This window comes from Talpa europaea, assembly GCF_964194135.1.
Source record: "Talpa europaea genome assembly, chromosome: 11".
In the NCBI taxonomy this organism is placed as follows: Eukaryota; Metazoa; Chordata; class Mammalia; order Eulipotyphla; family Talpidae; genus Talpa; species Talpa europaea.
Genome location: NC_140078.1, coordinates 17,783,980 through 17,838,300, shown reverse-complemented (window position 1 = coordinate 17,838,300; position 54,321 = coordinate 17,783,980). Strand labels below are relative to the sequence as shown.

General features: G+C 48.9%; 3 protein-coding genes across 3 annotated transcripts; 2 read left to right on the top strand and 1 right to left on the bottom strand.

The window, feature by feature from the left end:
- Positions 1-15,171: 15,171 nt before the first annotated feature.
- On the bottom strand, positions 15,172-31,398 carry LOC311179442 (uncharacterized protein C20orf96; the record flags this gene model as incomplete). The annotated part of the gene is made up of 11 exons (XM_084246649.1): positions 15,172-15,232; positions 16,016-16,134; positions 16,757-16,843; positions 17,001-17,102; positions 17,179-17,336; positions 18,190-18,289; positions 19,996-20,154; positions 23,539-23,639; positions 30,350-30,467; positions 31,026-31,077; positions 31,379-31,398. 11 exons carry the CDS (start codon positions 31,396-31,398, stop codon positions 15,172-15,174), a joined length of 1,077 nt encoding a protein of 358 aa, XP_084102775.1.
- A 5,069-nt stretch (positions 31,399-36,467) lies between these two features.
- ZCCHC3 (zinc finger CCHC-type containing 3) lies at positions 36,468-37,679 on the top strand (the record flags this gene model as incomplete). Its single annotated transcript, XM_084246648.1, has 1 exon — positions 36,468-37,679. One exon carries the CDS (start codon positions 36,468-36,470, stop codon positions 37,677-37,679), a length of 1,212 nt encoding a protein of 403 aa, XP_084102774.1.
- Positions 37,680-53,045: 15,366 nt separating this feature from the next.
- SOX12 (SRY-box transcription factor 12) lies at positions 53,046-53,984 on the top strand (the record flags this gene model as incomplete). Its single annotated transcript, XM_084247543.1, has 1 exon — positions 53,046-53,984. One exon carries the CDS (start codon positions 53,046-53,048, stop codon positions 53,982-53,984), a length of 939 nt encoding a protein of 312 aa, XP_084103669.1.
- Between the last annotated feature and the right edge of the window lie 337 nt (positions 53,985-54,321).

Here is a 54,321-nt window from a genome sequence, read left to right as displayed (position 1 = left end):
CTCTTCTATGCAAATAAAAATTCTTAAAATATATTTTGAAAGAGAATACAGTTACATAACTTTTATTACAGCATATCGTTGCAGTTATTCTATTTTACTATATTATCATCACTAATCTTTTACTGTGCCAAACTTATAAATTCACCTTTATCATTCATCTGCAGATGCAGGAGAAACATCACACATAGGGTTTTGTACTTTCCATGGTTTCAGGCTTCCACTTTCAGGTCTTAGAACTCATCCCCTGTAAGAAGTGGGGCTAACGCATAGCAAAATTACAGGTAAAGATGTAGAGACTAAGAGAAAGAGCTCCTTGGAGTTCCCAGGTCATCAGTGAAGGGAGAGTCTAGCTCCTTTTCATGTCTTTCCCATGTCTCATTTACCTGACATCTTAAGCATACACTTCAGGATAAAAAAACAAATAAAGTAAATATTTTCCCAGGTCTGACCCTGACCCATTGGCCATTTCTGCGCGGCTTTTAACTTTGGTCTTTTCCTCTCCATTGCAGCCAATGGGGGCTGGTCAAATTGTGGAACTCACTTCCCAGGACACTGCAGGCTGGAGTGCAACTTATTGGAACGATCACTGTTCATGTGTGACAGGTACAGACAGTGCTGTGTCAAAGACCCCATCCTGCCCATCCTGAAGACAGCTTACAGGAAACATAAGAGCTCATGCAGAAAAACCACAAAAACAACAACCAAGATGACTACAGGGCCAACAACTTTAGACATAACGCCTGCACCATCATCTGCACCATCATCTATAAATTCATCTGCATCATCACCTGCATCGTCATTTACATCATCATCTGCATCATCATCCGCATCATCATCTGCATCATCATCTGCATCATCATCCGCATCATCATCTGCATCATCATCTGCATCATCATCTGCATCATCATCTGCATCATCATCTGCATCATCATACACATCATCAACTGCCCCATCCAAATCATCTACAACCATCTAAACAACATTCCGTCCAGTGACCCTCCCATTGAGATAGGGGTTAAGTCTCAGCACTATCACTGCTATGGCCTGAGTTCGATCCCAGGCCCGGGAGCTGACCCACATGGTGCAGCAGACCTCTCCTGTCTCACCCACTGCTCCCCTCAGCAGTGTATTTCAGTACATCTGCCTGTTCTGCTCCTCACTCTGTCTCTGGTGAATCCTCTCACCCCCCCACTCCCTGGACCTCTAGCCTACACCCCAGTTCTTCTATGCAAAAATAAAATAAAATAAAAAACAAATCATATTGCATCCAAATAAATTGTTGGGGCTTTCTCCATCTAGGGCTTCAATTTATGACTCACCTCAAAGTTTCTATTCTGCATCACTTACAAAATAATTTGGAGTTTGTATTTATCCTACAGGAACAAGTGCCACATGAATTCATCCAAGGAGTATGTGCATTCATTTATTCATATATGTAATAAAATGGACACAATGCATAGATCCAATATTGTTAAGACTCCAGAAACAAGACTGAAATGAGGTTGGTGAATTAAAAGTCCCACCCACATGATAAAGTTAACATGATCTTATTGGAAAGCCAAGAGGAAATAAGTACAAAGAAAGATAATTACTATTTGATTGATCCAGTTAACACTGCTTCTGGGAATATATCCATTGCAAGTATATCAAAAGAATAAAAAATAATGAACACAAAGGTATTCAGTACAACGTTATTGGCAATGACAAGAACGAAGGAAACTAAAGCAAAAATAAACAAATGGGGAAGAGATCTGTCTTCTTGTAATCAAATAAATGCAAATTAAAATTACCATGAGATCTCTTTTTTTTTTTTATTTATCAGATTGTCAGAGCCAAAAGATTTGCTAATCCAAGGTTGACAAGGAATAAACAAACACAAGTCTTGTCACCAACATTTAGCTGTACTTTCAAAAAACCTTAAATATTTATGTTCTTTAAATCAGAGACTCTACTTTTAGAAATGAATATATTTTGAGGAAATAACTAGAATCCATATTTTAAAATAATGTCTGCACAAGTTTAATCCTAACATCATAGTTTAAAATAGTGAAAAACTGGAAACTATCTACATGTCCAGGAATGAGGGATTTGTTGAATAGACATATTAATCGTATGGAATACTATGCATCCCTCAAAAAATAAGCTTAAAGCTTTTCTTCATAGTATGGAAAGAATCTAATTGTGTTATTAATTCAAAGAAAAATGTATATATAGTTGATCCCATTTTATAATAATACATGCTGGGGCCCTATAGATGCTACTATTTTTTGTTCCATGCCCTTCCCAAAGAAATAATGCAATGTATCACAAAATAAATTCAATTCCACTAGGCAGTCATGAGTAATAAATATTTGCTGAAAATTTCATGGGGCAATAGGGAAGACATTCTATATTACCACTATGCAGCAAATCTTTTTTTTAAGATATATTTATTTATGCATACAAGAACTGGGGTATAGGCCAGAGGTGTGGGCATGAGAGGGTGGCCAGGAATGGAACTTGTGCTGCACTGGCTGGCATTAGCTTGAGAGTGCTGTCTTTAACCCCTGTGCCACCACGGAGGCCCTATGCAGCAAATCTTCACAACATTTCCCTTTTAAAATTCTTGGTGGCGCAAGGGGTTTAGACGCAACCTATGAAACTGTCCACAGCCACTGCAGCATGAGTTCTATCCCCAAGCAGGGAGCTACCCACATGGCACAGCAGACCTCTCCTGGCTAGCCCACTGCTCCCCTCAGCAGTGTAGTTCACAAGTGGATCTTCCTGTTCTGCTCACCACTCTGTCTCTGGTGAATCCTCTCACCCCTGCACCTCTGGCCTGTACCTCAGTTCTTGTATGCATAAATAAATAAATCTTTAAAAAAATAAAATAAAATTCTTGGGATCTTTTCAAGTCTTTTTTTGGTCACTGATACCTGAACCCACAGACCTTAATTGTCCCTTCCCCACCCACCTTACATTCTCCTCTTTCTACTGTAAAGGCCATTTTGTCCTCTCTTGGCTTCTCTTATTGACATCCATAACCAGGTCAATAGATAATAACTTTCCTAGCATTTACTCTCCTCAGAAAACAACCTGAGCTTACAAATCTATCATTTATTTATTGCCATAAATGCATCTGATAACAAGAGCTCTAATAAATGGATCTACAAAGATATGTAATGATGAATGATGTTTACTATTAATTAATTTTTTTCTATTTTTTAATTTTTTCTGCAGTAAACACATCATGAAGAAAAAAGTAGCATTCTAACAGCCATGATGATTATCAACCAAATTGCAACTCAAACCAGCAAAACATTTTCCAGTTTTCTACTCTATCCCCACTTTATCAAGGATTCTTGATGCAGATTATCTATAAATGGCAAAAAAAAACAATAATTTAATGGTTTATTCGTTGTCCTTCTGTTTTTCCAAATAATGTATTAAAAATATAACCACTAGAAAAAGAAACATAAAATACAGGTAAATTACTTCTTCATACTTTCAAATTATTTGTGATGCTGTCACAGTGAACCATCAAAAGTTGAGACAAGACCCCTGGGAAAGGGCACACCTCATTTCCACCCCTTCACCGACAGTGAGGGCTGGGAGACGAAATGGAAACTGGGAAAGATGTTAGAATACTTCTAAGTTATTTCAAAAGTGTTTCCTCATCAGAATGCTTCCAAAATTTCTTCCAGGTAAATGACCTACAATTCTATTCTAAATCAATAAATTAAGGACAAAAAGGATAACATAATGACAGAGAAATTTTACTAAACAATTGTCAAACTGGAAGTCATTAATATAAAGAGAGAAAAAATACTTCTTTCAAAAACCAGTGGAAGGGACTCCCTGGTGGCACAAGGGGTTAAACCTCAGCACAAACAAGCTATCGCCAGCCACTGCAGCAAGAGTTTGATCCCCTGCCAGGGAGGTGACCCACATGGCGCAGACCTCTCCTGTCTTGCCCGCTGCTCCCCTCAGCAGTGTATTTCAGTCAGTCTGCCTGTTCTGTTCCCCACTCTGTCTCTGGTGAATCCTCTCACCCCCACACCTCTGGCCTATACCCCAGCTCTTGTATGCACAAATAAATAAATCTTTTTTTTAAAAAAAGGTGGAAGATTCATAAAAATTAACAAAGTATTAAGTTGCAATACAAATGTTCACATATTTAATACATATTATTAAAAGCAGAAGTTAAACACGTCACAGTCTTTACTCAAAGCAAAATAAGTAAGAAATTAATATAAAGTGAAAACCAAATGTTGACTCTGCAGAGAATGACCAAAGTCAGGCTGGGCTCCAGGACACCAGATTAGGCTGAAGCCAATCTCCCGTTCCTTCCCTCTCAATTTCAATCAGCCTGCCCACCAGACAGATATCCTGGGAGGAGATGAAAGAACCCTTCCAGGGAGACTCAAGGACACCAAAGGAAATTGGTGAAGTGATAGAGCTGGTCTATGTCCTGATTTTGGTGATAGTTAAAAGTCACACAACTGCACGCCCAAAACAGTTTTACTGTATGCTAACTTCACACTAAAAACAAGATTCATGGGCCTCTCTGGTGGCTCAAGGGGTTAAGCACCGCACTATGAAGCAATCCACAGCCTCTGCAGCATGAGTTCGATCCCCGGCTGGCCAGGGAGAAACCCACATGGTGAGGCAGACCTCTCCTGTCTTGCCCACTGATCCCCTCAAAAGTATATTTCAGTCAATCTGCCTGTTCTGTTGCCCACTCTGTCTCCGGTGGATCCTCTCACCCCCTGCATCTCTGGCCTGTACCCCAGCTCTTGTATGCATAAATAAATAAATCTTTTTTAATTTTTTTTAAAGATTATTTATTTATTTATACAAACACTGGGTACAGTCAGAAGCAAGGGAGGATGAGAGAATTCACCAGAGCCAGAGAGGAGAGCAGAACAGGCAGACTGACGAAGTACACTGCTGAGGGGAGCAGCGGGCGTGGCAGGAGAGGTCTGCGCACCATGTGGGACAGAGAATCAGCCAGCAGCCGGGAATCGAACCGGTGCTGCGGAGGCTGCGGGCAGCTTCGCAGCCCAGCGCTCAACAGCTATACCACCAGGGAGGCCCAATAAATAAATCTTTAAAAAAAAAAAATTTTTTTACACAATTTTTTTTTATTTTCCTCTGATAAAATAAAATATTAAAATATAAATTCTCAAGAGCAATCACAAACTTCTACGTATAACTAGGTGAATAGTTCTGTGAAAACAATTCCTTTGGTGATTCCTTCCTTCTCTTTTCCTCTCCTTTTCTCATTTTGCTACAAGGAACAGTCTTAAAGCTTAACAGAGACAGTAATTGTGACCCACGTGTGATGCTTGAAAGGATTAAAATAGAGCTTTAAATATGCTCAATCGCAGTAATGATTTTAATAGGTATGTGCTTAGCGTGTTCCTATTTCTTTGCTAGTTTTTTTTTTTTTTTCCCAGCAAAGAAGAAAGATAATTCTGCATCTTGTTTTAAGGACAATTGTAGTATGATTGTATTTTGGGCCAGGAAGGAAAGGACAGATTGAGGGAAGGCAGGAGGAGGAAAAATATATTAAGAGATTATACTATTAATTCATTTCAAGACAGATTTTAATCAATAAAACTACCATGCTATTATGAAAGTGAACTGTCCTTAGTATGCTTTCTGTTAATTGTATTAATGGGAGAAATTAAACTTGGGTTATCAAATTGCAAAATGGCAGCAAGTCATGACTGAGAATATAATGTATATGCCATGGCATTATGCCCAGAAAAATGGCTCAGGAGCTACTTTCAAGACATTCTTTTCTGAAGTTGAAATCTGGAGGCTTTTTAAAAAATAAAGTGTTTCCCCTTTTTAAAAAAAATACATCTTAGGGACTTGTATGTAACCTGAGGAGACAAAAATAAATCGCTACTCCTCTTATATAGCCTATATATAATGGTTGATTTTTAAATGTTAAAAATTATTTCCATTTTTTAATAAGTGGATCGGGTCATACTGTGAAAGTTAGTATTTCTCACTGCATTCATCAGCGCAGGCTGCCATAACAAAATACCACACACAGGGAACTTAGACAACAGGAGCATGTGTCTCCCAGACCTGGAGGCCAGAAGCATGAGCCTGAGGTAGCAGCATGGCGGGTTTCTGGTGCATCTCTTCCTGGCTTGCAGACAGCCACCTTCTGTATCCTCCCGTGAGAGACAGGAAGTAGGTGGGGTGGGGGCAGGAGAGCGAGAACTCTCTGGTTTCTCTTGCTATAAGGACAGTAATTCTATCAGATCAGGGTCCTACCCTTCTGACTTAATTTAGCCTCATGAATTACTTCTGTAGAGGCCCATCTCCAAATATAACCACTTGGGGGAGTTAGGGCTTCAATATAGGAATTTGGGAAGAACAAAAATATTCAGACCATGGCCTCCCTGGTGGTGCAAGGGGTGAAGACGCACCTATGAAGCTATCCACAGCCACTGCAGCATGAGTTTGATCCCCAGCCTGCCAGGGAGCAACCCACATGGTACAGCAGACCTCTCCTGACTCGCCTGCTGCTCCCCTCAGCAGTGTATATTTCAGTCAGTCTGCCTGTTCTGTTCCCCACTCTGTCTCTGATGAATCCTCTCATCCCCCCACACCTTTGGCCTGTACCCCAGTTCCTGTATGCATAAATAAATAAAATCTTTTTAAAAAATGAGTTAAAAAATATATATTCAGAGGGCCTCCCTGGTGGCCTAAGAGTTAAGTCTCAGCACTATCACCACTCCTGAGTAAGATCCCCAGCCAGGGAGCTGACCCACATGGCGAGCAGACCTCTCCTGTCACGCCTGCTGCTCCCCCAGCAGTGTATTTCATCAGTCTGCCTGTTCTGTTCCCGGCTCTGTCTCTGGTGAATCCTCTCACCCTCCCACACATCTGGCCTGTACCCTGGCTCTTGTATAAATAAATAAATAAATCTTTAAAAAAAAAAAAAAGTTCTAGAGATTACACTACGTGATATACCTAAAACGCCTAAACTATACATTTAGAAATGGTTAAGATGGTAAATTTTATGTTGTTTCTTACACTTTTAAAACAAAAAAAAATCATATTTAATAAAAAAATTAATACAGCGTGAAAATAAGATGGATGGATGGATTGGTAGGTGGGTGGGTAGACAGATGGATGAATATGTGATAAAACAAGTTTAATAAGTTGTCTGAGTAGAATCTCTGATGGAGAAAGGGTAAAATTCTTTCAATATTGCTTTTCATTTGAGAAATTTTTCATTAAAAAATGTTGGGGAAAGTGAATCTTGTATTAAATGAAGACCTTGTGTTTTTGGTATCAAATGAGGTAACCGGGCCTCCCTGGTGGTACAGCGGTTGAGCGCTGGTTGCGAAGCTGCCCGCAGCCTCTGCAGCGCCGGTTCGATCCCAGGTTGCTCCCCGGCCACCGGAGGAGGGTCCCACATGGCGCGCAGACCTCTCCTGCCGCCCGCTGCTCCCCTCAGCGGTGTGCTTCGGTCCTTCTGCCTGCTCTGCTCCCCGCTCTGGCTCTGGTGAATTTTCTCACCCTCCCGTGCTTCTGACTGTACCCAGTGCTTGTATAAATAAATAAATTAATTTTTTAAAAAGTTTTAAAATAAATAAATAAATGAGGTAACCACTTACCTCATTGTAAAGTATGTTTTACTTTTAAGTCAAAGGGAGTTAGAAGGTCTGGCACTGCCTGAAAGGAGTCTTCCCTCTGCCATTAGTGTCCTCAACAAAATCTTGCTTATTTTTTTTAAAGATTTATTTGTTTATACAAGAACTGAGGTGTAGGTCAGAGGTGCGGCGGGGTGAGAGGATTCACCAGAGACAGAGTGGGAAGCAGAACAGGCAGATTTACTGATATACACCCTGAGGGGAGCAGCAGTCGAGACAGGAGAGGTCTGCTGCACCATGTGGGTCACCTCCCTGGCCGGGGGTAGAATTCATGCTTCAGTGTTGTGGATAGCTTCATAGTGCTGTGTCTTTAACCCCTATGCCAGCAGGGAGGCCCCAATCTTGCTTAATTTAAAGATGCCAACAGAATTTTTTTTTTAATTTCTTGAAGACACCCTGACTGTCCCAACAACTCTGTGAAGGAGAGAAAGATGGGCATGGAGCCCTCCCCCGGACGTTACAGATGGGGAGAACTTCCCCAACCTGGCCTGTCGTCCCCATCGTTGGTGTCATGTTTACTAAGACAGAGGGACAGTCTAAGAAGTATCCAACTTATGACCTGTGAACAGTGTTCCTCTTGATATATATTTTTTAAAGACTTATTTATTTATGCATACAAGAACTGGGGTACAGGCCAGAGATGCAGGGGATGAGAGGATTCACTAGAGACAGAGCAGGGAGCATAACAGGCAGATGGACCAAAGACACTGCTGAGGGGAGCAGCGGGCAAGACAGGAGAGGTCTGCCATGCCATGTGGGTTGCTCCCTGGCCGGCCAGGGATTGAATTCGTGCTGTAGAGGCTGAGGATCACTTCATAGTGCAGTGCTTAACCCCTTGCGCAGCAGGGAGGCCCCCTCTTGATATTTTTAGATAAAAATTTGGGGCCTGATTTTAGCCTCCATAACTCCTTGAGCACAACAGTAAATAATTTTTAAACCATGGCATGAACATGAAAAAAAAAGCTCACTAGAGAAATGCAAACCAGAAGAGAATGTTCCAGCAATTATTCAAGCTCTTCTCCTAAATCATCTTTTTTTTTTTTTAAGATTCATTTATTTATGCACACAAGAGCTGGGGTACAGGCCAGAGATGCGGGGGGTGATAAGATTCACCAGAGACAGAGTGGGGAACAGAACAGGCAGACTGACTGAAATATACTGCTGAGGGGAGCAGTGGGCGAGACAGGAGAGGTCTGCTGCGCCATGCGGGTAGCTCCCTGGCCGGGGATCAAACTGATGCTGCAGTGGCTGCAGATAGCTTCGTAGGCTGCATCTTAACCCCTTGAGCCAGCAGGGAGGCCCCCCTAAAGCATCTTTTATCAGTGAAACAACATGAGGAGAGAAGTGAAAGATGTGTCATTTCCCATATCTCACCCTTACACATCACGCCCCGTGTCCCACAGGTATGAAACACAGTACAGACTCTCCCTCACTTTCTATGGCCACACAGCAGAAATGCAGGCTGGTGACATAAACCCAAGGAAGAATGCATTACCCTGCCTCTGCAAATCGAAAAACGGGGATTTAGGGAATATGAGATTCAACTTGCTGGATTCCAGTCAATACAAGATACAAAAAGCCAGTTCAAAATGAAAATGTGAGCCCTTGCTCTCAACTTAAGAATATTGTGACAGCTACAGTAAAATATAAAAACAGAGAATTCTTTCTGGATTCGGGGACCTATGAGACGCACCTGTGAAGTCAATCCTGGCTGCCCTGGTTAATAAGGTCATTATTTTTACTAGCATGACAAACCATCAGAATAATCTGAGCCTGAAACCACTGGAGTCTGAGAACTACTCATATCTTGGGAGAGCTGACACCCGCCCCCCCAAAGCTGGGCATGCCAACGGAGCAAATGGAAACATTGAGGGACTGCATTTATTTCCCATGGCTGAGCGATCCTGACCTTGCTGGAATGATTGGGTTAATCACAATTTGTCTTATCACGCAGTGTATTTGTCAGACACCCCATTTTGCCACCTCACTGGATCATTTCCTTCAGGTGAAGGGTGCAAGTGTCACCGCTGAAACCCCCTTTACAAGAGGTGGAGCCTGTTCACCCACTTAATATGCGTTGAGCACCGACTATGTATTAGGAACCGCTCCCTACACTAGGGGTAGCAGGAAGCAAGAATGACAAATCGTCTACCCTTAGGAAACTTACATTATTGTTGAGAGACTCAGTCATAAAAAAAGAAATAAGGGCCTCCCCGGTGGCGCAGCGGTTGAGCGCTGGGTTGCGAAGCTGCCCGCAACCTCTGCTGCACCAGTTCGATCCCCGGCTGCTTCCCGGCCACCGGAGGAGGGTCCCACATGGCGCGCAGACCTCTCCTGCTGCCCGCTGCTCCCCTCAGCAGTGTACTTCGGTCCTTCTGCCTGCTCTGCTCCCCGCTCTGGCTCTGGTGAATTCTCTCACCCTCCCGCGCTTCTGACTGTACCCAGTGCTTGTATGTATGTATGTATAAATCAATCAATCAATAAATAAATAATAAAAAAAAAAAAAGAAATAAACGTGCAGGATCACATAGTAATCTCTCTATCAAGAAATTAAAACCGAGTGACTTGATGGAAAGCGATGCCGAATATATGGTAAGACCTCGCTGAAAAAAGAAAGAAACTAAGAGCACATGATGAGCCAGCCTCTCCAAGACGTTGTGACTAGCACTCAAAGAGTGAGACCAGCCAGTGCAAGGCCGAGCAGGAAATGCTGGGTGGGAGGGAGGCAGGCTCGTGAGGCCTGAAAAGGGAGCACTTGCGAGAAGAGGCCAGAGGCAGGGCCTGCAGGCAGGGAGCAGATAGCAGCGATGGGCGCATCACCAACGTCTCACTCGCCAAGCTAATGGCCAAAAGCATCATCTCCAACTGCGAACTCTGAAATAATTGCCAACGCGCGGTTGGCAGTTTACAAGCTGCGGGACCGAGTGCCCTACCAGCCCAAAAAGCCGTCAACAGGTCAATTTTTGTCTTTTACCGCCACCTGCTGGCGATACCTGGTATGCACACGCCATTGTGGCCACACTGGCTTGATGCAGGCTGACACCCCGAGTTATGGGGGGGTTGGGGGGGCCGGGGGTCAGGAATGACCACTGAGCAGCTTTTCTTTGATCCCATGCAGACTGGGTAAAGGAGGAGTTAGAGTTCTCAGTGGCTTTTTGCAGGCTTTTATTGGGATTTAGCAGGTACACGGCAGGCAGAGGTACTGGGGGGCCGGGAGGCTGGCAGGCCTCCCAGCCCCCAACAGGTCTTCACTCTGGGCTCTCCGGCCTTCTCTCGGCTTCTGCTGGCGTCCCCGTGACGCCGCCCTTAAAAGCCCAGTCTCAGCCCAGGTGAATCCCATCTACCTATGCCCACACCCCACTCCAGGTGCCCGCCATCAGGCATGCATTCAGGAACGCAAGGATCCATCATCTATCCTGATGGCGGGAGGGCAGAAAAGCCTGATTTTTTTCCTTACCCTACAGGCTCACAACGCACTTCACAAGATACCCAGAGTTGAGCTTAGGACAGGGAATTCAGTGGAACTTCCACTCACCTGGTTAACGGGACTCTGCAAAGGTCCGCAACAGACCTTCCCAATAGCCCCTACTAAAATTTAAAAATAATGCCTGGTCATCCAAATGGTGCCTGGGACACGCCTGCCACAATCCTTTCAGGTATGTTTTCCACCTTAGGGGCATTCTACACTTTGCTTGCAGATTCCCCAGTTGCCTGCTTTTGCCAGTGAAGCACACCCCCCACACCTGCTCCTTCTCACACTGTGCCCTCCTTACCCCAATAAAGAATGATGGGTGGACACAGAACAGGGCAGGATCCTCTCATTATCCAGGGAAGCCCAATTGTGCTGATTTGGGATCCTATGAAACCAGTTGCCTAAGGCAGAGTTTCCTTTAACTTCCCTGCACAGGAGGGCCAACTCATAACTAATACTCATAAATTTTCTCAGGAGATGGAGGTCACTGTAACCAGCTGAGCTGACAGCATGGTGTGGAGAGCTTTTAGGGGGCAGTGACTTAAAACCACACCATGGGCCTCCTTGGTAGTGCAAGGGATTAAGCACAGCACTATGAAGCTCTCTGCAGCTTCTGCAGCATGAGTTGGATCCCCGGCCAGTCAGGGAGCTACACACACAGTGCAGCAGACCTCTCCTGTCTTGCCCCCTGCTCCCCTCAGCAGTGTATTTCAGTCAATTTGCCTGTCCTGCTCCCTACTCTCTGGTGAATCCTTTCACCCCCCACATGTGTGGCCTGTACCTCAGTTCTTATATGCATAAATAAAGCTTAAAAAAATAAAACTGGGGCCTCCCCGGTGGCACAGTGGTTGAGCGCTGGGTTGCGAAGCTGCCCGCTGCCTCTGCCACGCCGGTTCGATCCCCGGCTGCTCCCCGGCCACCGGAGGAGGGTCCCACATGGCGCGCAGACCTCTCCTGCCACCACTGCTCCCCTCAGCAGTGTACTTCGGTCCTTCTGCCTGCTCTGCTCCCCGCTCTGGCTCTGGTGAATTCTCTCACCCTCCTGTACTTCTGACTGTACCCGGTGCTTGTATAAATCAATCAATCAATATTGTATAAATAAATAAATCTTTAAAAAATAAATAAAACTGCACCATGAGCAGAACTCTGAAATGATATGGTCCTGGCCCTCCCCACAAATCCACACCCCAGATGCAACACTCCTGCTGACCCAAAGGCTTCTCTCTCAGCTCCTTGTTACTGTCCCAGGCACCTGACAATGGCAAGAGGATTCCGTTGCAATGGCCAAGTCCATGAATATGTCATTGGACATCTCAGCTTTACCAGAGCTCACTTAGCCCTGGCATAGGTATGGGACACTCAGAACCCAACTGCCAAGGCCGCTGGACATCAATGTTATTGGGCCATGCACCTTCTAGAAACTACTGCCAGATATATGGGCTCCTCCTACCCTCACTACACCAACAACCCAGCCAGTCTGAATGCAAAGCCTGAGATGCCTGGAACAAGAGCTCCTGTGTGTATTCGTGTGCACCTGCACGGGGGCACACCTGTGGGTCTGAAGATGGACCACGTGCAGCTGAGTAGGTTGGGGCGCTCCAGGTATAGCTGGCATGTGCAGGGCAACTACTGCAGCTGCAGGCACGTGGGCTGTGTGCCAGCGAGGGAATCTGCATGTTCAGCTTCAGATCGGGATTTTGCTCACTTGTCTCAGAACTCAGTGTCACTTCACTATAAGGAGTCCAGCTTCCTGCTAAAAACCTGTGTGTGATTTTTTTCAAGCCAACCATAGGCCTTTCCAAAGGCTTTGCCCAGCAGGCCTCATAGGGTTAGCTGCCCTCCACACACAAGCCTGGGAGGCACAGCCAGAGGGCGCTGTAGCTAAGGCCTCAGCCCCTGGGTCCCCAGGCCCTCATGCATTCCCAGCCCAGCCTTCCTGCAGAGAAGAGCCTTTTCACCCCTTTATGGGACTGAGGCAGAGTGTGGGGGAGGGGGGCAGAGCTTCCCTCTCTCCATTATCCAGCTCGCTCACTCCCACCCTGGCCCCCTGGCCCATACAATTGCAGGAATCTCTTCTTGGAGGCTCCTTACAGCCTCTGGGGCCACCTGACCCTCCATGGTGCCATTCACGGGGAAAATGGAATAGGCTAGAATAGCCCTTCTTCCAAGTAGCCTCTTCCCTAGACCATCATAGTAAGCAATTAAAGGCTTGACTGTTCCTTGCATTAGGACTCTGACACGGGCAGCTCAGTTCAGCTCAGTGAGCTGCTGACAGCATAGGGACTGAGGAACTGCTTCTGCAACTTTCCAGCCTGGTGGCTTTGGAAAGATCACTTATCTCTTCCTGCTTTGGTTCCTGCACCCAGAGAGTGGAAATGCTAACAATACCTACCTGACAGGGCTGTATGAGGATTGAACTGATATCCACAAAGCATAGAGTGAGTTCAAGCTAAGTGTTGGCTGTCGATCTGTCTGGAAAGCCACAGGCTCTGGAACAGGCCTGTCAGCTTAGCCCGAGTCACTGTCCCACCACCATCTCTTCCCCTCCCCCCAGGGACAGAACACGTGCCCCAGACTCCCCTCTTGGGCTGGCTCAGGGTGGGCATGTGAGGTCATCAATCCAGTCACAGTGAACCTTAAGGTTGGCTGAAAATTCTGGGACAGAGACACTCTCTTTCCAGCAAGACATGAAAGGGAACGCCAACCCCGACCATAGCAGACGCTGGCAGCAATCCTGGGAGCCAAGGAGTGTCAAACTTGGGGAGAGGAAAAGGCCTTGGAGGACAGAGCAGAGAAGTGGAAACTGGGTCCTTGGTGCAGCCAAGCCTCCCCCAGAATATGTACTGACCTGCGCCCGTTACTCTTTAGGCCAATCTGAGCGGGGTATTCTATTACTTGTGACCAAGTCTCCTATCAAGCAGAGTGGCTGTGTGAGAGTGGCAGAGGCTCTTGGGAGTTGCAGCAGTTGGGGGCCCCAGGGAAGCCAACTCTAAGCTGGAATAGGGGGTGCCGGGGTATTAGTGAGTGCCCGTGGAATCGACCACTGGGGAAGGGAGAAGTCTGCCGAACTTCCAGAAGTCAAGCTGCAAGGTGGGCCCAAGATAGTTCTACTGACCGACCCGGTGGTGGTAGGAGGTGGAGGTGGTGTAGCATCTGCAGGCAGAAAGCCCTTCAGAGTTGTCCCAAATGAGGCTGGGAGGGCTGGGCCTTTGGTATTTGAACACCAAGAGGTCCCTGGGTGTGGGAAGGGGCTTGGCCTTGGGTGGGGCATTCTCCCAGGTGAAGCAGGCTCTGAAGGGTCTGAGCACGGAAACACACCTGCCACCAGCACCACCAGTGTCTGGAGAGACAAGTCCTTGCTGGAAGGGGTCCTGGTGGCTCATCTTGGCCCGCCATGGAGGGAAACTATGCCCAACCGTGCCCAGGCTCAGGCTTCTGCTCGTGTCCATATGCAGCTGAGGCAGAGGCAGTGGACAGGCGGTGGCACTAGACAAGAGGCAGCCCCAGTGATGAAGGCCCAGCAAGTTCCTGGGTGTATCAGACACAAGCGTGTTCCCTCCACCCTGGCACTGGCCTCGACAGGCCTGGGCACAAACTGGGAAGCAAACTGTACCAGGAAGGGAGTGGCCACAGCCACCGAGCCATGGGGATTCAGGCAGGGGGTCACCCCAGCCCTGCTCTAGCGGTTCGAGCCCCAGATAGGGTCAGCACTGTTGCGCACCCCTCAGCTTAAGACAATGTCCATTCCCACTACACCTGTACAAGGTAGGGAACCCCCAGGCACTGGCAAAGCACAAATGCAAACCCAGCTTTACTGGTAAAAAGGAAAGGCAGGTTTGACTGCGAATCCCAACCTGGCCCAAGCAGCAGTACCAAGCAGAAAGGAGGGAGGAAGGGACAAAAGGAGGGGGAAGGAAGGAAAGAGAGGGAGGAAAGGGAGGTACGAGGAGGGACGGCGGGCCAGGGCCTGAATGGAGATGTGAAGCCCAGGGTCCAGGCGCACAGGGCTGGGAGGGAGGGGAGGCCGTGGCCCCGCCCCTAGAAAGGCAGCACCTCTTCCACGGGGATGTTGAGGATGACGTCCATGTCGGGGGTGCACCTGGTGGGAAAGAGCAAAGAGAGGTGAGAGGGGCCAAGTGGGGGTCCCCGAGTTGCAGGTCGGGGACATGCACTCAGAGGAGGCTTGTCTGAGAACACAGTTACTTAGCCGAGGGGCCCTATCCCCAAACACAATCGTGAACTCATGTGCAACTGTGTGTGTGTGCACATGCTCGCACGCACACAGGTAAGAAATGGAGGCTGGGTGGGGTTGGCGGGACTCATGTCCCCTGCAGAGGTCTGAGGTACACAGGGATGAGGACTGGGCTCGGACAGGCCACGACGAGGGTCATAGTGCCAGGGTTGTATTGTGCCCCCATGGAGAGGCCTGGCCTAGAGGTATCCCCAAGCCAGGATACCCAGTATCCTCCAGACCCAAAGGAGGGAAGGCAAAGAGCTGGAGCGGGCAGGAAGGAAGTTCTGGCTTTGCGGAGAAGCATGCTAGACAGAAGGCATCCTCTCCTTGCAGGGCGTCTTCCAGGCCATTCAATCACCTCCGCTAAACTCCGTCTTCCTGAACATACCAGGAGCCTAGGGGTGTACCCATGAGACTGAAATATGCAATCTGGGAACCGGAAGGATCCACAAAGGTTCCCTAACCCAGCCCGCTGGCAGACGGGGCGCGAAGGCCAGAGAAGGGAAAGGTCAGAGCGGTCACGAGGTCAGAGGCAGAGCTGGGCCGCAGGCTGGGCACCCTGCCTCCCTGCACAGGGCTCTGCCCGCCGCACTCAGCTGCGCCCTGAGAACAGTCCAGACCATGGCCAGTGTGTGAACGATCACCTACTTGGGTCTCCGAAGCAGAACGTCCGCAAATAAGATCTCTCGGGGATCCAGGATCTGGATGTGGAGCTGTTTCACCTCCTTCCTTAATAAGGGTATTTCCGCTTCAAACTGGCCAATAGACTGATGGAAGAGGCCCAGCAGGGGAGAGTGAGAAGCAAAGGTCCCCCAGCCCCAGGGAGAAAAGGGCAAAATGAAAGAGGAAGAAAGACAGCTAAGGACATGGCTGGGCGTGGTCACCAGGATCGCCCGGCAGGGGCCCTAGGTGCGGGACCAGGCAGGCTCAGGCTAGTGACATCTGACAGTGCCGGACAAAGTTAGGGGATCATGGAGAACGGACACAGGTTGCAAAGGGATGGCAGAGCCTGATGCTCAGAGTGCATGGGGGTGGTGGAGACGGTAATGACGCACGAAGGCGTGAGCTAATGAAAATGAACGTGGAGGGAGGTGAGTGAGGGGCGTCCACGCTGGTAGTGAGCGGTCAATGCCAAGAATTAAGAGGTCGCTGAGGGCAGTGAAACGATGGTTGGTGGGTGACGGCCGCGGGATCGCTACAGGCCCACGACTGGCGCAGGCTCAGGAGGCAGGGCCTACGGCAGCGCTCATCCCCTCTGAGATGAATGACGAGCAATGACAGCACTGGCAAGGAGAAGGGCTCACCCCAGAGCTGGAGGTCCCCTGAACACCAGTCTGACACCCCCAAATCCTGGGACCCTGCCCACTCCCACCTTCCTCGCCCACTCACCTCTCTGAACTTTTCCAAGTATCTCCGCAACTGCTGAGTGTCGCGGGTCTTCTGCAGAAGCGCCTTCTCATGGGGAGACTGGGTTTTCTGTGGAGGGAGAAGGGGTCTGGCCCCGGGTGCCTCTTCCTGGGCAGCCAGGCATGACAGAGACTGGTGGGGCAGCAGGGGCCCTGGAGGCAGAGGATGGAGGGGAGAAAGCAGGGTCGGGGCACACCTGGGTGCCCCACAGCAGTGGGTTACTCACCACCACCAGAGACATCAGAAGCTTTTCCTGCTTCTCCCGTATCTGTTTGGACAAGTTCGCCAGGACCTTTCTGCGCATCTCGTTAATTTCTTCCAGCTCATCCTGGGGGCGGCAGGAGGGTGTTGGCCTTCAGCCCTGCCTCCGCGGGGTCCAGCGGGCAGGGCCAGGGCCCACCTACCTGCTGGCTGTCCTTCATCTGCTGCAGCTGGCGCATGAGGGTAGCAATCTGGACCGACTTGACGGGATACTCATGGTCCATATAAGTGCTCAAGAAGTTCACTTCCTCCTGGGTCTTCTGGATCTTGGCTGTCAGGTGCTTCAACTGCTGCTCCAGTTCTGGGGAGGTCAGGAGGGACAGGAGGTGGGTGCACCCTCACAGACCCCTCCAAAGAAGTCTCCTTGGCCAGTGGATTGGGGCCCGGGCCAAGGCGCTCACACAAAGCTGAGAGGTGGTAAAAGTTAAAGCGCCTAAGGAGTCTTCTCCCCACAGAAGAGGCAATGCTGGGGAGGAAAAACTATTGGTGAAGACCCCTCAACCTAGTCCCAGTTCTGCCATCAACTTGCTCTGTGACCCTCATTAAGACTGTGCCTCTCTGGGCCTCAGTCTCCTCATGCACATGTTCCCAAGGCAAGGAATCCAGGGAGTGAGGTGACACTGGTTCCAGAAGTTATTACCACAGAACAGTCTAGACAAAGCCTATCCTGTCACCCTCCACGGAGGGGATCCTCAACATGTGAGGTGCCTGACACAATACCCCCCCCCCCCAATCTGGAAGACTTCCAGACTGCCCAGTGGAAAGAAACCACAGGCTTGATGGGATGAAAGGAGACCCGGGTCCTGACCCAGCAGTGACTCCCAGAGGGACCATGGCAAAAAATCAAGGCAGGATGAGGTAGGATTCTGGCTCCCAGCTGCATAACCTTCAGCTGCCCACTTCACCTCCCTTGGCCTCAGTTTCCTCATCTATAAAAAGGGAGCTGAGTCCCCATCTCACAGGTGGCTACAATGACACACAGGGCCTGGAAGTGGTAAGCACTCCACAGATAAGCTCTGCATCTTAACAATTCCAACAGCCTACACCAAGGGAGATGAGGGGAGTTTCTGGAAGGTAGGTTCAAGTGACTGTCCAGCAGCTGGCCTCCCCACGGGGACAGGGGAGGACTGTGGCATTCACCTCCCGGTGCTTACGGTTCACTTTGGATGCCTCCTTCTCTTCCCACTCCTGAAGCTCACACTTCAACTGCTGCAGCTTCTTCTTGTTTGAGTACTTCAAGATGTCGATGACGTTCTGTGGGGGCCGTGTGGTCAGTCACCTCCAGCCTCTGCTGCAGCCACCAAAGCATAATCTTTCGGGGACCTGCAGCCTGCAGCAGCCATTCGGCACTTCTCAAAGGAGTCCCCAAACCTGGTGCTGGTCCCAGCCTGGCACCCTGAGCAGAGGCTGGAAATAGTCACCTACTGCCCCACCCTCCTGCAAACGTTCCCTGTTACACCACCCACATCAGCCCATGGCCCTACCTCACATGGGGCATCAGTCCCTACTCCCCATTTCATCCAAAATGGCACCAAGGTGTATGGACTTGACCCCCCTACCAACCTCATAGCCACACCCTTCTCTCCATCTCCACTGCCAATCTTCTTCAAGTTCTCATCTCTGCCTGAAATATTACAATAGTTATGCCTAACTGGTCATCTACTGATTCATCCTGCACACTGCAGTCATAATTATCTTTCCTTAAAAATACAACTAGCGGCGGGCATCCCTGGTGGCACAACCTATGAAGCAATCTGCAGCTACTGCAGCACGAGTTCAATCCCTGGCCCGCCAGGGAGCTACCCACATGGTGCAGACCCCTCCTGTCTCACCCGCTGCTCCCCTCAGCAGTGTATTTCTATCAGTCTGCCTATTCTGTTCCCCACTCTGTCTCTGGTGAATCCTCTCACCGACCCCCCCCACACACACACACATCTGGCCTATATCCCAGCTCTTGTATGCATAAATGAATAAATCTTAAAAAAAAAAAAAATACAACTGGCAGGCCTCCCTGGTGGCACAGGGGTTAATGTCTCAACACTATCAAGCTATTGCCAGCCACTGTGGCATGAGTTCAATCCCCAGCCAGGGAGCTGACCCACATGGCACAGCAGACCTCTCCTGCCTCGCCCGCTGCTCCCCTCAACAGTGTACTTCAGTCAATCCGCCTGTTCTGTTCCCCACTCTGTCTCTAGTGAATCATCTCATCCCCAGCACCTCTGGCCTGTACCCCAGTTCTTGTATGCATAAATAAATAAATCTTTTTTAAAAAATTAGAATAACAATGTCCATCCCAATGGTTGCTATAAGGATTATAATGAATATATAAAAGCAACAGTATCACAGCATTAAGTATATGCTAGGGAGGGGGGCATGGTTACTTTCTCTTGCCCACCTACCTTGAGCAAGTTCAACCCCTGTTTGGGGTGGCTGCCCCATCTTACAGAGCTCAGAGGTGAACTCAAAGTGTCCCAGCTGGTAAGTGCTGGCTATGGGGTAAGCCTCCCCCAATCCCAGTCTGATTCTGAAGCCCAGGAGGATGGGGCAAAGGGTGGAGGAGCTGTATCTTCCACGTGGAGAGAGCCGCTGAGTGTGGGGAAATCATGTCCAGATCAAGACTTGGATTTTAGGTCTCACCACATCTTGATTCAAACCCCAGTTCTGGCACTTACACCTATGGGAACCTGGACAAGCTAGCCAGCCTGCCAGGGCCCACTGTACACATTCCAGCAGTCAGGTAGCTCATACCTGCTTTGGAGAGCTGCTGTAAAGAGTAAAAGAGATAATATTCCCCCATCGAGCCACGTAGTGGCAGTGCCTCACATGGCTCTAAGTGCAGGGGGCCGGGACAGGCGGAGAGAAGGCAGGAGAGGGCGCCCCAGCACTAAGGAGGGCGGAGACCCGCCGGCGGGCAGCGCCCAGGGCAGAGGCGGGGCTGCGGGGCCTGGGTGGGGACTCACGGAGAGGGTCTCCTGCTGCTGCAGCTTTGTCCGCACTGTCTGGGCCACGCTGTCCTCCATGTCCTGGATGGTCTTCACCAGGTGCTGATTGTGCTTGGTGAGGAAGCTCTCGTGGTGGCAGAGCTCCTGGAGTGCGTTTCGCCGGTTCCTGATCATCGCCTGCGGGCAGAGAAGGGCAAGGCTGGGGCCCCACCCGCAGCCTCCCGGAGCTAGGGGACCACTGTCCTCCCGCCGCACACCTGCCCCTCGTGGCCGCCACTGGTAAATGCGGCCCAAGCGGGGCGGTGGCTCCCCATTGTGTGCGGGTCAGAGCACCTCCGATGATTTCACTCGTTCTGGAAAGCCCGATTCCCCCTATTTTACATCTCTGAAGTGGGGACATGTCTTAAAATTGGCAGCTTGTCCCAACCTAATTGACAAATATTTTATTAGTGGACAAATAAAATAAAGGTGAGCCTTATTATCAATGGCTTTTCAGAATTAATGAAATATAATAGAAGTAGTAATAGAAAAGCCCCAGGGGGCCTCCCCTGGTGGAGCAGGTGGTTGAGCGCTGCACTGTGAAGCTGTCTGCAGCCTCTGCAGCGCAGGTTCGATCCCGGCCGGCATAAGGGTCCCACATGGTGCGGCAGACCTCTCCTGTCTCCCCAGCTGCTCCCCTCAGCAGTGTATTTCCTCAGTCTGTCTGTTCTGTACCCCGCTCTGTCTCTGGTGAATCCTCTCACCCTCCTGCACATCTGGCCTGTACCCCAGTTCTTGTATAAAATAAATAAATATTTTTTAAAAAGTGAAAGAAAAGCCCCAGGTAGATAAGGTAGCAGAGGTGACAGGCCATGTCTGCAGGAGAGGCAGAGTGAATGATAACCACCACCATTTCTCTCAGGCAGCTGAGCTGTTCTCTCTCATTTCATACAACACCCCTGTGAAACATTAAGGGGCTGGGGGGTTAAGTGATTTGCCTAAGGTCACCACAGAAGGTACATAAAATCTACAATAACAATTGTTGAGGGACTACTATGTGTCAGGCACCATGCCTCCTGGCTCAGGACACAGATTATTAGTTCATCCTCTCAGAGCCTAGGTTTACTAACTTTATTTTATTCATAAGTGAAAGCTCAGAGGTTAAGTGACTTGCCCAAAGTCACACAGCCAAAAAGTGATGGCACAGGAACTGGGGGAAAGGCCGACTTCTGACTAATGTCTGTCTTTCTACTATACTAAGACAAGGAACCAGGTGGGCTGAAAACTGCAAGGTGTGACTGAATCTCGTAATGATTAAGACTTGGATTTTAGGCCTCATCACACCTTGTTTCAAATCCCACCTCTGGCACTTACCACCTGTGGGAACCTGGCAAGTTAGTCAACCGGCAGGGCCTGACTATACTCATTCTAAAGGTCAGGAAACTCACACCTGCTTCCGAGAGCTGCTGTAAGAAGCGAAACAGATAACTTTCCCCCATAAAGTCACTATTTTCTTGTCTGTCTCCCCCACTACCATGTCCACATGCAGCCAGGATGGGTCACAGCTGCACCTCCAGCACACGGCAACGTGCCTGGGGCTCCGGAGCTATGGGCTGAACAAACAGATGAGTATTCTTTGGGGTTTTTAAAAATTCACTTATTACATGTCTTCCCACTAAAGTGTTAGTTCCATGCAGCACAAACTCTGGGTGCCAGGTTCAAAGCTGTGTCCCCAACACCCAGCATGGTGCCTGGCACATAGAATGTACTTTCTCAAGACTTGCAGATGGAGTAAATCAGTGTCCTGAGAGTGAGGGGAAGAATCAGGATCCTATTCCAACTCCAAAACACACCAACTAAGGAATTTCCACTCACTTCTTGCTTCCACCTCGTCCCCAAAGTCCATTCACACAGCAGTGGCAGCCCAAAGATTCTGGCAAAAACCTAAGTCAGATCACATCCCTGTTCTCTTCAGACTCCTCCAGGGTCTTCCTGTCCTACTCAGCATATAAACACAAAGCCTAATCAGACTACAGCACCATATACAGGTATACCCCCTATGCCCCCCACACTGGCCATCTTTCTCCCTCTTCACTTACCCCCGTCACACAGACCTCAGGACCTATGCACTTGCAGATCTCCACCTCCTTCAGATTATCAGCCCCTTAGTGGCCTTCTCTGATCACCCTATCTAAAAGTCACAGCCACTCCCTCCTCTGTGCCCAATAGTCCCCAATCTTACCCTTATACATCTTCATAGCTCTTAGCATTGCCACACATATATTTATTTGTCTTGCTTACTCTCTCCCAGTAGAATGTGAGGTCCCTGAGTCAGAGGCCACATCACTGAAAACCCACACTTAGAAAACACCTTGGCACATAGTAGGTATTCAGTAACTATTCAATGAATGAATGATGACAAGAGATGCCATAGGAAATGGTTAGGAGTATAGATTTTAGAACCAAATCACCCAAAGTCCATGTTTTATACTGAACAAAAATACACAAACCCTTCTAAAGTCAGGATAAAAATAACATCAAAAATATGAGTTTCTCCATGAAGCACACTGGACTATCTCTAAACCATTTGTGCAAAATTAAAGGTTAAAGGAGAAAAATGGTTTCAAAGCAAATACATTTTCCCCTGTTTCTTTATATAGTAGTCATTGTTCACTGTGCTATTAAAAACTTCCTTGAGGGCCTCCCTGGTGGTGCAAGGGGTTAAGACGCAACCTATGAAGCTATCCGCAGCCTCTGCAGCATGAGTTTTATCCTGGGCTGGCCAGAGAGCAACCCACATGGAGAATCAGACCTCTCCTGACTCGCCTGCTGCTCCCCTCAGCAGTGTGTTTCAGTCAGTCTGCCTGTTCTGCTTCCCACTCTGTCTCTGTTAAATCCTCTCATTCCCCTCACCTCTGGCCTATGCCCCAGTTCTTGTATGCATAAATAAATAAATCTTAAAAAAAAAAAAAACTTCCTTGAGAATTCAAGAATTATTCCATATTTCTATGTAATACTTACATAGAAATGTTTATTATTTTACTTTCTGCTACGGATGTTAAAGACCTCTCTTCTTTAATCATTTCAAATACTCTGAAACTTTCACACAATAACAGGAACCATGAAAACAATGGATGGTGAGAAAATTAATTTTCTAAAATTGTACCAACTGGTATGAAAAACTAATAGTAAGCTTCTAATAAGCCTTGCTTCAAGATGCACTGCATTCCATGAAAGGTTAATTTACTGGAAATTTTAAAATGAACAAGCCACTAGACTGTTTCTAATGCAGTAAAATAAAAACTGATTCTGATCATTTTTCTTAGTCTTAAATGCAACAGCAAACACTTTGCTTAACTGGTTCTGAACCCTGGCACCGACCACTTTCTGGCTGTATGAACAGGTACAAATCATTTATCTCCCTGCACCTCAGTATCCCCATCTGTAAAACAGGGATAAGTGTGCCCACAGGACTGCTGCCAGGAGGCAGGAGGAAACGAAGAAGTCAGGCACCCCTGGAGAGCTCTGTGTATGTTTGCTGTACTCCTGGGTCCGGGGCCTGTGGGAAGCAGCTTCTCATACTCTCATCAGCCGGATTCTGGCCTGCATCTCCATAGGGTCCACCTTCTCTCGTGAATTCCTCTTTTGGTTCGGCCTCAACAAGCTGGGCTTGGAATGCAACCCTAGAGCACAGGGAAGAGCAGGGAGAGAGTGAGAGCAGTGGTAGGCCTGGAGTCAGGTCCCAGGGGACACACCATCCACAAGATGACACAGGCCCCAATGCCAACCACTCATGGCTACTCATGTGTCACACTGAGCAGAGGTTGAAACACAACCATCATCACCAAGCTCCTGGGCCTCACTCTGGGCCAATAGGAGGGACAGAGAAGCCCTGGGGAAAGCAAGGGCTGTGGGGATGAGAAGAGGCAAGGAAAAGGGGAGCAGAGCCAGGCACCCCCAGTATCAACTCATCCAGAGCAGGAATATCCACGTTTCTTGTCTTGCCAGTGGCTGGTGCAATGTGGAACAGCAAGACCAGAGTGTGGCAGGCCTGAGTTCAGATCCCTGCTCTCCCCGCACCTGATCAGTGGCAAGGGTAGATGGGATAGGGCTCAAGAGCAAGAACTATGAGCCAGACAGCCTGGGTCTGAACCTAGGCTCTGCCTTCTACTAGCTGGATAACCATGGGCAGATCACATGACCGCTCTGTCCCTCATAAAAGCTGTGGTCCTGCCAGAACTGGAAAATATGGAAATAATTCTTTTTTTTAAAGATTTATTTATGCATACAAGAACTGGGGCACAGGCCAGAGGTACAGCGGGGCAAGAGGACCCACCAGAGACAGAGTGGAGAGCAGAACAGGTGGATTGATTGAAATCCACTGCTGAGGGAGCAGCAGGGGAGTCAGGAGAGGTCTGCTGCGCCATGTGGGTAGCTCCCTGGCAGGCCAGGGATCCAACTCGCACTGCAGAGGCTGTGGACAGCTTCATAGCGCTGTGCTTAACCCCCTGCGCCACCAGGGAGGCCCCTGGAAATAATTCTATCAGAATAAGGTATTTGAACAGTGTGTCCTTAGCGCACTTGCATCTTCTCAGCCTTCCTAAGACAAATCACCCAAAAGACTGCAACTACAAGCCCCTAACCACACACAGCAACCCAGTTTATTTCAGAAAAATATATTATGTCTTTAGTAGATTTACATCCTTGACCCTGGGAAATTTTCATAAGTGTTGAGGTGAAGAAGTAAATTAACATAATTCTATGTTCAATTTATGAATAACCTGTATCTATCTGGTATTTAATTAAATTGTTTAAGAGAATTTGTAGATTAATGTGTAGGGTTTCTTTTGTTTTTTTTTTAAAGATTTATTTATTTATTTATACAAGCACTGGGTACAGTCGGAAGCACGGGAGGGTGAGAAAATTCGCCAGAGCCAGAGCAGGGAGCAGAGCAGGCAGAAGGACCAAAACACACTGCTGAGAGGAGCAGTGGGTGGCAGGAGAGGTCTGCGCGCCATGTGGGACCCTCGCCAGTGGCCGGGGATCGAACCGGTGCTGCAGAGGCTGCGGGCAGCTTCGCAGCCCAGGGCTCAACTGCTGCACCACTGGGGAGGCCCTTAATGTGTAGTTTTAGCTTTCAATGTGTAAATGAGATTTTTATGTAGATTTAAGTTGAAACATTTAAGACACTCTTATTAAATTTGTGTATAAATTACTGAAACTTTTTTTTGTAAGATTTATTTATTTATGCACAGGCCAGAAGGTGAGGGGGGTGAGAGGATTCACCAGAGACAGAGTGGGGAACAGAACAGGCAGACTGACCAAAGTACACAGCTGAGGGGAGCAGCGGGCAAGTCAGGAGAGGTCTGCTGCACCATATGGGTTGCTCCCTGGCCGGCTGGGATTGAACTCGTGCTGTAGTGGCTGCAGATAGCTTCATAGGTTGTGTCTTAACCCCTTGCACCACCAGGGAGGCCCAAATTACCAAAGCTTTTAAGGAATATAAGATTAACCTATATTTAGAAGTTTATTCATTAGATGTACAAAAATCATTTAAATATTCAATAGATTTTGTTAATCAGACAATTATTTGAAAATGAAATTGGGGGCCTTTTTGGTGGCACAGGGGTTAAGTTTCAGCACTATCAAGCTATGGCCAGCCACAGCAGCATGAGTTCCATTCCCAGCCAGCCAGGGAGCTAACACACATGGCGTAGCAGACCTCTCCTGTCTCACCCGCTGCTCCCCTCAGCAGTGTATTTCAATAGATCTGCCTGTTCTGTTCCCCACTCTGTCTCTGGTGAGTCCTCTCACCCCCCACAGCTCTGGCCTACACCTCAACTCTTGTATGCATAAATAAAATAAATCTTTTTTTAAAAAAAGAAAATGAAATTGAATATATTAAAAACTGAAATGTGGTTTAAAAAGTCTAGAGGGGGGGACTTCCCAGTGGCACAGTGGTTTGAGCACAGCGCTGTGAAGCTGTCTGCTGCTGCTGCAGTGCGGGTTCAATTCCCGGCCGGCCAGGGAGATTACCATATGGCAGGGCAGATCTCTCCTGTCACGCCCGCTGCTCCCCTCAGCAGTGCTTTCGGTCTGTCTGCCTGTTCTGCTCCCCACTCTGTCTCTAGTGAATCCTCTCACCCTCCCGCGCCTCTGGTCTATACCCCAGCTCTTGTATAAAAATAAATAAATCTTAAAAAAAAAAAAAAGTCTAAGGGAATTTAATTAACCAAGTTCCAAAATGCCCCTACAAGTGTTTACAAAAATTATAAGATTTGTAAACTGAACTCAGGAAGATTTGTAGCTTTAATAATGAGTACTTATTTTCTTAGTGGTAGTACTCCTGCTCTATCTCCTCTTTTAATTAAGCTTTTTTATTTTTTTAAATATTATTTTTCTCATGTCTAGTAATTTTTTTAAAATTTTTTTTAATAGAGGCATGTTTTATTTATTTGTTTGTTTGTTTGTTTGTTTATACATGCACTGGGTACAGTCAGAAGCGCGGGAGGGTGAGAGAATTCACCAGAGCCAGAGCGGGGAGCAGAACAGGCAGAAGGACCGAGGTACACTGCTGAGGGGAGCAGCGGGCGGCAGGAGAGGCCTGCGCGCCATGTGGGACCCTCCTCTGGTGGCCAGGGAGCACCCGGGGATCGAACCCGCGCCACAGAGACCATGGGCAGCTTCGCAACCCAGCGCTCAACCACTGCGCCACCGGGGAGGCCCTACGCTTTTTATTTTGAGAGAAATTCAGGTTCACATGCAGTTTTCAGAAATAATACAGAGAAATTCTCTGTACCCTTAACCCATTTTCTCCCAAAGGCGGCATTGTGCATTGCCAAGAAGGGCATGTGGACATTAAGAGAGACAAGAAACAGCATTTCGGTGACCACAAGGATCTCTTTTGTTGACTTTTACAGCCACCCTATCTCCCTCCTCCAGCCTCTCTTCCAATCCTCCTCCCCATTTCTAACCACTGGCAATCACTAATCTGTTTTCCAGTTCTATCCTTGTCATTCCCAGAATATTATATAAATGGAATCACACAGTTTGTAACTTGTGCAATTGGGTTTTTTCAATCACCATAATTCTCTTGAGATCCATCCCAGATAGTGAGTATATGCATAACTCTTTCCTTTTCATTGCTGAATAGTATCCCATGGTAAGGGTGTACCATAGTTTGTTTAACCATTCACCCATTAAAGGACATCTGGATCACTTCTAGTCTCAGGGCATTATGAATAAGGCTGCTGTGAACATTCAGGCACTGGTTTTTATGTGACCCTAAGTTTTCATCTTCCTGGAATAAATGCCCAAGAATGCAATTGTTGGGTCATTTGGCAACTGTGTGTTAGTTTCATTAGAAACTTCCAGAGGAGGGCCTCCCTGGTGGCGCAAGGGGTTAAGACGCAACCTATGACACTATTCGCAGCCACTGCAGCACAAGTTCAATCCCCAGCCAGGGAGCAACCCACATGGTGCAGCAGACCTCTCCTGTCTCGCCCGCTGCTCCCCTCAGTAGTGTATTTCAGTTCGATCTGCCTGTTCTATTCCCCACTCTGTCTCTGGTGAGTCCTCTCACCTCTGGCACCTCTGGCCTGTACCCCCGTTCTTGTATGCATAAATAAATAAATCTTTAAAAAAAAAAAAAAAAAGAAACTTCCAGAGGAGCTGCACCATTGTACATCCCCACCAACAAAGTATGCATGATCAGTTTCTCCTCTTTGTGCCATTTGGCGTTACTGCTATTTTTTATTTTCCATCATTCTCACACATGTGCAGTGACATATCACTGTAGTTTAATTTGCACACCCCTAATGGATAATGATGGTGAGCATCTTTTCATGTGCTTATTTACCATATGTAAATCCTCTTCAGTGAAAAGTCTTTGTGTCTTTTGCCCATGTTCTAACTGAATTGTTTGTTTGACTACTGAGTTTTGAGCATTCGCAATGTGTTGTACATAGCAGTCTCGTTGCAATATTTTCTCCAAATCTATAGTTGTCTTTTCACTCTCCTAATAGGGTCTTTCACAGAAAAGAAAGGAGTCCAACTTATTCACTTTTTTCCTTTCTCTTTTCTGGATTGAATGTCAGTGTGAAGTCTAAGAAGCTTCACTTGGCCATGAGTCCCAAAGAGTTTTCTCGCCTATATTTATTCTTCTAAAAGTTTCACATTTTCACATTTTACCCATACTTTTTGTTTTACATTTACACTTTGAGTTAGTTTTGTATACTCTTTGAGACTTAAATCAGGTTTGTTGTTTCCTATGAATATCCAGGGCCTCCAGCACCACTTGTGGCGAAGAATTTCTCAAATATGGGGGATGGGGACACTACTGTATCTGTGGGTGGGATGAGGACAGGGATGCTAGATATCCCCCAGGACTGGACAGTCCCATAGAACATAGACTTGTCCTATGTCCTGAATAACTTTCCCAAGTCCTATTAGTTAGCAATATAGGTGAAAGCCCTATTTATAATGACCAAACCCTAGAACGTGACTATGCTTTACATATAAACCAAAAACTAGGGCCTCCCTGGCAGTGCAGGGGTTAAAGTTTCAGCACTATCAAGCTATGAGCCACTACAGCATGAGTTCCATCCCTGGCCAGGGAGCTGACCCACATGGCACAGCAGACCTCTCCTGTCTTACCTGCTGCTCCCCTCAACAGTGTGTTTCAGTCAATCCGCCTATTCTGCTCCCTACTCTGTTCTCTGGTGAACACTCTCACCCCCACCTCTGGCATACACCCCAGTTCTTGTATGCATAAATAAATAATAATAAATCTTTTTTTAAAGATTTATTTATTTATACAAGAACTGGGGTACTGTCAGAGGCACGGGAGGGTGAGAGAATTCACCAGAGACAGAGTAGGAAGCAGAACAGGCAGAAGGACTGTTCTGAGGGGAACAGCAGGCAAGGCAGAAGTGGTCTGCTGCGCCATGTGGGTTTCTCCCTGGCCGGCCAGGAATCGAACCAGCGTTGCAGAGGTTGCGGACAGCATCATAGGGCGGTACTCAACCTGCTGTGCCACCGGGGAGGCCAGTAATAATAAATCTTTAAAAATAAATAAACCAAAAACTATTTTGCAGGGCTTTACTGAAGTGCTGAATCTTCCAGTGAAGCAGCTACAATCAAGGGAATCATATACTTTGCTTTGTTTAGAACTTTACCAAGAGAGGGGAACCATTTTGGAAAGCATGGCTGCAGTGGGAAAACCCCTCGAGTCCCCGGTAACCCAACACTTCAGTCTACATTTGCAACCATTATATTCACTGTGATTCTACAACTATGTTATGATGACTTTCATGTGTCTTCTAGTGGAGCCCAACCTAAGCATTTGCATACAGAAATATATATTATTTAGTGACAAACAATTTTCCTCTTATTATTCCTTTACAATTAGGGTATTATTTTGGTTTTTGTTGTTTTTCTTTTTCTTTTTTTTGTAATCAAAAAAATAGGTAAGTTATATAATCTATGAAGCTAATTTAGGACACTAAGTAATAGTACAAAATATTTGTTATTTAGGAACACTGAGTCTGATAATGTTGACTAATGAGGCTTTACATCATAGATCTCATTTAATTCTTACAGCCCTATGAGATATTAGTGTACTCGTTTTACAATTGAGAAAACTAAAGATCAGAGAGATCAATGACCTCCCCAAGTGAGTAAATGGCAGAGCCAAGATTTGAACTATGTCTGGGCTGAGGCCTCAGAACCCCCTGGAAAGCATGAGCATGATGTGGCAGAGATTATTCTGAATTCATCAAACCCTGATTTATTTTCCTCCTGGACACAAAGCTGGAATACATTTCTCATCTTCCATTGTGTTCAGGTCATGTGTCTGAGTCATGGCCACTGGAGTATGAGTGGGAATGATATGTGTGCTACAAGTCTGGGCACCCCCAAAAACTAAATACAAAATCATCCATATTCTTGTTCTCTCCTTTCCTTCTCTGCCAGCTGGGTACACAACTATTAAGCAGAGGACTTCAAGATCTTAGAAAATGAGCTACGGGTTGAAGGAGCCTGGATCCCTGAATGATCACGTGGAAAAGATTACCTACTCTTTGCAGATCCACGAATGTACTCTGATAGAAGTGAGAAATAAACCATCATTTCTAGGGGAAAATGATGGTTTTAAAAAATATAGTGTCAATTTAACCATTATCTCTCTCTTGGGCTCAGGACCACACACAAAATAAGACACTAGAGCAGGAAAAGTTCTTTTAAAGATACAATTCAACTCCCTCTTTTCTTTTTATTAATGTGTATTAACACCTGAAATCTGGGAGTTGTTTTAGGGGTTAGCCTACCCTCAAATAAATGGGTAATCTATCCTGACCCCAACCCCACCACCAATCCCCGACATGCCTCTGCCCACCTGGTTGAATGCTAGTGAAAGACTTCATTTTGCCTTTCTGGTGGCCGTTGGCTTGCTGGACTGGAGGAAGAGCAGATGGCTTGGTTTTCTGGTTGGACCGCTGCCATGGAACATAGGCCTAACAGACATAATACAATCAGTCACACAACTGATGGGTTCAAATCCTGCAGGCATCAGCTTCACCCCTAGCAGACATCAGTGACCGTGAGCAAGTCACAGATACCTCTCTGAGCCTCAATTTTCTGATCTGTAAACTGGATCCAATAATAAAACCTACTCCATGGGTTGGTGCAAGAATTCCAACACAGGAATTGCAAAATATGTGATAAGTACCCCATAAATGTTAGTTGTCACTTTATCAGCCACTCAGAATTAACTAAACACATACAGGCTCTGAGATGTTAAGAACTGAGAGAAAAAGAAAGCATGTAAAAGAACCCATAGGGAATGAGAGCAGCAAAGAAAGACAAGTAAGAAAGCAGTCTAACATACGTTTGTATTCTGATAAAGCTATGAGCAAACTGGGGTTCAGAAACATGTCCTGTGTCCCACAGCAAATGGAACAGCTGGGTCTGGACTTCAGGTCTCCACGCTCTTATCAGCCAGGGCAGTCCCGAGCGTGGGGGTGTGACACAGGAGGACAAAGGTGATGAGCCCCCATCCCCTTCTGACTCACCAGATCCTTGTGGAACTTGTGGTTTGAGGCGCGAATGCTATAGTGACTCGGCCTGTAAAGAGTCGGGGAGGAAAAGAAGGTCCATAATCCCCAACCCCATGGGGACCACAAGCAGCAATGGTGAAAACAGACGTGGGGTCTCCAACCCAAAACCGCAGTTTACCAGGGACGAGGACAGACCTGCAGCTGGAGCATGAAGGGGGCGAAGCTAGCTATATAAGGCCGTGGTGGGCGGGGCCAAAGACCGCGGGAAGACCTCGCCGCAGGGACCAAGCGGAGGCGGGGGGGGGCAAGCACGCATGCGCACCATCGCCCACCCGCCCCACCCCCACCCCATGCTATTTTTCACCTACTTGTGCACGACCAGCGCCATTGGAGAAAAGGGAAGACGAGTCGTGAGTCCGTGAGGCCCTGGTCTCTTGGGATGCCTATTTATTTGGCTTCTCCGATTTCCTTATCTCAGCATGAATCGCGCGGTCCCCTAGGCCACTCGAACTTCCCAGAAACTGGACGCTTTCTTTCCGGTCTCGGTCTCCAAGGAAACGGACGCGGACTACGGAGTGCCTAGAGGGTCGAATCTCGCTAAAGAAAATGTAACTCTCCCACTTGCTATTCAACTTGGATTCGAATGCCCTTGATCTTCAAAACCGGGGTGGGAAGAGCACAAGGGACTATGGTTATGGTACCCGGGTGAGTTGGCAGTGGGAATTTATCGGGGACTACAACTGAGTGGAGAAAGCATGCATTGTATAAAAATGAAGAATGATGTAAAATATATATATAATTTTTTAAAAAACCCTTGATCTTGTCCTGCCCATAATCATAGAGAATTATGTCATATTTTTCCATTCTGTAAACCTACCATCACTTCATTCTCCCTGGTCACTCATTGCTAATGACTTTGCCTCCTGTTTCACTGAGAAAATCATCGTTGGGAGAGTAAACTCACAAGTTTGCATCACCTCATTTACCCGCATCCCTATATCCCTCCTGTGACTCTATCAACTACCTAAGACTGACTCCCACAATGGTGCTCTGAATCCTACCCCATTCCTCACTGCCTAATCACCCAGGCTTCACTCTCCAATAAAATTGTCTTTGTTGATGCCACAGTGGCCTCCATTTTGTTAAACCCCAGAGTTACTTCTGAAGCCTCCATTTCCTTGATCCATTTCCACAGTGGATTACTCCTCCATGAAACACCTTCTAAACTAGAGGTACAGGAAACCACTCTTGAGTTGCTTCCTATCTCCTTTTCAGTCTCCTTTGCTGGTTCCTCCTCTTCTCCCAGATATTGGAGTCCCTTCCTCCTAGATGCAGTCTTCTCTTATTCTCTACCTGCTCTCATTCTATTGGTGCTCTAGTTTCATGACTTCCGATGCCATCTCTATCCAGATGCCTCCCAGACTCACGTCTCCAACTTCTCCCAACCAAATGTCTCCAACTCTACCATACAATCTTTCCCCAGAAATATTTCACCCCAACTCAGAATGGCAGCTCTCTTCCTGGAAGCATCCTTGACTCATAATTCATCTCTCAACCCACATCCAGCTCGGACAGCAATACCTTCAAAATATATCTTGGACCCTTAACTACCACCACCCATACTTGCACATACCCCTCTTTCCTCTCACAGCTGGACTACAGTACTAGCTCCCACACTTGCCCCTCTCCAGTTCTCCACACCCCAGATTTGTGAGATAGAGCAAAGATTTTTTTTAAAGATGTATTTTATTTATTAATGCATACAAGAGCTGGGGTAAGCCCAGAGATGTGGGGGTCAAGAGGATTCACTAGAGACAGTGGGGAGCAGAAAAGGCAGGTTAATTGAATTACACTGCTGAGGGGGCCTCTCTGGTGGCGCAGGTGGTTGAGCACAGCACTGTGAAGTTGTCCACAGCCTCTGCAGTGCCCCTTCCATCCCCGCAGCCTTGGAGCAACCCACATGGCGAGCAGACCTCTCCTGTCTGGACTGCTGCTCTCCTCAGCAGTGTATTTCGGCAGTCTGCCTGTTCTGTTCCCTGTTCTGTCTCTGGTGAGTCCTCTTACCCTCCTGCGCATCTGGCCTGTACCCCGGCTCTTATATAAATAAATCTTAAAAAAAAAAAAGAAAGAAAGAAATACATGGGCCTCCCCGGTGGCGCAGCGGTTGAGCGCTGGGTTGTGAAGCTGCCCGCGGCCTCTGCAGCGCCGGTTCGATCCCTGGCTGCTCCCCGGCCACCGGAGGAGGGTCCCACATGGCACGCAGACCTCTCCTGCCATGCCCGCTGCTCCCCTCAGCAGTGTACTTCGGTCCTTCTGCCTGCTTTGCTCCTCGCTCTGGCTCTGCTGAATTCTCTCACCCTCCCATGCTTCTGACTGTACCCAGTGCTTGTATAAACAAAACAAACAAACAAATAAAGAAAGAAAGAAAGAAATACACTGCTGAGGGGAGCAGCACGTAGAACAGGAGAGGTCTGCTGTGCAATGTGGGTTAGCAACCTGGCCCGGCATCGAACTTGTGCTGCAGTGGCTGGTGATAGCTTGGTAGTGCTGAGACTTAACCCCTTGTGGACCTACAGAAGCCCAAGGTAGAGCAAAGATTTTAAAGTGTACTGCAGTTTAAAAATTAGGGCCTTCTTGGTGGTGCAAGGGGTTAAGATGCAACCTATGAAGTTATCCACAGCCTCTGCAGCACAAATTCGATCTCCCAGCTGGCCAGGGAGAACCCACATGGCACAGCAGACCTCTCCTGACTCACCTGCTGCTCCCCTCAGCAGTGTACTTCAGTCAATCTGCCTGTTCTGTTCCCCACTCTGTCTCTGGTGAATTCTCTCACCCCCACACCTCTGGCCTGTACCCCAGCTCTTTTATACATAAATAAATAAATCTTTTAAAAAATAAAAAATAATTTGGAGGGAGCAAGTCATTTGAAATTACCTAAACTTCAGTAGGGAATAAATGGTACTACAGAGCCCTAGACCAGAGCTCCCAAATTTTTCCCCTCTTAAAAATCCTAAGAATATGATTTGAGGGGGCTAGGGGAGGAGGGATCAGAGTCAAAATAAGGGGGGGTGGGAATTATATGGGGAATATAACCAAGATGAAAATGCTATGTTGTGCAAAAACGAAAAATGATGTAAAAAATGTATTAAAAAAGGTAAAAAAAAATGATTTGATTGGGGCCTCCCCGGGGGCGCAGCGGTTGAGCGCTGGGTTGCGAAGCTGCCCGCGGCCTCTGCGGCGCCGGTTCGATCCCCGGCTGCTCCCCGGCCACCAGAGGAGGGTCCCACATGGCGCGCAGACCTCTCCTGCCGCCCGCTGCTCCCCTCAGCAGTGTACTTTGGTCCTTCTGCCTGCTCTGCTCCCTGCTCTGGCTCTGGTGAATTCTCTCGCCCTCCCGCACTTCTGACTGTACCCGTGCATGTATAAACAAAAACAAACAAACTAAATAAATAAATAAAAATTTAAAAAAAATGATTTGAATTGCACTGCATTTCTTTTGAGCATTCAATTCAAGTGTTCCAAAATATCTAATAGAATAATCTGTATTGGAAGGTAGAATTATTTGAAATGTCACACCTCATTTCCATACATGGAGGAGTGTCCAATTCCTCTCCTCGGCTATGATGCTTAATAAACTTAATGCACGGATTATTCTCTCACCCCAAATTGAGAGGCTGCACCTATAAGTACCCCCCACAACATGTCTTGTGATTCCAGATGGTACCTACTCAGGATGCTCCATCAAAAGGTGTGGCGCTACTCCCAGAAATATATGAAAGAATGAGTAAAGAGGTTTGGGCTGATGAAACACTCGGACATGCCAAAAATGCAGACTCCGTAAGAACAGAAGTGGTGGAAGGGAGCAGAGCCCCAAGGAGAAAGCAAGACCTCTAAGAGGAAGCTTTCTGGAGAACTCAGCCAATATTACAAAAGTCACTCCAATCCAGCCTCATTTGTCACTGCTGCTCCCCCTATAACATTCTGATTTTACTGGTAAAGAAATCCCACACAAATGAGTATCATTTTGTATAGGATTTAATATTGTCCAGGACATATATCCAAACTTGCTATATCTTTACACTCTGCTAACTGCCATACATGGTTTCACATTGAGGTCATCAAACAATTGACACCTTGTAGAAGGGCTGAGATTTGCAGCAGTGAAGTCAAACTTGGGTCTCCCTGAGTCCATAATCCACGTTTTCTTGCCCTAAAGTAGGGGAGTCACTGAAGCACCCTCAAATACATACACATGTGCTTAAGCAAAGCCGACGGAGATAATGTTAAACCCATCCCCTCAGCTACCCTAGTTTTACCAATACTTCCAAAGTGCCAGTGGCGTGAGATGAGGAATAGAAATGCTGTCCTGTACTAACTTTAGCCAGGAAATCTGTATGTTAAAGAAGAGATTTATTGGAGAGTATGGTGCAAATCATCCATGATCCTTAAAGTCTACAGCAAAGCACTGAAGAAATATTAACCACCTACATCTGGTGCCACCTATTAACTTTGCTACCTCAGCCAAGTAATTTAAACCTCACCCTGCCACTCCTCCCACCTCCCCCCAACCAGTCTCAAGCCCCTGCCTCCCGTAAAATGAGTATAATTACAGCATTGTTTGGGTAGATTTCATGTGATAATGCTTGCAATGTGCTTAGAACAGTATTGGACACTTAATCGCTCAGTATAAACGACCTCAGGAGTGCGATGGCAAGCTTCTGAAAAACACAATGTAAGATGGCTTACTTGGAAATCTATCCGAAAATAAGGAGTGAAGCCTATGGGTAGCGTGTTGGAGTATACACAATGTGGGCGATGGCGGAAATACTCAAACGACAATGGTATAAAGTTGATTGTAAAATTCTTCCAACTTTCCGTGTGTCTGAAAAGTGTTCCCAAGCCAACACTGGACCATCAGGGCAAGTGCATGGGGGCACGCTTCAGGAGGGGGCCGGGCTAGGCACCGTTTCTGTTTTTCTGACTAGAAAAGGTAAAACGAAGCAACAGCAAAACGGGAGAGATCCTGCAAAACGGGAGAGATCCTGCAAAACGGGAGAGATCCTGCAGAACGCTACCCCGCCCTTGCCCCGTGGACCGTTAGTAACACTACTCGAATGAAATCATCCAGGGCCGCTTGCGAAACAGCAAATCCTCGAGAGCAAGGCCGGGGGCTGCCAAGCGCTCGCGAGGGACAAGGACGCGCTCCAAGGCCCCGTCCCGCCCGGGCGCCGCGGAGGTGGGGTCGGAGCGCGCGCGGGCGGAAGCGCGGCCCGGCTAGCGGGGGGCTCCGGGCGCCGCGAGTAAATACCTTTGGGGGGAGGAGGCGGGGGAGAGAAGCGTCGAATTTCAGGGGGGGAAAAAAAATCCCCAAACCCCCACAGCCCCGGGCGGGCGGGCGCGCGCGATGGGCGCCCTTTGGCTGCGGGAGCGAGTGGAGGATGCTGGGAAGGAGGTAAAATGGCCACCGGCGGCGGCGCGGAAGAGGAGAGGAAGCGGGGGCGGCCGCAGCTGCTGCCCCCCGCGCGCCCCGCGGCCCGGGGCGAGGAGGCCGAGGGCGGCCGCGAGAAGATGGGCTGGGCCCAGGTGGTGAAGAATCTGGCCGAGAAGAAGGGCGAGTTCCGCGAGTCGCGCGCGCCGCGGCGGGAGGAGGAAGGCAGCGGGGGCGCGGGCGGCGGGCTCGGGGCCCCCGCGGGCCTCGCGGCTCCGGGCCTCGGCGACTTCCCGCCGGCCGGGCGCGGGGACCCGAAGGGCGGCCGGAGAGAACCGGCGGCCGAGGCGGCGGACCCCCGCAAGAAGAAGGGCGCAGTCGAAGCGGGCAAGAGGAAGAAGGCCGAGCCGGCGGCCATGGCGGCCCCGGCCAGGCCCGGGACGGCCGAGGACGTGGCCGAGCTGGCCCCGCAGGACGAGCAGGCGGCGACGGGCCCCGCGGGCGGCCCGGGCAAGGGCCGCTTCCTCGTGCGCATCTGCTTCCAGGGAGACGAGGGCGCCTGCCCGACCCGGGACTTCGTGGTGGGCGCGCTCATCCTGCGCTCCATCGGCATGGACCCCGGCGACATCTACGCGGTCATCCAGATCCCGGGCAGCCGCGAGTTCGACGTGAGCTTCCGCTCCGCCGAGAAGCTGGCCCTGTTCCTGCGCGTCTACGAGGAGAAGCGCGAGCAGGAGGACTGCTGGGAGAACTTTGTGGTGCTGGGGCGGAGCAAGTCCAGCCTGAAGACGCTCTTCATCCTCTTCCGGAACGAGACGGTGGACGTGGAGGACATCGTGACCTGGCTCAAGCGCCACTGCGACGTGCTGGCCGTGCCGGTGAAAGTGACCGACAGGTTTGGGATCTGGACCGGGGAGTACAAGTGCGAGATCGAGCTGCGCCAGGGGGAGGGCGGGGTCAGGCACCTGCCGGGGGCCTTCTTCTTGGGGGCCGAGAGGGGCTACAGCTGGTACAAGGGGCAGCCCAAGACGTGCTTTAAATGTGGTTCGCGGACCCACATGAGCGGCAGCTGCACGCAGGACAGGTGCTTCAGGTGCGGGGAGGAGGGGCACCTGAGCCCTTACTGCCGGAAGGGCATCGTGTGCAACCTCTGTGGCAAGCGAGGACACGCCTTTGCCCAGTGTCCCAAAGCCGTCCACAATTCCGTGTCAACTCAGCTAACCGGCGTGGCCGGGCACTGAACACCCGCCTGCCTGCCAGGGTGAACACACAGCCAGCTTACCCCTCTTAAGTGCCAAAACTTTTTTTTAAACCATTTTTTATCGTTTTTGAAGGAGACCTTTTTAAAACCTACAAGACATCTCTCTCCGCCTTCTTAAACCAAGTTTACTCCGTTTCAGCCTTTTCTGAATTGATGACTCTGTCATCACAGAACTGTAGTGTGCACATATGTCCCCTCCTTTTTTTTTTTTTTTTTAAATTTTGGTTTTGTTTTTGTATTTGGGGAATTTCTTTTTTTTTTTTTTTTTGGTTTGATTTTGTAACTTTTACTCCCCACTCCTTGTGTTCTCCCTAGATTTTCACCCTTTGGGCTGCCTTGCTCATATTTACGCCCCAGCGCTAGTTACGGGGCCCAGCACCTCGTAGGCACTCCAGTGTTTGTTGAATTGAGAACATTGTTGACTGTGCTTCTGTCAGGGTGTCTACCTATTGCAGCTCTTCCCTTCCCCTTTTAATTTGCTGCTTCTAATCTATGTGATCTGACATTTTGTGAAACCAGTGTTGTTAGAAAGTGTATGTAATCTGAGTCAATAAGCTCTGAATGGTGGCCAGGGGCCTCTCTTAAGGCTTAAAAATTCATGGACTATGTGACAGCTCTTTTAGTGACTCATGCCATTTTTCATAGAATCATGAAATCTGGAATTTTCCTGCTGGAAAGGAACCTACAAATTGGTTTAGACCAATCCCCATCTTCCAACAGATGAAACAGACCCAGAGCAATTAAATGACTGGGTCAAAATCACATAGCTGTCTGGTGCCAGAACTAGCCTAGAGTTCCCTAACCCCAAACCCGGTGCTCATTCCACTACCTCTCACACTTCACAACATTTTCCTCAACACTTGAGGGCCCAGAAAGCCTGCTCTCTTCAGGATAATGAGCCTAAAGGAATACTAAGATATCATCTGGTGGAGGAAACAAGGTTTAAAGGGCTCCCCGCATACTAGAGAGATAGGGAAGGGACAGAGGAATGTAATCCAGGGTGCGTGCATTGCTCCCTGGGCTGTCATATCTAGTTTAAAGGGTTCCAGCTCCTTTGGGGCCTTCCCCTTCCCCATGCATTGCCACCAGTGAGAAGTGGGGGTTTTCCTGAGTAAGAAAACCCACCACCAGTTTACAATTACACCTTAGCCTCAATAACTAGAAACCCCAGAGCAACAACTAACTGAAGCTCATCTGCAACCTCCTAACTCTCAGGAAGAAGGAGACTTTAATCCAGAATTAAAAGTGAGCTGTTAACTCTAAAATGTACTTGCAAAATAGGTCAAGCAAGAGGGCATTGTGTTAACTAAGTGTTATCAAGTTAAAGTTGAAAAAACTACACTGCTTTTCTTTTAATTTTTGTTTTTACTTTGCTTTACATTTTGCTATTTCCTTGTGGCTTAGAATGTAAAATCGATTGTTAAAAGTTTTGTTCTGAATAAATATTTATCTTTTGTATTGCTAACACTGCTGCTCTATTTCCTTTCAAAGTGTTAGGTGCACAGCACAATGATGGTGGTTCAATCCATACTTCCTACACAACATTTGTTTACCCTGCAAATACATTTCCAGCCCCTGCTGGCAACACTTAGCACTTACTATGTTGTGCCAGGCCCTTTGGAGTTGTTACCTAAACCCTGTTTGTCACGATCGCTTAGCACGCTGTTAAAGCTTGATTTTAAGTCCAAACTCAGCTCCAAGGAATCATAATTACTGGAGTGAGAGAAAATATTGTTAGTAATCATCCCCAAGCAATTCTGATGCACAGCCAGATTTGAGACCTCAGTTGCGCACATACTAAGTGAGGGATGTCTGCCCTCAGGAGATTACAAAGCAGTGGGAAAGAAGAAAGGTGTTTCATCGTTATCTCACAGTTAGTGTAAGTGCCACAAATTGAATACAAGACACTCATGGACTTTTAAAGAAAATGCATTTCCTCCAGCTATAAGAGAGTTGGAGAGAAAGGAGGCTTCAGGAAACTTCCCAGAGGCCGGGCTTACTCCTCCAGGCTAGCCTGGAAGACCGAATTCTTTAGAATTGACTTGAGATGTTAAAGCTGCCAAGGTATTGTTCTCTAACTCAGTGATTTGAGGGGAGCCTTGCCTTCTAGAGCCAGCTCAGACCCTCTCCTTGTCTCCCAAAGCATACAGGCTCTTCCCTCCCTTCCTTCTCTCCCCCCCTCATCTTTTTCCCTTTATCCGTTTTCCTCCCTCTTGGGTCTGGAGGCCTGAGGCCTGGAGAAAGCCTGCATTCATCATATTCCCCACCCCCTTCCTCCTAGCAGGCGCACAGCCAGGGAGCCTCCCTGGAAGGAATCTTCCCTCTCTCCACCCCTTCCTCCCAACTCTCCTAGATGGCGCAGAGGAAGAAACTGTTTCCCTGCCCATCCCCCACTGGATCCGCTCTAGGGCCTCCTGCCTATCAGCCCAGGGTCCAAGCCTTGGGCTAGAGCAGAACAACCTCCCCCAGCTTCCTCTCTTGATCTAGCAACCCTCAAATTACAATTCCTCTCAGTACCTGGGCTCCTGGAGTGCCCCAGACTGGCTCCCAACTAACTAACATACAATTTTGAGCAAACAGTGAGGGCTGTTAGAGGCAGGCCCTGTGCAAGGTGCTCTGCTTATACCATGAACAAGGCAGTGTATTTGCAGAGGGAGACACACATAAAGAACAAATAGACAATTTTTAAAATAGTATTAACTACTTTTAAATATTCTGAAAAAATAAACCTGAGTATAGAATTTTCTGGAGTTGGGGTTTCCCGGAAAAGGTGTCTCTCTTGAAACTTGCAAGATTATAAGAGCCTGATAGGGCCTCCCCTGACGGCGCAGGCGGTTGAGCACTGCGCTGTGAAGCTGTCTGCAGCCTCTGCAGTGCCTGTTCGATCCCTGCTGGCACCGGAGATACCCACATGGCACAGCAGACCTCTCCTGTCTTGCCCGCTGCTCCCCTCGGCAGTAAATTTCAGTCAGTCTGCCTGTTATGTTCCCCGCTCTGTCTCTGGTGAATCCTTTCATCCTCCCGCGCATCTGGCCTGTACCCCATTCTTGTATGCATGAATAAATAAATCTTTAAAAAAAAAAAAAAGACTTATGAAGAGGGAAGAAAACCAAGCAGCAGTTGGGGCCTCCCCGGTGGCGCAGTGGTTGAGCACTGCAGCGCCAGTTTGAGCCTCTGCAGCACCAGTTCGAGCCTCTGCAGCACCAGTTCGAGCCTCTGCAGCGCCAGTTCGATCCCTTGCCGCCGGCCACCGGGCGAGGATCCCCACATGGCGCGCAGACCTCTCCTGCCGCCCACTGCTCCCCTCAGCAGTGTACCTCGGTCCTTCTGCCTGTTCTGCTCTCCGCTCTGGCTCTGGTGAGTTCTCCCACCCTCTCTCGCTTCTTCTGACTGTACCCAGTGCTTGTATAAATAAATAAATAAATCTTAAAAAAAAAAAAAAAAAAAAAAAACCAAGCAGCAGAAACAACCGATGCAAGGACCTGGAGGCCACAGAACACAGCCTGTTGAGGCTGGCTGAAAAATCACAGGAAGGTGTGGTTCGGAAAAGGCCAATAAGAGGTGACACAAGTCACTGTCAATTAAGAGTCTTGATTTTGTCCTAACACCCTCCAGCCTCCATTCCATTCATTCATTCAACACATGTTTGTTAACCTCCAACCCTTTCTAAGTGATGGAATATAGCAAAATAGGTTTCCTTCCTCAAATTGTAGAGTCACACAAATCCATAATTACAAACTATGATAATGCATTGAAAGAAAAAGAGTGATAATGAGTTAAATAAGGAAAATTGATCTGGTCTTAGAAGTCAAGAATAACTTCCAGAGAAAATATTTTATCTAAGAAGGAAAAAACACATAAGGAGTTAATTGAAAGTTGGGGGTGGACATTAAATTAGGTGGTGGCAAGGGTATTAGCCTAGGCAAAAGGGGGAGCAATGCTATAGTAGGGGGAGGCCTGGCCAATTCTAGAAACTAAATGAAGTCCAGTATATCAGTTGAGATTTAGAAACAAACTACAGCACACCCACTATAGCCTTCCACTGGACAGACAGCTATGGAAGGCCCTGCTTGAAATCACTCTACATATAGAAGTCAAAAGCCCTGGGCTGGATATTAGGAATGACTCCTGTAAAACTAGAACTAATCTACCAGGAGTGCTACTACTACTCTCATAGCAAGAAGGAACCAGGGCCTCCCTGGTGGCACAAGGGGTTAAGCCTCAGCACTATGAAGCTAACAGCAGTCACTGCAGCATGAGTTTGAGAGTTTGATCCCCAGCCAGGGAGATAACCCACGTGGCACAGCTGACCTCTCCTGCCTCACCCACTGCTCTCCCCAGCAGTGTATTTCAGTCAATCCACCTGTTCTGCTCCCTACTCTGTCTCTGATGAATCCTCTCACTCCCAACCCCCACCTTTGGCCTTTAAAAAAAAAAAAAAAAGATTTTCAAGCAAGGAAGTGATAGAATCATAGTTGTATTTTTTTAATTATTTATTTATGCATACAAGAATTGGGGTCCATGTCAGAGGTGCAGGGGATGGGGTGGTGAGAGGATTCACCAGAGACAGAGTGGGGCGCATAACAGGCAGATTGACTGAAATACACTGCTGAGGGGCCTGTTGTGCCATGTGGGTTAGCACCCTGGGGAGGGATCAGACAGCTTTGTTGTGCTGAGACTTAACGCCTTGCACCACCAAGGGGAACCCTCTCAAATACATTTGAAAATGAACAAAGACAGGGTATGCTGAGGTTTTTTTTTTTAAAGATTTATTTATTTATTTATTTATACAGGCACTGGGTACAGTCAGAAGCACAAGAGGGTGAGAGAATTCACCAGAGCCAGAGCGGGGAGCAGAGCAGGCAGAAGGACCGAAGTACACTGCTGAGGGGAGCAGCGGGTGGCAGGAGAGGTCTGTGTGCCATGCGGGACCCTCCTCAGGTGGCCGGAGGGAGCAGCCAGGGATCGAATTGGCACCGCATCCTGCAACCCAGGGCTCAACCGCTAGGACAGTGGGGAGGCCCGGGTATGCTGTTTACATATTTATTTGTTTAGGTTTTTTTTTTTTTTTAGTTTTAATGATATATTAACAAGTAAAAGTGTAAGATACTTAAAGTTGATAAAGTGATGATTTGATATAGTATGACATTTTAAAACAATAGAGTATATATATCTGCATACTTATGTATAGACTAACTCTAGAAGAATATTAATGAAATTGCTAACTGTTGGAGTTTCTGAGTTGAACTGGATCTTTGCACTTTAGAACTGCAGCAAAATTTATTTTCCAAAGTTACATCCCTGATATTTTTTGTTCTTAAATTATTTCATGTATTGTCTCTGGCAAAAAAGAAAAAAAAGAAAGTTAATTAGCAAAAAATAATGTAAAACACACAAGATTTCAAAAGAAATTCCTATGGTCTCTGCAGAGACAGGAGTCCATTTCCTCTGTCTTTAAAAATGAGAATGTGGGGCCTCCCCGGTGGCGCAGTGGTTGAGCGCTGGGTTGCGAAGCTGCCCGCGGCCTCTGCAGCGCCGGTTCGATCCCCGGCTGCTCCCCGGCCACCAGAGGAGGGTCCCACATGGCGCGCAGACCTCTCCTGCCGCTCACTGCTCCCCTCAGCAGTGTACTTCGGTCCTTCTGCCTGCTCTGCTCCCCGCTCTGGTTCTGGTGAATTCTCTCACCCTCCCGCGCTTCTGACTGTACCCAGTGCATGTATAAACAAAACAAACAAACAAATAAATAAATAAATAAAACATGCCTCTATAAATAAATAAATAAATAAATAAATGTTAAAAAAAAAATAAAAAATAAATAAAAATGAGAATGTGGATGGGGAAGTTTACAGCAGCCAATTTACTGGTCCCCCTGCCACCAAACTGGTTCTTCAATCCAGGAAAGTCTTTTTTTCCAAAGTTACATCCCTGATATTTGATCACTTTACTCCTTAGCTTAAAGACCTTCAAAGACTTTATATCCTCTCTGGGGCCCACCACGCTGGGCTTGCTGGGACAAGCCAACCCCAGCCACCTCTCCACTCATGCTTCACCCCTTACCCAGGCTAGGCTCCAGCTACTTGGTCCAGGAATTCACCCTCCCCCACTGTGGTTAACCCTTACCTTCCTTGGCACTCAGCTCTTTTTTTTTTTTTTTTTAAAGATTTATTGGGTGGCATCCCTGGTGGCGCAAGGATTAAAGACAGCGCTACCAAGCTACTGCCAGCCACTACAGCACGAGTTCGAAGCCACTACAGCACGAGTTCGAAACCACTACAGCACGAGTTCGATCCCTGGCCAGCCAGGGAGCAACCCACATGGCTCAGCAGACCTCTCCTGCCTGGCCCACTGCTCCCCTCAGCAGTGTATTTCAGTAGATCTGCTTGTTCTGCTCCCCACTCTCTCTGGTGAATCCTCTCACCCTGTGCCCCGTACCTCTGGTTTACAATCCAGTTCTTGTATGCATAAAAAAGATTTATTATTTATGTGTACAAGAGCTAGGGTACAAGGCCAGAGGTGCAGGGGCTGGGGATGGTGAGAGGATTCACCAGAGACAGAGTGGGGAGCAAAATACACTGCTGAAGGGAGTGGGGGAGGAGAGACAGGAGAGGTCTGCTATGCCATATGAGTCACCTCCCCTCCCAGGTAGGGGATTGAACTCCTGCTGCAGTGGCTGCCTACAGCTTCATTGTGCTAAGACTTAACCCCTGCTCAGTTCTAATGCCACTTCCCTCACCTCCCAGATGGGGCCTCTAACACCTGCCCCTAGCCTCCTGGACTCTCCTTCTGGCAGTTTCTGCAGGTGTAATGATATGTTTTTGTATGCCACGGGTTGATTCATACCTGCCTGTGCCTCTCAATTTTGTGCTCTTCCCCAGAGGGCAGAGACCAAGACGTTTGCAGTCTAATTGTAGCTACAGCATTTAGCACTGTGCCTAGCACATAGTAGGAGCCAATAAATACGCATGAATGATATAAATTCCTTGGCAGAGGTTGCACATCATATGTGTATGCTTGTTCTTTCATCATTCTTAAAGTATCCCTTTGCACACCTGTTACCCACTCTATACAGAGGATTTATTCATTCATCTTTAAAAATTCACTCTTTCATGTTCTCACCATCGATAAGGGCTCCCTTCAGCCTGGGAGGCCATACCCTTCCTCCCCTATTTCTCTGAGGGCATAGCCTGCATGTCCCCTGACGCTCGGAGGCACGGGGGACACACCAGGCTCTGGGATTCCAAATGCCTGGCTTCAAAGATCCCTTACCCCAGGCAAGAGTAGCCCCTATCCTTAGCTGCCTCCTAAGAGGATGAGGATTTGGCTTGCAGGTACAGCAAGAGAAGAACAGCCCACCCTGAGTCTGTGCCCATTTTTTTCTAGAACATTCTGTGGGACCCCAGAATTCCCTTCCAAAATATCCCTAAGCTCATTTACGGAGTTTAGAATCTCATCTCTGGGCCTACCTGGTGGCTCAAGGGGTTAAGCACCCCACTATGAAGCAATCCACAGCCTCTGCAGCACCAGTTCAATCCCCCTGCCAGCCAGCGAGCAACCTACATGACACAGCAGACCTCTCCTGACTCACCTGCTGCTCCCCTCAGCAGTGTATTCCTGTCGATCTGCCTGTTCTGCTCCCCACTCTGTCTCTGGTGAATCCTCTCACCTACCACACTTCTGGCCTGTACCCCAGTTCTTGTATGCATAAGTAAATAAATCTTTAAAAAAAAAAAAAAGAATCTTATCTCTGGGTCTGTCTCAGAGAGGGCAAACTACTGCCTGATGCACACCATCAGAACCTGAGGCGTAGGCAATATTGTAGTTGTTTGCCAGAGACAACCTGGATGTGGGGGCTAGAGTATCTATTTATGCTGGTCCCTCACTGATGGAAGGACAAGATCTGGGTGTAGGATCCAGGGAATAACACACTCTTGCATAGAACTCCAAGCATGCTGGAATTCTATATCAAACCTGGCCTTTCAAGTTGTTATGAAGATACATTTATTGAGGAGGATAGAACAGGGCCCCCTTGGTGGTGCAAGGGGTTAAGTCTCAGCACTATGAAGCTATCACCAGCCACTGCAGCATCCCCAGCCAGGGAGCTGAACCCACATGGCACAGCAGATCTCTCCTGTCTCACCCCCTGCTCCCCTCAGCAGTGTATTCCGGTCAATCTGCCTGTTCTGTTCCCCACCGTGTCTCTGGTGAACCCTCTCAGCCCCCACACCTCTGCCTGTACCTCAGTTCTTATATACATAAATAAAAACAAATCTTTAAAAAAGAGGATGGAACGTATTTCATTTAACACTAATTAGTGTTAAATGTAGAGACATATGTACATGGGCCTTTAATGATATTCTCGTCCTGAGCCTCACAAACACCGCAGTTTGTGTCATTTCTTAGCTCAGACAAGCCACATCACCTTTCCAGGCCTGTTTGTTGCCAGAAAAATAGGTCTAATGAACTGTCTCATCAGGGCTGATGAGAGAGTGAGACAAAACAAGTCAGCTAAGGAGACTTGGCAGAGTGCCAGGCCCTCAATACACAGTAGCTATTACTGTTATTTTTCCCTTTTGTCCTTTGACTATCATTTCCCATGATTTTCTTTGACTCCAAACTGCTCTCTTTTACAGGATTTCCACGAGGCTCCTGCCTCCTTCTTCTTCCCCACACCAATAATGACAGTGTCCCCTTTCTCTCCACCTAGTCAAATCCTGCCCCCTTCTACAATAGTATGATAATAGCACTATTGACCGCTGGCTCACTTACTATGTTTCGGGCATTGTATTCAGAACTTGACATGCATTATCTCAACTCAGTTCTGACACCAACTCAATGAAGTGGGTACAGTTTATTACTCCCCAAACACAAAGACACTGGGCTCTGAAGAGCTGAAGCAGCTGGTAAGTGGCAGAGCCAGCAGGAATGTGAACCCTGGGAGTCTCACTGCGGAGTCAGGTCTCCCAGGTACCTACAGTCAGATTCTGCTTATCACCCTTCCTCCCCACCTCCCCACCACCCTTTCTCCCCCTCTCCCCACCACCCTTTCTCCCCCATCTTCCTTGGCGCCCTCAGGTCCAAGGCTGTCGTGCCCCCTCGACTCTGGGGCTCGGTCTGTGGTTTATGGGCTTTCAGTCCAATAGGGCGGGCACTCTGTCACGCCACGTTGCCCACATCATGGAGCCTCCCTCCCTTTTCTCCATCTCCTTCTCTTCCTTTCTCCCTTCCTCTAAGTACTGAGTTCCAACTCCGTGCCAGGCTTTGTGTTCATTCACATGCAAAGTGTCACCAGTGGCATGGTCGGGGAGGATGGAGTTATATGTCATTTTTCTTTCTACTTTACGCCTTCTGTTTGGCTGATTCCTTTTTTTTTTTTTTTTTCTTTTTTTAAGTGAGCACGCCGGCCAGGCCCAGGCGAAGCATTGAAACCAATTCAAATGCTGCTTTGCTAGGGTGATTCGGTGGGAGGAGGGTCTGTCTCCTTAACTCCCAGCCCCCACGCCGTCTCCACTGGCCCTCAAATCCAGGCCGCCCTGCCCCCTCCGGAAGGGGGAGTAGGGGGCGAACGCTGAAATCTGAGTGGCTCTTTCAAGCCTCCGTTGCCGTGGAAACCCGCTGCACAGGACTTGGCGGTCCATTACACCATCCTCGCGCCGCGGCCAATGGGATCCGCGCTCCATCCGGGAGCCCCGCCCCCAGCTTCCAGCAGCCACCAATGGGAAGGCTCTCAGCTTAGGGCCCCGCCCTCAGCCCAGGGACACCACCAATCAGCATCGACCCAGTTCTCCCGCAACCTTCAATGTAGCAACAAGACTAGTTTTTTTTTTTTTTTTAAAGGAATTCTCCAAATTAGAAGGAACTAGCAGTAACGCCTCTGTCAGTTGCAGCCCGAATAATCTTGGGTTGGTACTTTATTTAAGTAGAACAAAACTGTTGTAGTTACACAACCGTGTATGTCATTCTCTACTAAAATAATTTTAGGCATTGAAAATTTAGGCAAAGGGATTGAGAGCTTCTCTGGATTTCTTTCAATATAGGTTTTTTCATTTATTTAAAGTCATCAAAGAGCTAGTCATCTTTCCTTGTTTGTATTTCAGATACATACAAATTAAAGATTTTTTTTTTTGAATGGGGAGTTCACGAAATATTGACCGAAGCAGGTAGCTGACTTACTACACAAATTAACTCTTGAATTCAAAACATTAAAACCATAAGATAAGGGCCTCCTTGGTAGCTTAAGGGGTTAAGACAAACTATGAAGCTATCCCCAGCCACTGCAGCATGAGTTTGATGCCTGGCCAAGGAGCGTCCCACATGGCACAGCAGACCTCTCCTGCCTGTTCCGTACCCCAGCTCTTGCATGCATAAATAAATAAATCTTTAAAAAAAATTCCTAAGATATTAAAAAAAAAGATTTATTTTACTTATGCATACAAGAACTGGGGTATAGGCCAGGGGTGTGGGGAGGGTGGTGGGGGAGAGGATTCACCAGAGACAGGGAGCAACCCGCATCACAGAGCAGACCTCTCCTGACTCTTCTGCTGCTCCCCTCAGCAGTGTATTTCAGTCAATCTGCCTGTTTTGTTCCCCACTCTGTCTCTGGTGAACCCTTTCACACACACACACCCCCCTCTGGCCTGTACCCCTGTTCTTGTATACATAAATAAATCTTAAAAAAAAAAAAAGGCCTTGTAGCACCCTCCAAACACAATCACAATCTCCTAATTTTTTAGGATGAAGCTAAATAAAGATAGAATTTCCTTTTCTTATTGTTCTCATTCTTCAACATGAATGCCTTTGGGGACTATGCCTGTTTGCAGACAGATGTTTTGGAATCAGAAACGTTTAGGTGGACTGGGGTTGCATGATGGTGTCTTTGACAGTTATGCCCACACCTGAATTGGTTCCTTCCTTCCTTCATTGAACAGATACTGAGAGCCTACTCTGTGTCAGTCTCTGTTCAGTGCTGGGATACAATGGTGAGAATGGAAATCAGGAAAAGTCCCCACATCACATGGAACTCCTGCTCTGCCATGGTGTCCTGAGTGGGGTGATGCAGGTAACAACAGGGTCAATCGCCTGCAGTTAAAGGCAAAGATAAAAAAAGCCCTTCTGTTTTTTATTATCATCGTGTGACAATTCTAGACCAAGTCATTGATTAAATACTCCTCCTAGAAGATTAAGATGTTGGTCTAACTTGAGTCTTAATAATATATTTGTAAGCTTCAAATTGGTATATGTAATTATTTATGCTCTAATAAACTTTATATTCTACAAGGAAGTTAATTCACAGCACTCCCAGTTTTATAGCCAGCCCCTAACACATACCCAGTCAGATGCAGCTGCGTGTGTTCATTTTGAGACTAGGTTCATCACAATCCGGAATTGTTCGCTTCCTGAGCACTTGTGTCTCCAGCTTCTTTGGTACAACATATGTCTGTGTTTAAACAATAGATTCAGCGTAAACAATGATCACACAGGGAGCATGAAGCTGAAGAACCAGAGCTTGTGTTACTTCACTTCTGCTAATTCTATGTGCCCACTTGAAGCTTTTGTATTGAAAACTTAAAAGTGAAACAAAGAGCAAACAGCAGAGTGTGGTAATTGCAAGTTTCATTATTTAATAAACCTATATTATTATTATTCATTAAAATCACTTTTTAGTGAATTTGAATAATATATTTAGTATTAAATTAATTCTTGATTCTTAGTTTTAAAATGCTATTGTTTTTAAACTTTAATGTAGTATAATGATTACAACAGACCACTGTGTAGGTAGACTTTTTCTTTTTTAAAATGAAATGCATTAATGTAGGGCCTCCCCGCTGGCGCAGCGGTTGAGCACTGGGTTGCGAAGCTGCCTGCAGCCTCTGCAGTGCCGGTTCGATTCCCGGGCCGCCAGGCGAGGGTCCCACACAGTGCGCAGACCTCTCCTGCCGTCCGCTGCTCCCCTCAGCAGTGTATTTCATCACTCTGCCTGCTCTACTCCCCGTTCTGGCTCTGGTGAATTCTCTCACCCTCCCACGCCTCTAACTGTACCCAGTGCTTGTATAAATAAATAAATAAATCTTTTACAAAATAAAATAAAATAAAACAAAGTCCAATGAAAGACTATTTTCACCATCTACATTTTTCTGGTCATTGTGATTAGTATTAATCACTGCATTTCATAACTATTATTAAAAATGTTATAATTCAGACAAGGTGAAAGTTAAAAATGATCCTGTCTGAGTGTCAAATGAACTGGGAAGGCTACTGGTACACTGAAGAACAGAAACATAGAAGTCAGACGAGGCACAGGGAGGCAGAGACCCAGAGCTGGAATGTGTGGGGAGGCAGCCTGGCTCCTCTACAAACTTCAGAGACAGACTGGCTGGAAAACTCGCTCAAGATAGAAAACTCAGGAAAAGAGGTCAGATTAGGAAGGAGGGGGATGATGAAAAATTCTAAAAAAACGATTGCAGTGATAGTTACACAACTCCGTGAAAAGACCACAGAAAGGAATGCTTTAAATGAATGAATTGTATGCCCTGTGAATTATCTGTCAATAAAACAGTTAAGTTTAAAATATATACATATAGGAAAAGTTTCAGGATAGATATTACCTCAGGGGAGGAAAGGCAGGGGGTGGGGTGGGAAAGGTTACTATCAAAGTTGAGTCCCTACAGCAATCCAGTTTTGGGGTGATTTCACTGGGTTTTATATGACGTATAAATACATACAAACATGAAGTCAGTCGGTCACAGACAGTGATGGAATAGTGTTAGACAAACAATTCTGAGCACCTGTGGGATGGAGGGGGACAGGTGGGCAACAGCAGAGTGGGCAGGCAGGGCTCTCAAGGGGGAGCTTATCTAAGCTAAGGCTAGGTGGGGTGGGGGTGGGGGTGGGGGTGTGAAGAGGAGACAAAATGTACAAGCGCCCAAGCATTCTTCCTGTGTTTGAGAATTATCCAGGAGGCCGAAAGTTGAAACTGGCAGTAACATAATAATAGTAATAGGGAAAAAAAATAGTAATAGTGTAACAGGGTGGTCCCTCCCCCCCCTGCCCTGTAACAATAGGAAAAATAATAACAACAATAGCAGCTACAGGGCTAGTTAGGACTTTCAAAGATGGCTGTGTCCATCATATGTCATTTAAAATAAACGAATGAGGGGAATGGGAAAAGTGAGAAATTCAAAGTATCTTTTCTTTTTTTCATGGTCACTACTTCGCCATCTATCCCTGCGAACCCTTTCTCTTGTTATGTTGGTATCGCTATGCTGTTCAGCTCTCTACGCCCTGACTCTCGGATAACTAGTATTTTTGAGCATTTACGAGGAAATCAGGAGTATGTTTATTTACTTTATCCCATTTTATTTGTGAAACAACCTTACATGAAAGAAAGCGCATTCTCCCATTTTTTAGGAAAAAGCAAAGGGAGGCACCGGGAAAATACAGGCATTCTAATTCCATGGAATACTGAAGCGGTCAGGCTTTGGCTGTGAAGGCTGAAACTCTAGAATCTCCAGATCTCAGCGTCCAATAAAGTCGGTGGAGGAACCATTTCGTGGGGCCCAGGGACTTCTTCTAGGCACCCTGTGCCTTTAAGAGTCGCCCCCTCCCGCCGACCATACTCCAGTTACCCTCCCGGACACCTTAAAGCATCACCCCGCCCCCCGCGCCACTGGCGGCCCCTGCAGGCCTGCACCCCGCGGGCTCGGCTCTCGGCTCCCGCCGGCGCGGAGTGGGTTAGGTCAACCGATTAGAAACACGGGCCCCGCGCCCGCTCCCTCCCAAGAGAATCCCCGCGTCCAGACCCGGGTCCCGTCGGTCCCCAGCTCCTGGGTCACAGGCGCGAGGCCTCGGCACCCCCTCCCATTGTCCGGGCCCAAGGCCCTGTGAAGGTGACCTCCCCCGGGGAGAGCACACGCCCCGCGGTGCCCGAGCGGGATCACACGTGGGTGAGCGCGCAGAGCCAGCCCCTCCCCGCCACGCGCCCCGAGCATGCGTCCCGGGCACGCCCCTTGGCGACTCCGCCCCCGCCCCGCGCGCGCTTCCCACACCCGGGAGGGGCCGGCGCCCCGGTCGCGTCCCAGCTGGCGGTCGCGGGGTGCGCTCTGGGAGTGGGCCGCCGCGCGTCCTCGAACCTCGCTCGAGAACTGTGGAAGCCGAGAGGCCCACCCTGCTCAGCACCCTCGGCTGGTGGCCTGGGCACCTTCGTGCGCAGAGAGCGAGCTGGGACCGCGCACCTAGGATGCAACCGTGAGCCTGCGTGTCCTCGGCGTTGCGACTCTAGAAAGTGGGCGTCACAGCCCCTTCTTAGGAGTCACGTTGCACCTTAACCGAGATCAAAGGATGTGAAAGGGGTAGTTGACTGGATCCAAAAGAATGTGTTGAGTAGATCTCTATCCACACACACACGTATGTTTGTATGTATACGGCCGGATCCTATGTGCACTAGGCAGGGGATCCATGCATGCTATGATGACTCTGTCTCCTTGAGGAGCCTTCCTGAACCCGGATTCCTGAACCTTCCCCACTTTCATTTCAAAGGCGCCCTCGAAAGAGTAAGGCGCGGAGGTCCTACCTGGCGGCAGGTGTCACTGATAAGGTAAAATTTCAAAGGCAGCGCGGGGCGGGGACCAGCTTTCTGAGCCAGATGGGAAGCACACTCGCCTCCCCACCCCACCCCGCGTCCCCAGCCTAAGAAAAGAAACCGACCTCATCCGACACCCCCAATCCCAGCCACGAGACCGCCCAGCCCCGCAGCCCGAGCCCCGCCCCGCCCCAGCCGCCCGCGATTGGGAGATGCAAATGCCAGGTTCTCTGCCCAGCAACGGGTGACGCGGCGCCCGCGCGCGAGGCGTGGCCCGGCCGCAGCCCAAGCGGGCACCTCGGTGTTTACACGGGGCGGCCCCGCGCGCGCCGCAGCGGCCCGCAGACGGCGAGGGGGAGGGGGCGGGGCGGGCGCGCGCCGGCGGGGCCGCGCGGGGAGAAAGACATCGCGAGGCGGCGGGGCGGGGAGCGGCGCGCGCGGGCCGCGGCGGAGCAGGCGGCTGCAAGGAGAGCCCGCGGGGGCCGGGGGGTGCGATTCCTCCGCCCCCGCAAAACAATGTGCGGCGTGCCGCGGGGCGCGAGTTTCGGGAGGCGGCGGGAGCGCGCGGAGCCCGCCTGAGCCCGCGCCGCCGACCTTCTCCCCTCGCCGTCCGTTGGGCCCGAGCGCCCAGCTCCTCGCTCCCGGCTCGCGGGGGCCGGGCCGAGCTGCGGGGCGGGGCCGCCCCTCCGTCGCTGCGCCTCCTCCCCCACCCCAGCCGCTGAGGATGCGGACGGCCCCCGGCGGCGTCTAGCGGCCCCGGGCCCAGGCGCGATGGTGCAGCAGCGGGGCGCGCGGGCCAAGCGGGACGGCGGGCCGCCGCCCCCGGGGCCCGGGCCGGCCGAGGAGGGGGCGCGCGAGCCCGGCTGGTGCAAGACCCCGAGCGGCCACATCAAGAGGCCGATGAACGCGTTCATGGTGTGGTCGCAGCACGAGCGGCGGAAGATCATGGACCAGTGGCCCGACATGCACAACGCCGAGATCTCCAAGCGCCTGGGCCGCCGCTGGCAGCTGCTGCAGGACTCGGAGAAGATCCCGTTCGTGCGGGAGGCGGAGCGGCTGCGCCTCAAGCACATGGCGGACTACCCGGACTACAAGTACCGGCCGCGCAAAAAGAGCAAGGGGGCGCCCGCTAAGGCGCGGCCCCGCCCCCCCGGCGCCGGCGGCAGCCGGCTCAAGCCCGGGCCGCAGCTGCCCGGCCGCGGGGGCCGCCGCGCGGCGGGCGGGCCGTTGGGGGGCGGCGCGGCGGCGCCCGAGGACGACGACGAGGACGACGACGAGGAGCTGCTGGAAGTGCGCCTGGTCGAGACCCCCGGGCGGGAGCTGTGGCGGATGGTCCCGGCGGGGCGCGCGGCCCGGGGACCCGCGGAGCGCGCGCAGGGACCGTCGGGCGAGGGGGCGGCCGTCCCCGCCGCCTCCCCGACCCCGTCCGAGGACGAGGAGCCCGAGGAAGACGAGGAGGAGGCGACGGCCGCGGAGGACGGCGAGGAGGAGACGGTGGCGTCGGGGGAGGAGCCGCTGGGCTTTTTGTCCAGGCTGCCCCCCGGGCCCGCCGGCCTGGACTGCAGCGCCCTGGACCGCGACCCGGACCTGCCGCCCCCCGCGGGCACCTCGCACTTCGAGTTCCCGGACTACTGCACCCCCGAGGTCACCGAGATGATCGCAGGGGACTGGCGCCCGTCTAGCATCGCCGACCTGGTTTTCACCTACTGAGCCCACCGTCAGCGGGGCGCGCACGCCCCCAAACCAGCTGTTTACATACAGGAATCAGGTATTGGGGCCCCTCGGAGGCCGAGGCTGGCACCCCATCTCCCGCGCAGCCTCCCCCCTCCTAGACGTGCCCGCTCCCCCCGACAATTCCAGAGGTGCCCCTCCCCCGCAGACACACCCCAAGGGCAGCCCAGCCCCCACCCCATCCCTGACACTCTAGCCCTGCCCCTCCTCGCCCCCTTCCGCACAGCCACCAGCAGCCAGCCCCCTCCGATCGCCGCCCATCCCTTCCTGCAGACCTGCACCCCCTCGCACACGCCCCTCCTCGTGGCCGGAGGAC